Source organism: Bubalus bubalis, chromosome 8, assembly GCF_019923935.1.
Source record: "Bubalus bubalis isolate 160015118507 breed Murrah chromosome 8, NDDB_SH_1, whole genome shotgun sequence".
NCBI classification, from domain to species: Eukaryota; Metazoa; Chordata; class Mammalia; order Artiodactyla; family Bovidae; genus Bubalus; species Bubalus bubalis.
In genome coordinates this window covers 31103522-31175610 of record NC_059164.1, presented here as the reverse complement: position 1 = coordinate 31175610, position 72089 = coordinate 31103522, and the positions used below count along the sequence as shown (strand labels likewise).

The following is a 72089-nucleotide window of genomic DNA, read 5'->3' as shown; positions in this document are numbered from 1 at the left end:
GTATATTTTGGCTGTGATTGTGGTGCTTTCACGAGCATTGTTGTGTAAGTGCAGAGAGCGGAGTGGGCAGTGAGATGGAGAGCCAAGATACTGGATGACTCCCACATGCACGGCCACCACCAGCAAATGGCACTCACTTTTATTCCCAGCAGAATTGCAAACAACCTCAGGGTTGGCGGCGTGGTCAAAACTGCACATGGTAAAAGCATCAGTGCCCCAAAGGATATAGTGTCGAGCCCTGGTTAGTGTGTTTAGCATGGCCAGGCCTGGTGGCTGTCTTGGTGTCTCCATGGGACCAGTGGCCTGTGGCCGCCTGGCTGTCCACCACGAATCCCCAGGCACAGAGTGCACCATAGGCATCTGCTCAGCAAATACTTGTTTTCATTCTGGGTGGAAACTAAGTTACAGAACTTTGGCTACAGCATGATTTGACACATTGCTCCACAGTCCCTTTGCTTTCTAAAATCTAAGCGCCACGACTCTTTCTGTCCTCAGTTTACAAACAGTTCTGTCAGTGCAGAATCAGCTCTCATGTTGTGCGGCTGCAGCATTTTATAAATATCTCCAACCTGTCAGCACCAGGTCTTAGGGGCCACGTGCCAGTTCACAGGTGAGCTCCAGGTCAGAGTCCTCTGGCAGGCCAAGCTCTGGGGCTTCGAGGTTGTGTGCTGAGTGGTTGGGATGGCCCGGAAGGAGGGGGAGCCCGGGCCAGAGTCCCAGGAGAGGGCCGCCGCATGGTGACAAGGGCAGCCTATGAGGACAGAAGGCCTGGCCAGTGCTCTTCAGGGACAGACACTGGAGGACACAGCATGTTCAATCCAAATTATTCTTGAGCTCAGGGCTGAGTCCAGAGATCAGGACAAGGCAAAAAAGACGCCTGTGCAGGGCCAGAGCTGGATTTCAGGGAGAATCCAGGAAAGTGGCTTTTGGCAGAATCTGGAGCAGGCGCTGGAGCCTCCAGGACTGTCACTCAAGGACAGCATTGCCACCTGGTTTCTCACTTATTTGGTGCCTGCATGGCAGGTCCTGAGGCTGCTTTCCAAGTGTAATCAAATGGTCGGAAGAGTCCGACATGATTTAGTGACTACTGAAAGGGTTAGTCACTCAGTTGTGTCCGACTCTTTGTGACCCCCCGGACTGTAGCTTCAGTCCATGGGATTCTCCAGGCAAGAATGTTGGAGTGGATAGCCAATCACAACAAATGTGGTTGAAGGTGGGGAGGGGAGAGGAATTTTTCGTGAGAGGAAATTTTCGAGAGAGAATAATTTCGTCTTTGACAAACCAGGAGGGAAGAGGGAAAAACATGGAATTGGAGCTGAATGTGAAGCCCAAGACTTGGTTCTTTGTTCTGTTTGGGGCATGAAATGGAGACGTAAATAAATATACCCAAAATGAAATTATATTGCTACTCAGTGATACTGGTGGTGATGGTGATTCAAAAATATAATTTATCCTACGACAAATTATTGATTGTAATTACCATGCCAGGCATGATAGTGTACACATCACAGTATTGTCTCATGTAATCCTCCACTGAGATGGGATCTTGAGATTCCCATCTCACAAATGAGGAAACTGAGCCACCGAAAGCTTCATTTACCCAACCTGACTGTGCAAGTCAGTGCTACAGCTGGAATTCTCACCAAAGTGTCTGATATTTTTTTCCATTTCTTCTCCCCTAACACCGCTGCCCTGTAGGCCTTTGGTCCTTTGACATCACCATAATCCGGCTTCTTCAGAACATTCCAGAAGCAGAGCGAAGTGCTGTGAATGGCGTACAGTGCTCCCTGAACAACCTCAGGGACCTCATCCACTTCATCCTGGTCATGCTGGCCCTGGGGCCGCAGCAGTTTGGCATGCTAGCCTGTAACCACAGGCCACGTGCTATATATTTTTATGCAAGAAAGTGTATGATTACAAATGCCCATTCTCAGAAGACAGCAAGGAAGGGCACTTCAACCTGAGAGGTAGGCAGAGCCCCACTAATACTGGCCCCAAATCTCACTGTTTCCAGTGATTTTCCCGAGTTGCTATGGGAGCCTATCTTGTTCCACTGCTACATTTGAGAACAATTATGTCATCCATCACCTCTGCCAACAGCATCAACTGCTTTAAATGCATCTTTGGGGTGACAGTGACTTGCCAGAGTTTGAAAGGGGTCTGACTGGTGGCACAGGCATTAACAACTCAGATTCCACTCCAGCCAACTCAGAGGGGCTTGTTTTAGTTTTCCCAGCATAACTCAGTGTTTTCAGGTCTTTGTTGTTCTTTTGGTTCTAAAATTAGGCAGATCTTCAGTTAAAATTGGAGCTGGATCATGATCAATGATGTTTGGTCTCAGTTCCTTGAGTTTTGGTTTCACAGCTGGTTTGTGAATGTTCTTTTGTAAGGACTGAAGCTATTTTTTGAAGTAGATCATGGTAACAACTTTTGGGTGGTTTCTGGAGTCTAGGTCCAGGCCAGGAATCTGATGGTCCCTCAGCTGACTTGGGTAAGCTTTGTCTCAGTGATCAAGCTGAAACATCAGTTTGACCAGTTAACTCTGATTAAGAAAACCACTAGTTTGTGATGAGCAATTGTTGAGTTTCTGGATGCTTATAACAGTCAACACTCAAACTAACTTTGGGGAACCTAGAAGAAAATCCCAATAGTTCTTTGCTTAAAATAATGAATTGCTATTTTGTAAATACTATGAAATGAAAATTCACTTAGAAGTGAGAACAATGAAGCTGGCAATGCAGGCCCCTTGGGCCTCAAGGTACAGAGAACCTTTGGAGGGGAGGAGAATTTGGGGAGTAGTGTGCAGCACACTCAGTACCACTTTAGAGGCTCGTGCTGTTGGGAATGGTATTTTCTAAGATAGGGTTTTTCAGCCTCTGCCCAGTAGAGATGTTGGCCTCCACACCACACTAGATGCCGGGAGCAGGCCTTGCCTACCCACTTGTGAGAATCACAGATGTCTTCAGACATGACCAAATGTCCCCAAGGAGGGTCAAAGAGTCCCCCCACCCCAAAGCCCCTCTTAAGAATCACTGCTTAAGGCAAACATGAAAACTAAAGGAAAAAATGTCCACCTATTGTTAAAAGACAAAATGGCTAAAATTCATCCATTAGTAAGAAAATTACAAAAAGGGATTTTACACAGACCTGCTTCTTAGAGCTGAGTTGAGTGAAAACATGGCAGAGAAAATTTTGTGAACATTTTGCTTAACATACGGTATTTTGAAAAATTATACTGTACATAAGTTCTGGTACTATTTAAGGTGCCACCTCCCGTAATTTTTCTCCTTCCATGAAAAACCTGAAAGACCATTGTTACTACACACACAGATGCAACCAACTGGGTCAGGAAACCAGAACTGTTCTTCACATGGATTCTTCACTAAGGAGGCTGTGTTTTGAGGGGATATAGTACATCCTGTCCCCTGACCTTTGATTATCCTAATGAATACACGTACTTGCACAGGGGAGTCTCGGAACAAGTATTTAATGAATCCATTCTGGTCTTTTATTTAAAAGCTCCAGAAGCGCTAGCAGCTTGAGTGTATAATTTATGCCAAGTCTGTACCACTGGCTCCCCACACCTGCACCTCCTGTCCTTGAAAATTGTCTTCTTACCTGTGAATTCTGCATTTTACGTCCAGAATTACTTAATTTTACTTTTGCTTATCCTCCAGGCCCTCCCTGTGTAGTAGGACACCAACATCTTTCTTTCTTGGATTAGGGGGCCACTATCTTCATGTTTCCATGAATATTTCATGTTTTAGATCAGTACTGCCTAACAGAAATGCAAGTCACATTTATATATAATTTTAATATTTCCAAAATACTATCATTTAACTTGTAATCAATATAAAATTAAGATTTTATATTATTTTTTATTGATGTATAGTTGATTTATGGTATTGTGTATTATAGTATTAAGTGTATTATCAGTTCAGTTTAGTTCAGTTGCTCAGTCGTGTCTGATTTTGCAACCCCATGAACTGCAGCACACCAGGCCTCCCTGTCCATCACCAACTCCTGGAGTTCACCTAAACTCATGTCCATCTCGAGTCGGTGATGCCATCCAGCCATCTCATCCTCTGTCATCCCCTCCTCCTCCTGCCCTCAATCCCTCCCAGCATCAGTCTTTTCCAATGAGTCAACTCTTTGCATGAGGTGGCCAAAGTACTGGAGTTTCAGCTTTAGCATCAGTCCTTCCAAAGAACACCCAGGACTGATCTCCTTCAGAAGGGACTGGTTGGATCTCCTTGCAGTCCAAGGGGACTCTCAAGAGTCTTCTCCAACACCACAGTTCAAAAGCATCAATTCTTCGGCGCTCAGCTTTCTTCACAGTCCAACTCTCACATCCATACATGACCACTGGAAAAAACCATAGCCTTGACTAGATGGACCTTTGTTGGCAAAGTAATGTCTCTGCTTTTGAATATGCTATCTACGTTGGTCATAACTTTCCTTCCAAGGAGTAAGCATCTTTTAATTTCATGGTTGCAATCACCATCTACAGGGATTTGGAGCCCAGAAAAATAAAGTCTGACACTGTTTCCACTGTTTCCCCATCTATTTCCCATGAAGTGATGGGACTGGATGCCATGATCTTCATTTTCTGAATGTTGAGCTTTAAGCCATCTTTTTTACTCTCCTCTTTCACTTTCATCAAGAGGCTTTTTAGTTCCTCTTTATTTTCTGCCATAAGGGTGGTGTCATCTACATATCTGAGGTTATTGATATTTCTCTCGGCAATCTTGATTCCAGCTTGTGTTTCTTCCAGCCCAGCATTTCTCATGATGTACTCTGCATATAAGTTAAATAAGCAGGGTAATAATATACAGCCTTGACGTACTCCTTTTCCTATTTGGAACCAGTCTGTTGTTCCATGTCCAGTCCTAACTGTTGCTTCCTGACCTGCATACAGATTTCTCAAGAGGCAGGTCAGGTGGTCTGGTATTCCCATCTCTTTCAGAATTTTCCAGTTTATTGTGATCCACACAGTCAAAGGCTTTGGCATAGTCAATACAGCAGAAATAGATGTTTTTCTGGAACTCTCTTCCTTTTTCCACGATCCAGCGGATGTTGGCAATTTGATCTCTGGTTCCTCTACCTTTTCTAAAACCAGCTTGAATATCTGGAAGTTCACGGTTCACGTATTGCTGAAGCCTGGCTTGGAGAATTTTGAGCATTACTTTACTAGCATGTGAGATGAGTGCAATTGTGTGGTAGTTTGAGCATTCTTTGGCATTGCCTTTCTTTGGGCTTGGAATGAAAATGGACCTTTTCCAGTCCTGTGGCCACTGCTGAGTTTTCCAAATTTGCTGGCATATTGAGTGCAGCACTTTCACAGCATCATCTTTCAGGATTTGAAATAGCTCAACTGGTATTCCATCACCTCCACTAGCTTTGTTCATAGTGATGCTTTCTAAGGCCCACTTGAGTTCACATTCCAGGATGTTCTGGCTCTAGGTGAGTGATCACACCATCGTGATTATCTGGGTCATGAAGATCTGTTTTGTACAGTTCTTCTGTGTATTCTTGCCACCTCTTCTTAATATCTTCTGCTTCTTGTAGGTCCATACCATTTCTGTCCTTTATTGAGCCCATCTTTGCATGAAATGTTCCCTTGGTATCTCTAATTTTCTTGAAGAGATCTCTAGTCTTTACCATTCTGTTGTTTTCCTCTATTTCTTTGCATTGATTGCTGAGGAAGGCTTTCTTATCTCTTCTTGCTATTCTTTGGAACTCTGCATTCAGATGCTTATATAGTTCTTTTTCTCCTTTGCTTTTCGCTTCTCTCTTTTCACAGCTATTTGTAAGGCCTCCCCAGACAGCCATTTTGCTTTTTTATAGTATTGTGTATTAAGTATTATTAAGTATTGTGTATTATAGTATTCGTATTATAATATAGTATTGTGTTAGTTCCAGGTGTACAACATAGTGATTCAGTATTTTTGCAGATTACAATAAAGTTATTACAAGATAGTGGGTATACCCTTATTGCTTATCTATTTTATGTACTACAGCAACTTGTATCTGTTAATCCCATACCCCTAGTTTGTCCCTCCCCACTTCCTTCTCCCCTTTGGTAACCACAAATTTGTTTTCTGTATCAGTGGAATCTAAAAAACACAAAAGGTTGTAAATGTACTTTTAAAAATAATTCTTCCAAAGCTTATGTTTTTTACACCTCAGCTTATTACCAATTTGCACTAGCCACATGGCAAGTGTTCAATAGCCACATGTAGCTAGTGGCTGTACTGGAGTAGTTTGAACCCTATGATAATTCTCAAAGTTCCACATTTTTCTCCACTACAGAAGGCCTGTAAATAATACAATGGGCTCTATTCTGCCATAGATAGTGGGAGTAACATGTCAGAGCATTTGCCCAACTGGAAAATCATTCCATCAACTACAACATTCCCAGAAACAAATCATGGTGACCTACATCATCCTGAATTAACTAGGTTTTAGCTCATGACTGAACTGAACTGAACCAGATTGATGTGGAGCTATTCCGGAAATGCAGATGGCAACTGTGGAGGGTACCTTGATACTTGGCCTTTGCAGTACAGATCAACTCCACCAGGGGGCCTGCTAGCTGTGGTTGCCCAGTCCCAAGTCTGAGAATTTTATAAAATACCAGAACCAGTTTATAAACTTTTCAGTTTACAAACACAGGGAAAATTTTGGAAAGGCAATTTTTATGAGTACAAAATTAAAATAAGTTTTCCATACACATCTGTTTACTTATTCAGTCTCAACATGGCTTTCCTCTTGAGGTTTCATCCCCAACTTTGGTCACTGGCTGACTGATCTTACTACCCTGGTCAAATGCATCATTCTTTACTATCTCTAGATTCTCATTTAGTTATCCACTTTCTCTATTCTATTTCAGATCATGAGGGAGAAATGAGAATCTTATTTGGGTTCCAGGGAGCCTAGAATACAAATGACCTTGCCTCCTCCACCTTGTCCATTTAAAATTTACATTCAAGTGCAAAATGACCAATTTGCCAACTGGATTTCCTCTGACTCCTAGGAAGCTCAGTCATACTGGTGGGAGCCGTAAAGCATCAGGTCTAGTGGCTTGGTTTTATATCCTGCACTCTAGGTGCTGAGCTTTTGTATTTCAGTTGCTATGTCTCATCTGACTCTTCGAGACCCCATGAACTGCAGCACTCCAGGCTTCCCTGTCCTTCACTATCTCCCAGAGTTTGCTCAAGCTCATGTCCATTGAGTTAATGATGCCATCCAACCATCTCATCCTCATCCCTTCTCTTGCCCTCAGTCTTTCCCAGCATCAGGATCTTTTCCAATGAGTTGGCTCTTCGCATGAGGTCGCCAAAGTATTGGAAATTCAGCACCAGTTCTCCCCTCTAATTATCATGTTATCAGTTTAGTCATGTCCGATCCAGGGGATCTTCCCAGCCAAGGGATTGAAACCATGTCTCCCACATTGTAGGTGGATTCTTACTGTCTGAGCCACCAGGAAAGCCCCCAATTTGTTTATAAGCCACCCCCAGATCATTCCCGGAACGTGGTTTGGGTATAAAAGAAAGATTTTCTTCATGCCCAAAGCTCCTCCCTTGGAATAACAAATCCTCTGAAAACATTTCAGCTCCAGATCTGCTTCTCCTCAGGGCCTGGTAGTTTGTTTTAGTCATGCTTAGTCACTCTTGCTTTTAGCGCAGCATGTAGGCATGTATGATGCCAAGGAGGGCAAGCTGACTGCTGAACTGGCTGCAACTCACTTTGGTGGTCCTAGATTTTACTTAAGCAAGGTATTAGAACTCTCCATTGTCAGGGTACAGGGAAACGGGCTGGGGGAGATGGAACGATTATGTACCATACCTGGAAGCACAAGAAGGCACCTGAAAGCCCTGCTTCCTCCTACAGGCAAGATGGCACAACACAGCTGCCAGGGTTCCTGGTCATGGTGAGTAGGGCTCAACAGGCTGTGGCTAGACCTGTTATCCACAGGAATGAACTGGCCCATCCCTTTTCAAAAGAACCCTTGCACATCTCCATGGAAAGTATCCACATAACTTATGCACCAAGCTTAGCCATTAACCCAGTTATTCAGCATTCTCCCTGGTGGCTCGGCTGGTAAAAAATCTGCCTGCAATGTGGGAGACCTGGGTTTGGAAGATCCCAGGGGAACAGCTCCAGTATTTTAGCATGGAGAATTCCCTGGACAGAGGAGCCTGGCAGGCTACATACAGTCTATGGGGTCGCAGAGTCAGACTGAGCAACTTTCACTCACGCCTCACTTAATTCCCTGGTTTAGCCAGTATCTGCCAAAGTCAGTCTAAATTTTGTTGTGTTATTTTCACACTTCATTTTCTGCTACCGTGTGGCTACTAGTATACATTGTCAAGAGACAGGGAAGTGTCATTCCACTCACACACACCCTGCCGAAAGCTGTTGTCTGAAACATCTATAAAGAAAACTTGTATACCCTTGATGGGTAAGATAACACATCCTTTGACTGTTTCTCAAGCATTTACACACTTACATGATCCCAAGGTGATTTTGATGTTTTTGCCCACTTTATTCTCAGCAGTTTAATCACTGACCCAAGCCACTTTATTCTCAGCTGCTTAATCACTGACCCAAGACACTTTATTCTCAGCTGCTTAATCACTGACCCAAGTCTTCCCACAGATTTCATTGGAAATGTCATTTAAGATGCCAGAAAGGTAAAGTTTTTAAGTCATATTTATTGAAATTGAATTTACATTCAGTAAAACTCAAAATTTCTGACAGATGTAATTACCACTATAATCAAAGTGTAGAACAGTTCCTCAGCCCCTACCCTCAAAATGCTATGCAACAAACTCCTCCATTGATCTGTCCTCTATACAATGGGTCAAATTTAATCATCAAAATGATAAAACTGCAAGCACAAAACCCAGAGGTTTAGCATAGTCAAAAGAATGGGATTTAAAAATAACCTTTGTAAATTAAAGCAGCTAACCAAATTCTCTTTTAAGATAGTTGTGGAATAGCTAGTCTAGCTACTGTGTCAAGATTCAGGCTGGATGGCAGAAAAACTGTTTTAAATAATGAAATTGAATTCTGCCGAAAATTCTCTACAGGGCAGATATATATTTTTACAGATACTTGGCAGTTTTTTTCTAAAATTCACCCCTGCTACCACCATGAAAAGGACAAATAGCAAAAAACTCTATTCTGTATATATCAATCATCACATGTTCAAATACACCTTATCTCCTGGAAAAGCTTCTTTCAAGCACCAGCCCTGTAAGAGAAGTATCACAGTAGGTAATTAGAGCAGCAATTACTAAATTAGATTTAAGAAAATATAGTGACTAAACCATGTTTATAAAAGCAGTGCAGGTAAGGAAAATGAATTCCCCAATGAACTACATATTGTCAAATCAGGCATAGCAATATTCTGACATTAAAAAAAAAAATTAACTCAAAATGGCCACCATTGCCAAAGATAAACATCTTTAAAGATTAGATGCCAATCACTTAAAAATACTTTTGTAAAATAACATTTTTCTTGGCATAATAAAATGTTATTTATTTAATAGAGCCCCCCCCATTTTATTTAAAACATAATGTTTAAAGGGGGAGGATATGATTGCACTAATACATTCCTGCCCATCAAATTGGCCTCAGGTAAATCCTTTAACCCATCAGAGCAGAGGGTATCCAATCAGATTAGGGTTCTCATCCTTGGCCAAGAATTCTATCCAACTAATAACTCAGACCAGATTTTCTCCATTTGGTCCATACCTTAAGCTTGTCAGCATCTTGTCAGCCTGGTAGGAAAGAGAGAAAAACAATGTTAAGAATATCACTAAGTTTTTATAAATTATTTATTTTAATTGGAGGACAATAACAATATTGTTTTGGGCATTTTGTGTCTTTTTTTTTTTCTTCTTTTTTTGGTAAAGAGTACCTTATTGGGCTATTTACCTTTGGTGACTAAAGAGCTAACTTTGAGTAGAATTCCTGTAAAACAGCAATATTTTCCTGAATTTCCTGACACTGGGAATCTCCTGAAATTCCCAGCCAGGAGACACCCTGGGCGTCTCCATTTTATAGAATGTCAGCAGTCACCATCCTTATAACTTTATCTTCTTGTTACACTACCATGGAAGAATATCAACTTGGGGAAAAACTATAAACATTACTGGTAACAGTATCTACCTATGAAAGATGGAAACAAACTCTTCACATTAAAAAAAAAAAAAAAAAAAAAAGGCAAAGGAAGCCTGAAACTAGTGTACAGAGGCGGAGGCAGAGGCCATCGAATTGAGAACAGTCCTGTCAACACTTGCTCAGTTCCCACAGTCTTTAAATAGACACTGGCTCTCAGCCATGTCCCTCTCCTAAAGCGAATTGTTTAAAAAAAAAGCGGGGGTGGGGGGCGCCATGCTTAGGACACAGCTCGCATCAGTAAAATCAGATACTTTCTGATCAGTAAAAAGGTCTTTCACCACTGAGGCAAACATGTAAACATCCCACAAGCCTCCCATTTCAAGAGATCACTAAGCGGTACCAGTGATAACGATTCCTTCATTCAGTCAGCTATAAATTGAGATCTTTACCAATTTTATTAAATCCGGGGAGTAGCGCTTTCGATAGGAATGTATACCGGTAAAACACTTAAAATGCCCTCTAATGCTGAGGACCAGAGTGGAACTTGGAAACCCTTCCTCGAGACAAACTTTCTTTAGGGCCACTTTTCCTGTTTATCTTGGCGAACACAAGTCAGAACCCCAAAGGTTCCGACTTTTTCTCAGGCCAGAAAACGATGACGGGCCTCCCGCTCATGTGACCCCACACACGTTAGGAAAGAGAGTTCCATGCTGCATAACGCACTGTCAATGCTGAAAAGGGAATGTGGGGGAGAAAAACTGCTCCCTCATCAAGGCTCACAGTAGCTAACCGCTCCCACAAGAGTCACGTAGACCTTTTAAAGAGCCCAACCACGGAGCGAAGTGGCAACTGAGAGGCATTTGCGGAGGGCGAATGCCTGTGTGGGCGAAATTACCTCCGTTTCTTGCTAACACCGGAATTAACACTGCTCTGCCTTGAAGGCTCAAGTGTTTCAGGCCCATGATCTCATCCGCTTCCTAAATAGACCGTGTTAGAGTCCTCAGAGCCCCCGGCGGGGGCCCCGCGTGCGTCCCAACTCGCACACCGTCCAGGGCTCTGCGCCTCCGCCCCGGGTCGGTTCCTCCAAGAGTCTTGTTTGTTTTTTCTCTTTTTATTGCAAAAGGAGCTTGAAGCTCCATGTGGCTCGGATCCCTTGAGCATCGGGGTCCCAGGCACAAGTGACAGGCGCCTCGACCCCTGGGGGAAAGAGGGACCTTAGGCGCCAAGAGCGTTATTTCTGGGGAGGAAGGGTCCCCGGTACCCTGAGGATGTCCTCGCCGCAGAAGAGCTCTGACAGCGGCTCCCGTGGGGCCTGGGAGGCCTCTCTGAGGGGGAGCCGAGCTGAGGTCTAACACGAGCCCTAGCCGCCCACATGGGGCGGACGCGCGGACAGGAGGGGCGCTCCTGGTAAGTGCCACTGGAGACACCCCCGGGCCACGCGGAGGGCTCTAGCGTCGAGCTGGTGAAAAGCCACTTACCGAGTCACGCGCGGAGGCAGAAAGGGGAGAGAGACAGGGAGACACCCAGTTTAAAAGGGGCCTGGGCGATCAGCACCCGGCGGCAACCAACCAAAAAGTTGCCCTAGAGCCCCGCCCGGCCCGGGACCCAGCCCAGCACCCGCTCCTCCCAGCCAGCGGCACCCTGAGGCCCTCGCGCGCCTCCTGTCGGCGGCCTGGGGCGAGCGGGGCGGACGGCTGCCCCGGCCTCCCGCAGCTAGGGCCTCAAAGCTGACCCACCGACCATCTGCCCCAAACCTCTCCCTAAGAGTGGGGTCCATTTACCTTGAGGCAGATTCAAGAGAGCTTCTGGCACTCTAATAATGTTAGGTATTTCTGCCTGTCTCCCCTCTCCCCACCTGAAGTATCCCATGCCTTTCCCCAGGATAGTCTGCAAGCCACCAGAAGTCCCCAGCTTTGCTTTTATACTTGGTTCTATCCTTAATCTGGAGAAGGCAATGGCACCCCACTCCAGTACTCCTGCCTGGAAAATCCCATGGACAGAGGAGCCTGGTAGGCTGCAGTCCATGGGGTCGCTGAGGGTCCGACACGACTGAGCAAGTTCACTTTCACTTTTCACTTTCATGCACTGGAGAAGGAAATGGCAACCCACTCCAGCGTTCTTGCCTGGAGAATCCCAGGGACGGGGTAGCCTGGTGGGCTGCCGTCTATGAGGTCACACAGAGTCGGACACGACTGAAGTGACTTAGCAGCAGCAGCAGCTATCCTTAATCTGTCCCTGGAATTTTTAGAATTGAGACTTCCTAGGTACTGGAGCACTTTAGATCATTTTGGTTGGAGAGACTGTTTAGGGCAACAAGTATACATCAACAAGTATAGACTCAGCAGTAGGCACCCTGATTTATGCTGGTGGGTGGGTTGTTGTTGTCAGTCTCTAAGTCCAGTCGGACACTTTTGGACCCCATGGACTGCAACATGGCAGGCTTCCCTGTCCTTCACTATCTCCCAGAGTTAGCTCAAACCCATGTCCATTGAGTCGGTGATGCCATCCAACCATCTCATCCTTTGTGGTCCCCTTCTCCTCCTGCCTTCAATCTTTCCCACTATCAAGGTCTTTTCCAATGAGTCGGCTGGCTCTTCCCATCAGGTGGCCAAAGTATTGGAGCTTCAGCTTCAGTGTCAGTCCTTCCAGTGGATATTCAGGACTGATTTCCTTTAGAATTGACTGGTTTGATCTCCTTGCAGTCCAAGAGTCCTCTCCAGCACCACAGTTAGAAAGCATCAGTTCTTCCATGCTCAGCCTTCTTTATAGTCTGACTCACATCCATACATGACTACTGGAAAAACCATAGCTTTGACTATAGGGACCTTTATCGGCAAAGGTCGACTTGTCATGATGTACTGGATGCCATGATCTCAGTGTTTTGAATGTTGAGTTTTAAGTCGGCTTTTTCACTGTCCTCTTTCACCTTCATCAAGAGGCTCTTTAGTTCATCTTCACTTTCTGCTCTTAGAGTGGTATCATCTGCATATCTGAGGTTGTTGATATTTCTCCCAGGAATCTTGATTCCAGCTTGCAATCAAGCTAGGGGGCAGGAGGGGGAATGGTGTTGAATGAGAAACTGCCCCTGCTTTCAAGGAACATAAAACGATAGAAGCCAATGCAGTGTGCCACAGGATCAAGCCACCAAGCCCAGTCTCCTAAGGACATAAGGGTACCCTTCCTGGAGGAGAGGGTGTCTAGGCTGTATCTAGCATACCAGCAGGAAGCTTGCTTCATGATACAGGCGAAACCAAGAGAGTTAAAGAAGAGTCATAGACTAGAGGGACTTTTAGATCATACAGAATTTCTGGTGGAGTAGAGCACACATTAGGATGCTCTCCAAAAGGAGACTTGTTGCCACAATGGAATGTAAGCCTAATGGAGACTCAGCTTCTCGCTCTGCTGGATCCTCTGAATTCAACACAGTGCCTGGAACATATTTGAGTAAGTGGGAAATGACTCCAGGGGAAGGGATTCGCCACTGAACCCCTATAGTAGTTGAGTATTCATGCTATGAAACTCTTCAAGGCTCATAGTGATGATCGTGGTGGGGGTCTTATCCCAGAATGTAGCTTTTTGTGTTTCCATGAGTGTGAGTTTATTCCTGCGTTCCCAGGACATGGCCTAGAGCTTGGTGCACTGTGAATGCTTGATAAAAGCCTGCTGGATTTCCTTTCTTGGTGTGTATTTGCCCTGCTGCTAGAGAGGAACCCTCCACCCCCACTCACCATGCCATGTCTCTTTGTGAAGGAACTTCTGCAGGCAAATGCCCTGAGCTTCTGTCCACCCTTTCCTCATTCCCTTCCAGAAAAGAAGGAATTTCAATAAAATCCTGTTCTAACATGAACTTTGAGAACAAACTGGGGTAAGCTTGTTGGCGTCCATCCTCCACCTGTTCCCTGTTTTCAAGATTGTAATCTTCTCTGATGTCTCCCCCTAGACAAGGGTTGAGACGTGACCATTTGGAAGCCATTGAGGGTTTTCTTGGTTCAGTGTACAGTTATCTGGGTATAAGTGTCACTCCCTTATCCTTTGTGATTTTCAGTAGTCCAAACTGAATAAAAGATAGTATATCTTACTAATCCTGCAAAAACAAGATCTTGCATTTTACTCACTTTAAATTTTTGGCCCCCATATATGTTATGGCCCCCATAGATGTCCAATGGCTCCTCTTTCTCAAAGAAGAGCAAATCCATCAGGAGGCTGTAAGCTGTGAAGGTTCCTGTTCTTTTTCTTCCCTCATTGCCCAGCATCAATATAAAATAACAGTGACCCAAGGTTAGGATAGGGAGCAGAACAGACTCAGCTCTAAAATCACAATCTTCTTATCAGCAGTAAAGCTAACACTTTCATTTCCCTTCTGTGTCTTGTTTTGCATTGGTTCTGAAGATGGAAGGGCAAGAAAGCACATTTTTTATCTTCCTCCCCTAACCCTGCAGTTGTCTGATCCTTATTTGTTTCCAGTGGACCAACATCAGATACAGATCTGGGACTTTTGCTTTTGCCAATTAATTGTCCCATTCATTTCCTTTTGTCTCTGTTTAGTGCACATTTTGTTGTGTTGCTGTAGTGTAGAGTCGGGAGATAAAGCAACTGAAGACATTATTTATGATTTAAATGATCACAGCAGTTGGGTAACATTTTAATTGGCGTCAGTGGGCCATTTGCCACATGCTGTTCTCTGCCCAGCAGCCTGCCTCTTCCAAGCAGCTGTAGGCTTGTTTTCAAGCCAGGAGAGAATGTTTGCTCTCATGGAGGCCTATTGGTTCCACTTGCCTCAGTAGAAGCAGATGATGGCTGCAATGCGGCTGATTTCAGCGATTAGAGGCTGTACAGGTAAGCACAGCGATTAGAGGTTGTACAGGTAAGCATGCTGGAAGCACTGGGATACAGCTGTACTTGTTTCTGACCTCCAGAATGGATACAAAACAGACTATTTAAAAAAATGCCCCCTCGGGTTTGTTGCTCAAACATAGTTGTTCACAAGACCTCTGGAAAATTTAGGAATAAAGGTATAAAATAGATTTCTATTTCATGTTTTATATTCAATATATCAAATATATCACCTTTATTGATAAGCATGCTCTAGTTGTAAAACAAATAAAATAAAAACATCCTTCAACTCCACATCCTTCTGCAACTAACTACTTATTTCTTTTTCTCTTGATAGTGTGCGTGCCTCATGCTAAGTCGCTTTAGTCGTGTCTGACTCTTTGCAGTCTCGTGGACCGTAGCCTGCCAGTCTCCTCTGTCCATGGGATTACCCAGGCAAGAATGCTGGAGTGAGTTGCCATGCCATGCTCCAGGGGATTTTCCTATTTTCCTGACCCAAGAACTGAACTAGTATTTCTTATGTCTCCTGCATTGGCAGGCAGATTCTTTACCACTAGGGCCACCTGGAAAGCCCTCTCTTGATAGCAAGTCTCCTCAAAAGCACTGTTTCTAATTGCTCTCCTCCACTCTTCTGAATCTAATTATGTTGGGCAGCCTTGGAGATGATCCCAGTGGCCCCATCTCCTGCTATTCATGCCCTTGTGTAGTTCGCTCCTCTTGAGTGTGGGCTGGACCTGTTGAATTTCTTCCAGTGAATAGAGTACAGCAAAAGCAATGGGATGGCATATGACAAGATGCTCCCTATCATATGTCGCTAGGAAACTGCAAATTAAAACCACAGTGACATGCCATTATATATCTATTGGAATAGTTAACTTCCAAAACACTGACAACATCAAATGCTAGTCAGGATGTATTAATAACTAGCAACTCTCTTTGTTGCTGGCAGGCATGCGAAATGGCACAGCCACTTGGAAGACAGTTTGGCAGTTCCTTACCAAAGTAAACGTGTTCTTACCACATAATCCAGCAGTCAAGCTCCTTGGTATTTACCCAAATGAGCTGAAAACTTGCAGCCACACAAACACTTGCACACAGATGTTTACTGTGGTTTTATGTATTCATCATTGCCAAAGCTTGGAAACCACCAGGCTTCAGTAGGTGAATGGATAAGTAAATTGTGGTACATCCAAACTATGGAATACTACTCTATACTAAAAAGAAGTGAGTTGTGAAGCCATGAAAAAACATGAAGGAAACTTAATTACATAAGTTTACATAATATGCAATTACATAATCACATATTACTAAGTGAAAGAAGCCAACCTGAAAAGTTTACCTACTGTTTGATTCCAACTATATGGCATTTTGGAAAAGGTAAAACTATGGGAACAAAAAAAAAAAGATCAATGGTTGCCAGAGGTTTGGGGAGAGGGAGGATGAATAGGTGGCACACAGGGGATTTTTAGGTCAGTAGTAGTGAGAACATCCTGTACAGAATTGCTAGATGTACATAAGAAAGAGCTCCTCCATGGCTGCATCTTAGTGGAGTCATGTGGGATAGAGAATAATTGAAGATGAGCTTTGTTCACTTGTACATTTATATGATTGTTCAAATTCTGTTGTTCAGTCGCTAAGTCATGTGTGACTATTTGCAACCCCATGTACTGCAGCATGCCAGGCTTCCCTGTCCTTTACCATCTCCTGGAGTTTGCTCAAACTCAAGTCCAGTGAATCTGTGATGCCATCCAACCATCTCCTCCTCTGTTGTCCCCTTCTCCTCCTGCCCTCTATCTTTCCCAGCATCAGGATCTTTTCTAATGAGTCAGCTCTTCACATCAGGTGGGCAAAGTATTAGAGCTTCAGCTTTAGCATCAGTCCTTCCAATGAATATTCAGGTTGATTTCCTTTAGGATGGACTGGTTTGATCTCTTTGCTGTCCAACAGACTCTCAAGAGTCTTCTCCAGCACCACAGTTCAAAAGCATCAATTCTTCCATGCTCAGCCTTTTTTATGGTCCAACTCTCACATTCATACATGACTACAGGAAAAACCATAGCTTTGACTATGCAAACCTTTGTCAGCAAAGCGGTATCTCTGCTTTTAATATGCTGTCTAGGTTGTCTAACTTCCCTGGTGGCTCAGACGGTAAAGCATCTGCCTACAATGCAGGAGGCCTGGGTTCAATCCCTGGGTTGGGAAGATCCCCTGGAGAAGGAAATGGCAACCCACTCCAGTACCCTTGCCTGGAAAATCTCATGGACAGAGGAGCCTGGTAGGCTACAGTCCACGGGGTCACAAAGAGTTGGACACGACTGAGTGACTTCACTTTTTATCACTAGGTTGGTCATAGCTTTTCTTCCAAGGAGCAAGCGTCTTAATTTTATAACTGCAGTCTCTGTCTACAGTGATTTTGGAGCCCAAGAAAATAAAATCTGTCACTGTTTCCATTTTTTCCCATCTATTTGCCAGGAAGTGATGGTACCAGATGCCATGATCTTTGTCTTTTTAATGTTGAGTTTTAAGCTGGCTTTTTCTCCCTCCTCTTTCACCTTCATTAAGCATCTCTTCAGTTCCTCTTCACTTTCTGCCATAAGGGTGGTGTCATCTGCATATCTGAAGTTATTGATATTTCTCCTGGCAATCTTGATTCCACTTGAGCTTCATCCAACCCGGCATTTCACATGATATCCTCTGCATATAAGTTAAATAAGCAGGGTGACAGTATACAGCCATGACATACTCCTTTCCCAATTTGGAACCAGCCCATTTTCCATGTCCAGTTCTAACTGTTGCTTCTTGACCTGCGTACAGGTTTCTCAGAACACAGGTCAGGTGGTCTGGTATTCCTATCTCTTTAAGAATTTTCCACAGTTTGTTGAGATCCATACAAAGGCTTTAGCGTAGTCAATGAAGTAGATGTTTTTCTGGAATTCCCTTGCTTTTTCTGTGATCCAGCGGATGTTGGCAATTTGCTCTCTGGTTCTGCTGCCTTTTCTAAATCCAGCTTGTGCATCTGGAAGTTCTTGGTTCATGTACTATTGAAACCTAGCTTGAAGGATTTTGAGCATGACCTTGCTAGCATGTGCAATGAATGCAATTAGTTTGAACATTCTTTGGCATTGCCCTTATTTGGGATCGGAATGAAAACTGACCTTTTCCAACCCTGTGGCCACTGCTGAGTTTTCCAAATTTGCTGGCATATTGAGTGGAGCACTTTAACTACATCATCTTTTAGGATTTGAAATAGCTCAGCTGGAATTCCATCACCTCCACCAGCTTTGTTTGTAGTAATGCTTCCTAAGGCCCACTTGGCTTCACACTCCAGGATGTCTGACTCTAGTTGAGTGATCACACCATCCTGGTTATCCAGGTCATTAAGACTGTTTTTGTATAGTTCCTCTGTGTATTCCTGCCACCTCTTCTTAGTATCTTCTGCTTCTGTTAGGTCCATATAATTTCTGTCCTTTATTGTGCCCATCTTTGCATGAAATATTCCCTTGGTGTCTCCAATTTTCTGGAAGAGATCTCATCTTTCCCATTCTATTGTTTTCCTTTATTTCTTTGCATTGATCACTTAGGAAGGCTTTCTTATCTCTCCTTGCTATTCTCTGGAACTCAGCATTCAGATGGATATATCTTTCCTTTTCTCCTTTTCCTTTCACTTCTCTTCTTTTCTCAGCTGCTTCTAAGGCCTCCTCAGACAGCCATTTTGCCTTTTTTCATTTCTTTTCCTCGGGGATGGTTTTGAGTACTGCCTTCTGCACAATGTCATGAATCTCTCTTCATGGTTCTTCAGGCACTCTATCTATCAGATCTAATGTCTTGAATCTATTTGCCACTTCCACTGTATAATCATAAGGGATTTGATTTAAGTCATACTTGAATGGCCTAGTGGTTTTCCCTACTTTCTTCAATTTAAGTCTGAATTTGGCAATAAAAAGTTCATGATCTGAGCCACAGTCAGCTTCTGTTCTTGTTTTTTCCTGACTGTATAGAGCTTCTCCATCTTCAGCTGCAAAGAATATAATCAATCTGACTTTGGTATTGATTATCTGGTGATGTCCATGTGTAGAGAAGTCTCTTGTGTTGTTGGAAGAGAGTGTTTGCTATGACCAGTGCATTATGTTGGCAAAACTCTGTTAGCCTTCGCCCCAGTTCATTTTGTACTTCATGGCCAAACTTTCCTGTCACTTCAGGTATCTCTTGACCTACTTTTGATTGTTCAAATGAACATTGTCAAATTTAAATTTCAAGAGGGTAGGAACTGTGACTCCTTAATTTCTGCATATAAGTCTGGGCTGCCTGAACCTCGTGCAAAAGGTTGCTAATAAATGCCTTTCATGGAAATGATGATAAATATGTGAAGCCACTTGATTGGAATGCCTTTTCTAATGAGCACATGTTTATAACCAACATTCAGAGGCTGGAAATTACTTCCAGGCCCATCCAGATCTGTGCTGGGAACTGAAAGCAGCAATGCCACAGCTTCTTCTAAATTACACTTTAAGCTTTAGAAAGATTATGATGAAGCAGTGCATAATCCTTCTGGTGTCTTCAGTGATGCACTTAAACAGGAATGTTTCCTTCCTTCCCCTTGCCGTGACTAAACATCTGTGCAACCATGACTGTTCCAGCTTAAAGGAAAGCATCAGACCCATTTAGCCTCTCCTGCTATTCATCCTGTGTCCTCTCTCCTCTCATTCCCAAAGGGGTAGCCCTCCACTAGGGGCAGCAGCATCATAGATGCTCTGTCGAGAGCACAGTTAGTCTACATTTTTTCATTACTGATCTGCATGCCCTTAACGAGCTTGCGCTCTGCTAGATGGAACTCGAGGTGCCCGGAGGGCTTTACACTTTAGTTGAGTCAGGTAAATTTACTCAGATTCAAAAATTTAAACAGGCATTCGGGGAGAACGTTGAGTCTGTTTTTGTAGAAAGGACCCATCTTTCTGGTTTCCACTCCCCTTCCCTTCTCTCCATGGCATCTGGTGTTCACATGTGGGGAGGTACTTTGGGTCCAGGAAGGGAGGCAGATGACAAGGACGGGTCTTCTGCATTTCAGCTGGCCTTTGCTACAGTAGGTGCTGCCCTTGGACAGTGACTGCTGTAATGGAAGTGTTTCCAGCCGTGGGTCTTCTCTGAGGTTTGTCGTTGAAGACCTGGGACCTGTCACTCATGATCACACTTGCCTGTGGCTTGGTCAAGCCTTGGGAATCTGCTCTGATCAGCTCCAGGGGCACCTTCCCTGGCTACCCTATCCAAACCCCACTCCCTCTCCCTCCTTTTTTTTAAAGCCTATTTTCTTTATAGGACATATCTATGTATCTATCCATCTTTCACTTTCATGTAGCCTCCTCTACTGAAACTTAAATCCCTTTCAAGATGATTTACCTAGAGGTCTCCTATCCGCTTCTCTACCTCTATTTCCATCTCCTTCTCTGTCTCCACCCTCAAACCCACACCCATACTGATACCAATCTGTATCGATTAAAAATGTGGGTCTAAAATTTAACTTACTGGGTTCAGATTCTTGTTCTGTTATTTACTAGTTGGGGGAACCTGGACAAGTTACTTAGCCTGCCTATGCCTTGGTTTCTTTATTTGTGAAAATGGGATAATAATAGCAGCTATGGTGTAGGTTGTGATAAAGATAAAAATGAGTTACTATATGGAAAGGGTTTAGAAATGGGTCTGACATGTGGAAAGCATCACCTAAGTATTTGCTGCTTTTTAAAAAATACTGACAGTGTTCTCTACCAGAATATAAAGTCCATGAAGGCAGAATCTTTGTCTGTCTTTTTTACTGTTATATATCCTTAGCCTTCAGCAACATATGACCCACAGCAGGCACTTCATAACTATTAGTTGGCTGAATGAATAAATGAATGTCTGGAGAAACAAAAAAGAGAGCAACAAAATCTATTTAAAAAAATATCACCACCCTTTCACACTCCCTCGGGCTCCCCAAGTGGCACTAGTAAAGAACCCGCTGGCCAATGAAGGAGACATAAGAGATGCGGGTTCAATCCCTGGGTCAGGAAGATCCCCTGGAGAAGGACATGCAATCCACTCCAATATTCTTGTTTGGAAAATTCCATGGACAGAGGACCCTGGTGGGCTACAGTCCATAGGATCGCAAAGAGTTGGACACGGCTGAAGCAACTTAGACTTCACACTCCCTCTAGTAAAAGTTGATGTCCCTCTCAAGATGATTTCCTCTTCTTTAGAGTTCTCCTTCCTTGAGGAGAAGCTTCCCAGGTGGCGCTAGTGGTAAAGAACTCGCCTGCCAATGAAGGAGACGTCAGAGCTGCAGGTTTGAGTCCCTGGGTGGGGAAGATCCCCTGGAGGAGGGCATGACAACGAGATTCTTGCCTGGAGAATCCTGTGGACAGAGGACCGTGGTGGGCTACAGCCCACTGGGTCATGTGCAGAGCTGAACGCGACTGAAGTGACTTAGCATGCACATGCATGCATCCTCCAGGAAGCTGAGAACTGGGTTTTAGTCTTCAATGACACTTTCTATCTCCAGACTACTTTATCCCAGGGCCGCCAAGCTTGCTGGGTAACTTGGTCCTGGGAGACATCTTCCCTCTTGATCCTCAGAGGTTCCTCTCTCCACAAAGGTTTGGCTCCCTTCTCACATTGACACTAACACTATTCTTTCCTGCTCAAAGTGGAGAGGCGATACTCAGAGTATCACGTCTTGGGGGTGTGTGTGTGTGCGTGTGTGTGTGTGCATGTGTTAGTGGAGGAAGGCAGATAATAAGCAGCTCTCACAGTTTCAGTTCAGTTCAGTCATTCAGTCGTGTCCAACTCTTGGAGACCCCATGAACCGCAGCACGCCAGGCCTTCCTGTCCATCACCAACTCCCGGAGTCCACCCAAACACATGTCCATTGAGTCTGTGATGCTATCCAACCATCTCATCCTCTGTCGTCCCCTTCTCCTCCTGCCCTCAATCTTTCCCAGCATCAGGGTCTTTTCAAATGAGTCAGCTCTTCACATCAGGTGGCCAAAGTATTGGAGTTTCAGCTTCAACATCAGTCCTTCCAATGAACACCCAGGACTGATCTCCTTTAGGATGGACTGGTTGGATCTCCTTGCAGTCCAAGGGACTCTCAAGAGTCTTCTCCAACACCACAGTTCAAAAGCCCGTTTTTCCCGTCGTGCCTTTCTTCTTCCCAGGATGATGGTATCTGTCTAGTTTCTGGCCTTACCTTGTTTGGCTGGCTTGAGAGAGAGTTGGAGCCAGTTCTCCCCAGGACCCTGTGGCATTAATCACTTAGCTCTCCTGATGCCCTAGATCTGCATTACTAAGCCCCAGTTCACTCCATTAGTTGTGGGAGTTACCACTGATGGAAATGAGCTTTGGTTAGTATAAGAGGCTCAGAATCCAACTGAATTTGAATTGTGATGAATTCTGCTCTCATCTTTCTGTCTTTTTTTCTGCTGACTTTCCTCTCTTTGCCTTGGCAAGACACACCCCTTTGCAGGTCTGGGTTCAAGATGACTTGGCTACTTAATTTTTAAACTAGGGGCTTGTAATCAGCCCATGGGTCATGAAAGTGAGCCCTATGTGTAGTAAGGGAGGGTCTGACCACTGTCTGGTCACACTGTAGTTAAGTGTTGGTGCCCTATCTTCTGGAGTATTAAGGGTCACAATTCTGTTAAGGGGTGTCCTGGGGCACCAAAGATGAGTCACACAGGATAGTTCGGAATAGCTCAGCAAAGGCTTAGTTTGTGAGTGGGTTTTCTTTCACTGGAAAACCACAGGCATCATACAAGTGCCCTCTGAGAGAGGCCTTCACCCCACAACAAAGAAAGGAATAGTTAAATCAACTTTTCCATCTGTGTGATCCCAAGGGCATAGACTGGTTTGCAGATGTTGGCCTGCTGGAGAGCCTGTATCCTAAGCTGGAGAGAGATCCCCTCTTCTCCTTGCCAGAGTTTTATATTATTATTTGATTAGTTCTTTTTAAGGCAGTGTGAGAGAGATTCTCTCTGGGAGATAGATACATAAAAGTTTCTGCCATTAAAAATACATTTTCTCTTCTGAGGGATTATGCATGCTTGCAACTGTAAGAGATTTTTATTAGAAGACAGAGTTGTTTAATAAGATGTTACTTTTGCCAGCTTCTTAGCTCTCTGCTGAGGTCACTTATGTTTGAAAAGTCAGAGTGGTAGAGGATCCCTGCTCTCCATCAGAGCCCTGTCTTAGGAGGAGCAAAGAGAGGGTCTTCTATGATGGAGCTCTGTGGATATGACCTGGCCTCTGCCTCCTAAGGAATACAGTGACTCAACCAAATTGCTGGGACTTCCCTGGCAGTCCAGTGGTCACTACTCTGCACTTTCACTGCAAGGGCAGTGGGTTTAATCCCTATTCAGAGAACTAAGATCTCACGTGCTGTGAGACAAAGCCAAAACAACAACAACAACAAAAACATAAAACCAAAATTGCTGATTGTGTTGACATCTGATTTCAACCTTTGGTTTCCCACTTGGGGTCCTGAAATGGGAATGTCTGCTGTCTACCTCTCAGTAAAAATGTTATCCTGTAGCAGATATGCATTAGAAGAGAGAGAGTTATTGAAGTGGTATCACAGAACCTTTTATATTTTTGTTCCTTCCCCTTATCCTTTTTGTTAGAAAACAGGATCTTAGGACCTCTGGTGACCTTGCATCCCCTGACCTGTAATCTGTGTTAGAAAAGTAAGTAAAATCAGGGAAATAGACTAGAGAGAAATGGGGAAGGGGAGTTCTCTGTTAGACAGATGATCACGGGATGCCCTTCTGAGAGACTGTATTTCTGAAGAGACCTGAAGGCAATGAGGGGCTGAGTCAAGGGAAGAACGTTCCAGGCAGGGGGCACTGTAGAACTCCTGGGTCCTGGGGCATCGCCGTTTACCTGGTGAATGCCATCAGTGTGGGCCCAGTGACCAGCAGGCCATGAAGATTTGAATAACCTGGTGTTAATCTGCTGGGATAATGGGCACCTACTTTGAGCAAGCTGTGTGCAGCAAGCAACTTTGCACAAGAAGCCATGCATTTCCTTAGAAAAAAGGTGTTGAATCTTTCCCAGTTCTGCACCATAGAATGCTGAGGGGAAAATGTTTAGCTTGAAGAAATTTAAAGGTAGGTGTTGGCTACCTTGTCTTGTTCTTGGAGAAATTCAACATGAAGTTCCCTTTCAGGGAAAACAAGAAACAAAACAAGCCGCACTCTGCTTTCCCAGCCCAGATGAACCAGTGCGGCCTTTAGGTGTCATTCTGCTTGGGGGAGGCCAACATTTGGAATATCCCCCTTGAGTGAAACCCCTTTAGAATGTCTGGGTTTTAACTAAAAGTGCTTCTTGATGTGTCCGACAGGATGATTTACCTACAAAATGTACTAATGCCAAGTTGTCCATCTGTTACGTGTGCGTGTGCGCTCAGTCGTGTCCAACTCTGTGACCCCATGGACTGTAGCCCACCAGGCTCCTCTGTCCATGGGATTTTCCAGGCAAGAATACTGGAGTGGGGTGCCATTTCCTACTCCAGGTTAGATGGGTTATTAAACTGTGCACTGAAGTGAGGCAGAATAGCTATTAAATGCAAATTTTTAAAATCATTATTGCTGTGTGGCACCCTTTCCGAAAGTCATTAGTGACTGGATTAGGAAACAGAGGGCTCAGAAAATAATTTTATTTTCAATCAAAAATAATATGGGGTAAGTTGCAGCTTTCTTTGACACTCAAACAGAGATTGTGTCTGCTATAACTCCTTTTTTCTTTTTTTTCTTTATTGAAGTATAGTTGATATACAGATCAGATCAGTCGCTCAGTTGTGTCTGACCCTTCACGACCCCATGAACTGCAGCACGCCAGGCCTCCCTGTCCATCACCAACTCCCGGAGTTCACTCAGACTCATGTCCATCGAGTCAGTGATGCCATCCAGCCATCTCATCCTCTGTCGTCCCCTTCTCCTCCTGCCCTCAATCCCTCCCAGCATCAGAGTCTTTTCCAATGAGTCAACTCTTGGCATGAGGTGGCCAAAGTACTGGAGTTTCAGCTTTAGCATCATTCCTTCCAAAGAAATCCCAGGGCTGATCTCCTTCAGAATGGACTGGTTGGATCTCCTTGCAGTCCAAGGGACTCTCAAGAGTCTTCTCCAACACCACAGTTCAAAAGCATCAATTCGGCACTCAGCCTTCTTCACAGTCCAACTCTCACATCCATACATGACCACAGGAAAAACCATAGCCTTGACTAGATGGACCTTTGTTGGCAAAGTAATGTCTCTGCTTTTGAATATGCTATCTAGGTTGGTCATAACTTTTCTTCCAAGGAGTAAGCGTCTTTTAATTTCATGGCTGCAGTCACCATCTGTAGTGATTTTGGAGCCCAGAAAAATAAAGTCAGCCACTGTTTCTACTGTTTCCTCATCTATTTTCCATGAAGTGATGGGACCAGATGCCATGATCTTTGTTGTGTTAATTTCTGCTGTATAGCAAAGTGATTCAGTTATACCATTATATCATTCTTTTTAATATTCTTGTCTTTTAAAAATTAATGAATGTATTTTTATTGAAATATAGTTGATTTACAATGTTGTTTAGTTTCAAGTGTACAACAAAGTGATTCAGCTTTATATATATATATATATATATACACACATACTATTATATATAGCATTATATGTAGTATTTATATATATATATTTATTCTTCTTCACTTTCTTTTCCCACATATGTTATTACCAAATATTGAGTACAGGTCTCTGTGCTATACTTTGTTGTTTATCCATTCTTTATGTAATAGTTCATCTACTAACCCCAGACTCGCTCCCCCATCCCCGCTCCCCCTTGGCAACCACAAATCTGTTGTTTATGTCTGTGGAGACAATTCCTGTTTTTGATTGTAGGTAGGCGATTCTGATATAGGTGATAGTCACACTTGCCAAACCTTTTATTTTTACAGTGGATTCAACTTAAGTAAATAGCGTTCTATCTGTCATCCCGTTTAACCCTCCGGACACTTGAAAGGTAACCAAGGCAGGTAATCCCAGTGTTGCAGATGAGAGCCGAAACAGGAGGGTTTGAGTGAGCAGAAGACTAGGATGAGCACTGGGTGTTCCTGCTTCTCCAGCCCCTGACTTCCTGCTGGAATCTTTATCATGGTTACGTAGTTTGGTACCTGGACCACTCTTAACCATGGAGTCAAAGACTGAGGACACAGATATGGACACATTAATTTTCAGGAATTTAAAGGAAATCTGTTAAATACTAGCCTTCAGAGAGGACAAGTTAAATATTAAGTTATTAATAACTATTTTAATGAAAAGTATGACTATGCATCCATTAAAAGGGAAGGTATTTATGTACTGATCTGGAATAATTGCTAAGAAATATTATTTTTTACAAAATTTTATTTATTTATTTTTGGCTGTGCTGGGTCTTTATTGCCGGGTGGGTTTTTCTCTAGTTGTGGGACAGGGGCTACTCTCTGGTTGCGGTGCACGGGCTTTTCACTGCAGTGGCTACTCTTGTTGTAGAGCTCGGGCACTAGGGCACTCAGGCTTCACTAGTTGCAGCTCCTGGGCTCCAGCGCGTAGGCTCAAAAGTTGTGGCACAAGGGCTTCGCTGCTCCAAGGCATGTGGGATCTTCCTGGACCAGGGATGGAACCCATGTCTCCTGCACAGGCACGTGGATTCTTCATCACTGAGCCACCACGGAAGCCCAGGAAATATTCTTAATGTTTTTTATTTTGACATATTTTAAGACTTCCAAGAAGTTCCAGAAATCATACAGAGATTTTCTGTGGGCCAGGAAATCTCTCTTCACCTATCTTCCCCCAGTAATAAGTTACATATGACCTTGATAAATTGATAGAATGGGGAAGTTGAGATTGGTAAAATGCCATTAATTCAAATAAAGACTTTATTTGTGTTTCTAAGAAATACTTTAAAATAAAAAGGGTGAGATAGTGTACAGTATGCATCGTATTTGTGTATTTTTGAAGGGGGTGAGGGAATGTGTGAGTTTGTGTTTATTTGTTTCCATATGCCTAGAATATCTCTGGAAGGATGTATACAAAACCAGACACATTGGGTTGCCTACAAGAAGAAGAACTGGGCAAGAAAGTGCAATGCTGTGCTGTGCTCAGTCTCTCAGTCATGTCCAACTCTCTGCGACCCCATGGACTGCAGCCCGCCAGGCTCCTCTGTCCATGGGATTTCCCAGGCAAGAGTACTGGAATGGGCTCCAGTCCTCCAAAACGTCATGTTCTTCGCACCCCTCACACTGCTTGGTATGTGGTTGTTGAATTTTGAATGTGAACATCATTGTTTCATTCACCCACATTTATAAGCCATTCGTATGCATCCAGTCATTCTGGAGCTCTGATAATGTGCACCCTCACTGTGTCCTCAGAGGGCCTTTCCTCTGTGTGCCCGTGGCCAGAGAGCTCTGCTGTCTCTTTCTCTTCTAAGGACTGGCCCTGTAAGATTAGGGTCCCATTCTTAACTCATCATTTAATCTTAATTACCTTCTTAAAAGCTCTTTATCCAAACCCCTCCACAGGGGGTTGAGCCTTCAACATTTGAATTTGGGGTGGCCTGGGGGTGGTAGGGCACAGAATTCAGCTTATAATTAGTAGTTACTCCCTTTCCATTTTTCAGATGTGTAAATAGACATCCGAAGGAGTCGTTCCCGTTCTTCCGTAAAGTCTGGCTGTGCTGCCAGAAATGTACAGCACCCATAGTTCTGAAGGTTTCTCTCCTCCTTGCAGCCTTAAAGAGCTCAACCATCTAATCCTCTCTAGAGTTGTTTCCCCCCCCACTGCCCCCCCCACCCCGCCCCCGCGCTAAGAAAACAATATTATCTTTTCTCTGGATGTTGCTGGTGAAATCCTGACAGTTGATTTTTTCCCCTTGAGCTTCTCACCTTCATGGCTTCACCTCTTTTCTGTTATTTTATAATTAGCTGAGACCAGTTACTTATAAAGTGACTGATTAATTCCACTTTCCTGTACATTACGGAAGAGGAACCATGGCATTGCCAGGCTTACAAACTTTGGAATAAAGCTGGGGACCGGAAGGTTGTTCAGTCCACAGCAAACTCTCGATGGGACTCTCTTATTTTCCTACCAGAAACCAGAAAGCATGTTATTCTTTATCTGAGGTCTTGAATATCATAATACCTCAATATTCTCTACTTGATGGTTTCTGCTGACTTGCGCCCTCTGCTGCTTCATGTCTTCTATTCTCTCTGTTTTACCAGCTTTGGTCAGAGTTTTATTTCTTTCTATCTTGAGTTCAAATCTCATTTAGAGAGGGTCTGATTGGTTCAGCCAGTCAGCATCCCTCTGGGTCAATGGCCAGCGTTTGGTCTAATTGTAAGTGTTGCTCCAGTACAATGTAAAGAGTTCTTTTATCTATCACAGCATGAGGAAAATATTTTTTTGCGAATATATGACTTCTTTTCTTTTGTCCTGTGTTTACTTCTCTCCTATAAGGCAGTGTAGCAACATGGTTAACATTCAAATTCTGGTGTAAGAGCATCTGGATTAAGACCCTACTCCCACTACTTATCAGTTCTATGAAGCTGGGCAAATTTACTTCACTTTCCTGTGCCTTAATTTCCTCCAAATGAGGTTGTTAATACAGTCCCCAGCTCACAGAATTGTGAGGATTCAAGTTATGACATGTGAACAACCACAGTGCATGCATTATAGTAAGTGCCCAGTAAGTATTAGTTATTTCTAACTTCTATGCAGAGTACATCATGAGAAACGCTGGGCTGGAGGAAGCACAAGCTGGAATCAAGATTGCTGGGAGAAATATCAATAATCTCAGATATGCAGATGACACCACCCTTATGGCAGAAAGTGAAGAAGAACTAAAGAGCCTCTTGATGAAAGTGAAAGGGGAGAGTGAAAAAGTTGGCTTAAAGCTCAACATTCAGAAAATGAAGATCATGGCATCCGGTCCCAGAGCCTCTTGATGAAAGTGAAAGGGGAGAGTGAAAAAGTTGGCTTAAAGCTCAACATTCAGAAAATGAAGATCATGGCATCCGGTCCCATCACTTCATGGCAAATAGATGGGGAAACAGTGGAAACAGTGGCTGGCTTTATTTTTCTGGGCTCCAAAATCACTGCAGATGGTGACTGCAGCCATGAAATTAAAAGATGCCTACTCCTTGGAAGGAAAGTTATGACTAACCTAGACAGCATATTAAAAAGCAGAGACATTACTTTGCCAACAAAGTTTTGTCTAGTCAAGGCTATGGTTTTTCTGGTGGTCATGTATGGATGTGAGAGTTGGACTATAAAGAAAGCTGAGCGCTGAAGAGTTGATGCTTTTGAACTGTAGTGTTAGAGAAGACTCTTGGGAGTCCCTTGGACGGCAAGGAGATCCAACCAGTCCATCCTAAACAAGATCAGTCCTGGGTGTTCATTAGAAGGACTGATGTTGAAGGTGAAACTCCAATACTTTGGCCACCTGATGTGAAGAGCTGACTCATTTGAAAAGACCCTGATACTGGGAAAGATTGAGGGCAGGAGGAGAAGGGGACGACAGAGGATGAGATGGTTGGCTGGCATCACCGATTCGATGTACGTGGGTTTGGGTGGACTCTGAGAGTTGGTGATGGACAGGGAGGCCTGGCGTGCTGCGGTTCATGTGGTCGCCAAGAGTCGGACACGACTGAGTGACTGAACTGAACTGAACTGAACTAAATGGATTGTCCACCAGGAGGGAAAATGTCCATTCTTTTGCCAAGGATATCTCTAATCGTAAATTTACAAATAAGCATTTTACATACCTGTTCTATGGCTGACTGAGTAACATAATTAACCAAGGCTGTTAGTTCCCAATGAAATTCATTCAACAAGTCCACAAGTGGTATATATACAGTAATTGAGGATGTGAGATTTGTGAGGGTCTCTGCCTGTAGTCTATTTGGGGAAATAGTCATGTAAATAAATAATGATAAGTCAACTTGAGAGTAGGGGCACCAGGAGGAAGTGTTTAGTTTGCGCTGAAAGTCAGGGGAATTACATACTGGAGAAAATATTTGAATGGACCTTAAAGAAGAATTTGGGAGGGCGTTTCTGGCAGTGGTAAGAGCAGAGATGAAAGATAATATGGTGCCTTCAAGGAACATGTAGGTTGTGCAATAACTCTTTAATCTTTTATCCTAAAGGCAATGGGGAGTCCTTAGAGGGTTTAATTTTATTTTAAAATATTATACCTTTTTTTTTGTAGAAGTCATATATGCTCATTATGAAAAACAAGCAACATATTACAGAGAAATACATGAAAAGTAAAGATTTCCATTAATTTCCTCCCTCATCCCCGAGATAATTACTATTACAAAGTGTTTGAAGTATATTTCTCTACATTTCTTTCTAGGCATATAGTAACAAGTGCATGGTGATTATTATTATTATAGAATCTCTTGTGTGTACATTATATATATATATTAATAATTTAGTACTGAAGTTTTGCAGCACTTCCAGCCATTACAATGTTACCTGAATCCCCATTCCTATCTGTAGGAATCACTGTGAAGGTGAATCTATATACTCTAGACTTTGTGGAGACCAAGGAGTAAGACGGCTTACTTAGTAAGTTGTGCAAATTCAAAACCGGGCAGGCATCTTGACCACCTCTTTCAACTCTGCCCTCCACATTCATTTGGCCAAAAAGACCTGTTGATTTTACCTCAACAATTCAAATTTATTTCCTCTTTGCCTCTGCTAAGTCACTTTAGTCGTGTTCAACTCTGTGCGACCCCATAGACGGCAGCCCACCAGGCTCCCCCATCCCTGGGATTCTCCAGGCAAGAACACTGGAGTGGGTTGCCATTTCCTTCTCCAATGCATGAAAGTGAAAGTGAAGTCGCTCAGTCATGTCCGACTCCTAGGGACCTCATGGACTGTAGCCTATCAGGCTCCTCTGTCCGTGGCCTATAATATATATAATTTACATCTTATAAGATTTAGTAAAGTAAAGGACTCCCTTGGAGGCCTAGTGGCTAAGACTCTGCTCCCAATGCAGGGGGCCTGAGTTTGATCTCTGCTCAGGGAACTAGAGCCCATGTGTTGCACCTTAAAAAAAATGATCCTGTCTGTATGCAGCAACTATGGCATGGAACAACAGACAGGTTCCAAATTGGGAAAGGAGTAAGTCAAGGCTGTATATTGTCACCCCAGTTATTTAACTTATATGCAGAGTACATCATGCGAAATGCCGGGCTGGATGAAGCACAAACTGGAATCAAGATTGCTGGGAGAAATATCAATAACCTCAGATATGCAGATGATACCACTCTTATGGCAGAAAGTGAAGAACTAAAGAGACTCTTGATGAAAGTGAAAGAGGAGAGTGAAAAAATTGGCTTAAAACTCAACATTCAAAAAACTGAGATCATGGCATCCGGTCCCATCACTTCATGGCAAATAGATGGAGAAACAATGGAAACAGTGACAGCCTTTATTTTCTTGGGCTCCAAAATCACTGCAGATGGTGACTGCAGCCATGAAATTAAAAGACGCTTGCTCCTTGGAAGAAAAGTTATGACCAACGTAGACAGCATATTAAAAAGCAGAGACATTACTTTGCCAACAAAGGTCCATCTAGTCAAGGCTATGGTTTTTCCAGTAGTCATGTATGGATGTGAGAGTTGGACTATAAAGAAAGCTGAGTGACGATGAATTGATGCTTTTGAACGGTGGTGTTGGAGAAGACTCTTGAGAGTCCCTTGGACTGCAAGGAGATCTAACCTGTCCACCCTAAAGGAAATCAGTCCTGAATATTCACTGGAAGGACTGATGCTGAAGGTGGAACTCGAATATTTGGCTACCTGATATGAAGAACTGACTCACTGGAAAAGACCCTGATGCTGGGAAAGATTGAAGGCAGGAGAAGAAGGAGACGACAGAGGATGAGATGGTTGGATGGTATCACCGACTCAATGGACGTGGGTTTGAGCAAGCTCTGGGAGTTGGTGATGGACAAGGAAGCCTAGCATGCTGCAGTCCACGGGGTCGTAAAGAGTCAGACATGACTGAGAGACTGAACTGAACTGAACTGAATGCAGCAAGACTTGGCACAGCCAAATAATAAAATAAATATTAAAAAATATAATTAGTAAAATAAGCTTTAATGTTTTAAAATCTTTTAAAGATTAAGACTAATTTTGTATTTAAAACACTTAACACAGAATAGACTGGTTGTTATTATCACGATAATGAGCTAGGCACAGGAATGTCCACAAAGCCAGGGGGAAATTTTAGAGGAGCCATGAGCACCTTATGAATTTAAAAGAGTGAGCATTTCTAACCACTTCTGGTTTGGAACTTCTTGTTTTAAACAAATTTTCACTCAAATAAACTCTTAAAAAAAAAAGAGAGAATTTAAAACAAAATATATCTTGAAGGTGAGTCAGGAAAGGCACCAAGGTCAAAGAGGTAAAAATCTCTTACATCCTTAGTAATCAAGAATTCCTAGCCTTCCCTGATAAGCTACAGGAGTAGGATGGGGTAGGAGGTGGGAGCAACGTTCAAGAAGAAGGGGGCATATGTATACCTATTGCTGATTCCTGTTGATGCATGGCAGAAACCAACATAATATTGTAAAGCAATTATCCTTCAATTAAAAATGAATAAATACAGAAAAAAAAAAAGTCCTAACCTTGAGGTAAAAGCCCAAATGCCAACTGCAGAGGAGCAGTTACTGAATCAGAAGTTGGGAACTTCAAAGGTAAGCAAAGGCCAGGCCCCACTCCCAATTAATCATAATTGGTAGGAGTTGGCCCCCAGTAGGAGTGAGCCTTTTAATCTCCTCACTGATTCTATTGTGCAGCCATGGGTGAGGATCACTGCAATTCTAAACGAACGAGGGCAAGAGGGGTGCTGACTGCAATGAAATTCGCCAACTTCTCTGAAAACGTCCTGATTTTCATGCGAACTTTCCCAAACTTTAAAATGCTGACAAGTAATTTAAAATGTAAAAATAAACAACCAAATACTTTGGGAGTCAAAGAAGACATGGATAGACGCTCTGTTGGGTGTCAGTTTGTGATCTTCCTTGCAGATCAACCTTCAGTTTGAAGAAACAAACTGATAAAGAGGGAAGTTAAATAACTTGACCAAGAATACACGGCAAGTGAGAATAAAAGTTGGGACTAATATTCAATGTTCCTTCTCTGTTAGATAAAAAACACTTGGAGATAAACTTTGAAGAGTGGGTGCGGCTGTAGGAAGAGAAAGGGCGTTCCGGGCAGAAGGAATCTCCTGAACATTGCCCCAGGCATCCAGCAATCAAGGAAACCTGGCTGTTCCTAAATAGTGCAGAGGGAATTTGGACCTCCTAACGAAGAGAATCAACAACGCATGCGCTTTCCACAGGCGGGGCCGCGGAGGGGCGAGGCAGGTTAAGGACGATGAATTGCGACCTTCGTTTGGCGACGCTCACGACTCCTGCCGTAAAGGCCGGTGTGGCGCGTGCGCGTCTCCTTTCGTGCAGATTCCAGACGCGTTTGCTGTTTTCTCACGGGTGTCGCCAGCGCTGTCGCAATGGTGAAGCTGAGCAAAGAGGCCAAGCAGAGGCTGCAGCAGCTTTTCAAGGGAGGACAATTTGCCATCCGCTGGGGTTTTATTCCTCTCGTGATTTACCTGGGTCAGTGGGAGAAGAACCTGGTAGGAGACGGGAGGGAAGAGGGTGCGGATGCTGAGACTCCATTTTGGCCTGAGGCGTGAGGGAGAAACGCGACCACGCCGAGCACGGCTTTCGAGGCGCTCTGGTCAAGTGTGGTCCGTCTAAGCTGAGTTGGAGTTCTTGTTTTATCCTCCCCCCAGCCCCCCTCCTTTTTTTTTCTTTCTGGTCTTTAACAAGTCACGTAATATTTCCCGTGCTGTCTGTAAGCAAGAGGTGACCTACTTTTCAGGATTTGGGGGACCTGAAAAGCCCTCATGTGCGTGGACCTGAGGGCCTGATGTGTGTGAAAGTGATTAGTTCACATTTGGACACTAGGTGTGTTTTCGGGAAGGTTATTGTCACCTGTCCTGGTGGGCCTAAGTGGAAAGAGGTTCTAAGCCTCATGGGTATGCCACTGCCTCGAGGCATGATTATGACAGTAATTGGTGGATGCTTCTGCGTCCTCACGTGCAGGTCAAGGTTTTACGCGCGGGGAAACCGAGGCATAGAACAGTTTTGTTCTTCGCTGAAGGCCACACAGCTGTCAAATGGGGGAGCTATGAACTCAAGCAGTGGGCCTCCAAGGCCCATACTCTTAACCACCATGCTGTATTGCGGAAATTTGAAAGTGGTAAGGCTCATATTTTTGCCTAGGGCAGCACATTGAGACTTTACACCGTTTCTCGCCTGGGGTAGTTTTGTATTTTTAAACTGATTGCCCAGTTCAGGCAGTAGGATGGAGTGGATAGCGTTCCGCCTTTGTCAGTTTGAGCATAGAGTTTGACATTGTGTAAAACTCCGGTTCACATTTCACAATCCTATGATTTTTAATTAGATGCTGCTGCTTGTTTTTGGTTTTATGTTTTTTAGGTGTCATGTCTTTTGTAAGACGCGGTGCATTCACTCAGCCTTGACGGAGCGTTTGATTATGCTGGATATTCCGTAGGCAATTGTGGCTCCCATTTCCCCATGACTTGCAAGCCAACTAATAACCTGGAGATACTAAAGAATGCAGGGCTTAAAAAGACCCGATTCCTCCCTTATTTTGAACTCATTTTGGGGGGGGGGGGGCTGGGTTTGGCTGCACCTTGGTCATGTGAAACTTCCGCTACCAGATACTGAACCTGCGCTCCCTGCAGTGGGAGAGCGCATTCTTCACCGCTTCCGGACTACCCGGGAAGTCCCTACAACACATTTTTTGAAAACGACTTACCTATTTGGCTGTGCCAGTTCTTAGTCGCAGCATGTAGGATCTAGTTCCTTGACCAGGGATGGATCCCTGGCCCCTTGCTTTGGGAGCAGAGAGTCAGCCAGTGCACCACCAGGGAAGTACTGCAATTTTAAAAGAAGCATTAATTCCCCAGATTTTAGTAACTCTGTGTAGGTATTGAAAATTAGAGCAAGTAATTAGCCTGCTTTTACAGGCTGTTATTCCCCTCTTTCTCCCTAACTGTCCTCTTCCCCAGCCTTCGCTTAACTGTACAAGGGCCCAGTTTTGCTAGGCAAACACTGGGAGGAGCTGTTCTTCTATCTAGCTAAGGAAGGAAGTTAAGGGGTCTTTAATTCTTCCCCTTCTTTATTCTGTGTCGTTTTTCTACTGTTGTGTATGTTGAGTCCCATTTTAGTCTGCTCCTGCTTTCTTTGTCCGTGTGGATTCTTTGCTCTTCTATAAGTCTTTTTCAGGTACCTTTTCTCCTCTCCTTTTTGAAATTCCTTTTCTGTTGCCAGAAAGCTGCAGCTGGTAGTTAAAATCTGTATGAGGAGGGTTTTGGTCTGAAGAGTAGACAATGCTTTTCTTTTCCACTCTAGAATTATTTTCCTTTTTGTGCACACTGGCTATTTTCTTTTTACTAGGATTACCGGTAATCCTACAGTTTAGTGCTGGTACCCTTGTGTCTAGCTCAGGTGGAGACTGATGTTAAGGCTCTCTTTTTATCTTTCCTTGTTAACCATTGTTTTTTCCTTATACTGTATCTAAGCTTAATTTTAGGTCTGACCTAGTTCCCATGCTTTACTTCTCCATCAGCTCTCAGTAAAACTTTGCAAGTGCATATTGAATTTCTTGTGTAGTTTAGTTTAGTTTCTTTCTTTCTTTTTTTTTTTTGTAGTTTAATTTCAAACATAACCTTTTACGGCTTCTGGAAGTACAGTGGGAATATAGTGCTATAAAATAGGACAGTGACCCGATAAAGCATCTGTTTGGACATTTACCAACAAAAAGATTTTAGTGAGTTACCTGTTGGAAGACAATTCTCCATAGTGTCTTGAATTTCTACAAATCTTGTGAGCAGAGGCAGTGACCACCCTTTGTTCATGTTTTTAAGGATGTTTGTAGGGTGGACAGCTTTGGAAAATAGTACCAGGGTAAAGGGGAGGCATGCTGTCTCTGCCCCTTATAGAAGATTCTGGTTCCCCAAACACAGGGTCAGGGATCATCTTTAAATGCTGATTAGTCTGATTACAGCTATTGCTTGTAATAAGAGCATTGATTTAATTAACAATAGCTTGAAATTTTTTTCCCCTCTATCACCAGCCTTTGGTTGCTTTGTAAAGAGAGGTTCATGGGGATAAAATAAGATGTCTTCAATTTTTTTCTTTAAAAAAGTATAATTTTTTACAGAAATAGACTCAAGAGTCACAGAACAACCTCGTGCGGGGTGGGGAAGAATGAGGGGAAGGGATAGGGAGTTTGGGATGGACAGGTATACACTGCTGTATTTAAAATGGATAACCTACTGTACAGCACAGGGAACTCTGCTCAGTGTTATGTGGAAGCCTGGATGGGAGGGAGTTTGGGGGAGAATGGACACATGTATATGTATGGCTGAGTCCCTCTACTCTCCACCTGAAACCAGCACAGCATTGTTAATCAGCACAGCATTTTTAATCAGCTGTATTCCAATAGAAAATAAGTAAGTTTAAAAAAAAAAAGCTTTAAAAAAAAAGTCTTAGTACTCTTTGTAGTTCTTCATTCAGTTTGATTTGGTAGTTTGTCTTTTTTGTGGGTAATGACTAAGAATGAAAGATAGTGTGTGTGTGCTAAGGGCTACTATTATAGGAGTAAGTTAGTTTGTCTTCCCTGCTGATTAGTTCTGCACATGATCACATATTCTAGTGAAGATTCAAAACTATTCTGTTGCACAGGTAAATCTGGGTAATTCTGGTAGATGTGGATGTTATTCTAGCTACCAAATACTGATTTAGAAAGAAAACATTGTAAATTTTTTGTCTGCTAGAGTTTTAATTGGTCTTTATTCTCTTTCTTCCCTCTCCCTTTCCCCCAGGATTTAAGAGGGGTGCAGATCCTGGAATGCCTGAACCAACTGTTTTGAGGTACTGCTCTTACAAATAAGCATTGCAGGGCAAATGTTCATATATAAGTACTAAATCATGGCAAGCAGAAGAGAAGTAGTGCTAGGTATTGTAATGGAGCTTTATCAGTCAGGTGTAGTTTTGGGCTATTGGAAAATTGCAGCAATTTGCAGACCAGTCTAACTTTCATTATCAGGTAACTGCTTTCTCTCCTCTTCCTAATTTCTGTTTACTGTGCTGTGTTATAACCATAATGAAGCATGTTTTAAAAGGAAAGAACTAATGTATCCTGCTACTTTAAAAGCAGAATGTTCTTAATTCCCATATTCCTGTCTTATCCTTATTAAGATATGTGAAACTTTGTATCATTCTAACAACAGTACAGTTAGAATTGATAGCCCATGTATTTTCCAGTTGTTGATCACTTAGGTTTTTCAGTTTTTTTTTTTTTAGTATTTTAATTAACAATATAACAAACATTTTTATGTGCATAGGTTTTATAGGTTTAGATTTATTTCCTTGTGATAAATTCTCATGGGATTAATAAGTCAGAGTACAGACATTTGTGGCTCTGAAAATGCATTCTTTCAAATTTCCTTTCTCCAAAACAGCCTTGATGGTGTTGGATAAATACTGGTGAATACATGTACACACACAGCTACACAGAGTATGTGTATTCATATACTCATATGCATGTGTGTGTACATACTTGTGAAAACTGCATGTGTGTGTGTGTGTGTGTGTGTGTGTGTGTGTGTGTGTGTGAAGGCAGAATCTGGAACAGGAAGAATTGCTCTGTAGAAAGGACTGGTACTCATAGCACTGGGATGAGTAGCACCCCTGCACGGGTGCTGTGGAATTCCACCTTGACCTTCTGTCTTCCAGACGTTTCTTGTGGATTGTCCTAACAGACTTTTTAGTGCTATTCTAGATCTGTTTCTTCACACTCCTAATCTAAGCTACTACTTTCTAGAATGGTCATATCACTAACAGTCATTTGTAGTGTGTCAGCCACTGTGTTAAGTGCTTTATATACAGCATCTCTAGTTGTTACTTCAGTCCTTCAGAGCTGATCATACAGTCAGTGGGTGGTTGTGTATGTCTGTCTCGAAGGCCTGTACACTTTCCACTGGGTCGTGTGGCCTCCCGCAGATAATATGATATGCTACTTTACTTAGCACAGTGCCATCTGATATGAATTTCCTCCACCTTCTCTGCCTTGCCAGTCTCTCCTTTTCTCAAAGCAAGGTTTTTTTCTTCTTCGGGGTACTGCCAAATGTGCCGTCTACATGTCCATTTATGCTGTTACTCTTTACTGATAAAATTCTTCAATGAATGGTCTTCACTCCCTGCTTCCTTTCTTCACTTCCCTCTTTTTTGAATCTTTTGTGGTAAAGCCTCTTAAAACTGCTTTCAGAGGTCCCCATCAAGCTTTTTTTTTTTAGTTTTTACTCTTTGAACTATCAGTTTTCTTTTTTGTAAAATGGGGACTCAAGTAATGTGTCTGCTACTGAGTAGCTGATTGACCTTAGGCCAGTTACTTCCTAAGGGAAACAGTACCTTAGGAAATACTATCAGAGATGGGACTACCTGGTCAAGCTGTGTGAACATTTTTCAAGGACTGAAAATTATCATCAAATACTTCTTTCCAAGAGGCTGTTAACCTAAGATGAAGTTTCATTTTTTATAAGTTTATAATATCTGATTTATAAGATTGTCCTGAGAATTGAATAAGATTATTGTATGTAAAGTATTAACAGTGCTTGACACATAATGTATGAGCAATAAACTTAATAATGATAATTTTTAGCCTTTCTCTGTCATGTCCTTCACCCCACTTTTCTTCTGTGAAAACTAGGCTCTAGCTACATGATACTGTGTGTGAATCTCAGAATAAACTGTATTTTTTCATGCCTTTGTCTGTATGCTTGTTCTTTGTCTGCCTGGAATGCTTCTTCCCTCAGTTTCCACTAGATGAAAACCTACCTTTAGAAAAGCTCAATCTCAAATTTATCACTTCTTCCTTAACTCTTCCACCTTCTAGCAGAAACTGCTCCATTTTTTGTGTTCTGTGTCTCATTCTCTGCTTTGTATTATGCTTGTTGCTTGTTTTCATTCGTTTTGTCCTGTGAGTACCTGAAGTAGCTGCCAGATACTTGGGGAGCACTTTGAAAGTGCTGAATTAACTTAATTAAAGGATCCTAACTTCTTTGTGGTGTTGGGACAGGAATTGATATAGCGTTTCTTCTTGTACAGTTTTTAGACTGGACCTGCATGCTGGGAAACAGCATTTTGTGCCCCAGGTGATACAGAACCCAGAAGTGGGGATAGATGTGCCCTTCTGTTGTATTGGCTTCAAATATCCCACCAAGAGTTGGCCCTTCAAAGTGAGGCCCCCCCCCCCCCCCTTTTTCATGTCCTTATCGTCATCTCAGTGCTCCTCTCCTTTCTGGTGGTGGTGATCATTCTTTTCTGTCATTAGGGACATTTTCTGATTTCTTTCCCGGGGTATTTGTGATACAGGAAGGAAATGAGTGCTGAAAAGGGTTATCCTGTTACAGAATTTCATATACTATGCTGCTTATACTGACTAAAGAGGTCTTCCTGGGTTGCCTCATCTGTACCCTGAAAGAAATAGACTTGTATTTGTCAGGGTTTTCAGTAATGTAAATGTTTTATTAATGTAAAACTCAGGAATATAAAGTTTATTGTTTATATATAAATTTATTTATATAGTACTTATGAAAATAATGTAGTTCAAGATTTACTGGTGTATTTTCCTTGTTAAGTTGTTGGATTCCTTGGGATTAGGTCCCCATTCATCGGTGTCCATCCTCTTTCATACAGGATGGTTCTGTGTATTAGGTTGTTTGATGTAAATGCCTTATTCAAAATGCAGTATTTGGTGAATAAGGGGCAAAACATTATTTAGGCAAAATACATGAATATTAACTAACTGGGAGAATGTTGTTCCCATTATCTGTATAAGACCAAGGAAGATTTTCTTTTCTGTTTATCTTAGATGCTCATTACCAATGGGGAAGAGACCTTGATAAATGAATATTTTGTTTTCATATCTTAACTGTATGCAAATATACTTGGGATTTAATGGGAGATTTTAATACACTTTTGAAAATTGAAAATAAGTACATGTTGGTTTGCTTTATACACAAAAGGGAAATACTTTCTAAATACAAACTTAACAGAATGCTCTATTGTCATTTCATAATGCAATTTTATTTAAGTTGACTTACTAGAAACTACATTTTTAATCAACAGGGCTGAGAAATAAAACACATCTTGTCTCCTTCCTGTATCTAACAAGGATATACCTTTATTTTCTGGTTTCATCAATCCTTCATGTCACTCTTTTGATTGACCTCAATTTATGTTTTCCTTTTTGTTTATAATAGGTAACTACAATTAAAAGTAATAAAATTGTATTTCTTTAAATAGGTCTCTGATTTTTTTACTCAGTGAGATTGATTCTTCTGCTAATTCTGAATTTGATGGTTGAGTAAACATGAACATAAATGTATAAAATCTTCTAGTTCTTAAGCTGTGTTTGAGAAGTTTTTACTTTGGGGTTTAATTTGTTTCTCCTCTTCACAAACATTTTAGCTTACTTTGGGGATAAAGGACTGTTTGGTCATCTGGTTTTGGAAGCAGTCAATGCAGAGGAACAACGTGGAAGGTGTGCTCTCTGTCTGGGATAAGAGATGGGACATCGTTCAGACGGTCACCAATTGGATGGCACAGGGCTCTTACTTCTCAGATGCATCTGTTGCAGAGTGGAACCTCTACTGACTTATTTATTATAGACTGTATGAAAATAAATGTTTTTAACAATGTTATGTCTTGAGTCCTTTTTGAATGGAACCTAATAAGACTGTCAGGTAAAAATTTAGCCATTTGGTACTTTTTCAAAACAGGGATCTATGTGTCTAGATACTTTGGAAAAGAAGAACATTTCCAAGTTAATTCATGTCCGTTCACTTAACAAATGGATTCTAGTTTCCCTTTGCAGTGAATTAATAACTCCTTTTGAGATGTTCTGAGGTAGTAAAAGGAGAGAGAGCTCTCTGTGACATACTGGGCCCTAACTTCCAGGGGTGACGTTCTGATGAAATAGGATTCTTTGGCTGTGTTGGCAGGGCATGAGAATGGCATTGGAGGCTTATATGTCTGATTTGTGAGTTAAATGTGAGTCTTAAGATTTCCCTCACTAGGAAGCTGGAGGTGGCTGAGCAGAAGCCCATGGAGAGCTACGCAGAACAGTAGTACTTCCTATTTTCTGATAAAGGCGTTTATGGGAACTAATTCAGTTCTATGTTGTGGTTTCCTGGGACTTTATCTGTATTTGAAGGCACCCCTCACCTCCCTTTTTCTTAAACTTAGCTTCTGTAATTCTAACAAAATAGATCTATTTATTTATTTTGGGGAATTGTAATTACAGGAAAGTAGGCTTGAAACAAGAGATGACACATTGGATTGAATGTTTTAAACGTCTGGGTCAGAGAAGGATCATGAATGTAATCTCAGGTAACTGGAGCAATCATTACCAGAAATTTCCTCCTTATTTCTAATGTAAAGCCCTCTTGGTGATTTAAACCTATTTTCTCAAGTTTTGTTATCTTTGCCATGGAGATGTGGACTATTTTGGAAGCTTACTGCATAAGGGAATTTTAAAGAGGAATTCTTGAGAGCTAACTGCAGGGAAATCATTTCTGGTATGTACTTAATGTAATTGCTTTAATATTTCATGAATCTGAGCACGTATGCTTTTGCTAAGAGCTCTGACTAGCTTTTAAATCCCCTAGAATTGCTTACAATTGTGGCTGCCGCCTTCTACACCCCCATTCTTTCTACTAAATGGGTTGTCAGTGAATTTTTGTTAGTATTTTGGTACACATTTTTCTTTTTCACTCAGGCTTCCTAGAACTTGAGAAAATAAAGCTATGGCAAGCGCCCAATTTGATAAAATACTTACATGGATAAGAAACGTAAGTGGTTTTGTACTTTAGGAGCTAACTTGTAGCTGTTTGGAAAACCTGCAAATATTTTTGAAGTAAGAAATTGGGAATTAAGTAGAAAGGGACTAGGTCCTAGTTCTCATATCTGAGGAAGCTAAGGAACAGAATTTAAGCATTTGTTCAAGGCACAGGATAAGAACTGAGACTAAGTCTACACTTTAAAGTTTATTTCTGAAGTTTTGTGAAATGTTTATAATTAAGCTCCTACATTTTATTGAACTTTAGATTTTAGGACAGTGCAGTCCTGTTGAGCAAACATGAGTCTGTTCTGTGTTAAACACTAGAGAGTCCTTACAAATACGATGGTTTCTTTTTATTATTTTTAAAAAATTTTAGAAGTTGGAGTATAGTTGGCAATGTTGTGTTAAATTTTTGCTGTGCAATAGATTATTTCTGACCTTAATTTGGCTTAGACAAACCCTGAGCTGACAGGACCTGATTTGAGTCCTGGTCCTGCTACTTAGTTCCTACTGCCCTTCATAGAGAAATCACTTACTCTTTAGACTGGAGTTTCTTCCACAAAATAGGGATAATACTTGTCTTAATGCATTAGTCCCTGCTGCTGCTAAGTTGCTTCAGTCGTGTCCGACTCTGTGCCACCCCATAGACGGAAGCCCACCAGGCTCCCCTGTCCCTGGGATTCTCCAGGCAAGAACACTGGAGTGGTTGCCATTTCCTTCTCCAATGCATGAAAGTGAAAAGTGAAAGTGAAGTTGCTCAATCATGTCCGACTCTTAGCAACCCCATGGACTGCAGCCCACCGGCTCCTCCATCCATGGGATTTTCCAGGCAAGAGTACTGGAGTGGGGTGTCATTACCTTCTCTGGCGTTAGTCCCTAAACCACAAGAATACTGGAGTGGGTAGCCGTTTCCTACTCTGTGGTTGGCATAGCTGATCCTAGACTAGCAATCCTAGTCATAGAAGCTTGTTAGCAAAGCACATTTTCAGCTCTTCCTGGATCAGAAATGGGATGACCTCCCATGATCTGTGTGTTTTAATTAGCAGTCCATGGGGTCGCTAGGAGTCGGACACGAGTGAGCGACTTCACTTTCACTTCTCACTTTCATGCATTGGAGAAGGAAATGGCAACCCACTCCAGTGTTCTTCCCTGGAGAATCCCAGGGACAGGGGAGCCTGGTGGGCTGCTGTCTATGGGGTTGCACAGAGTGGGACACGACTGAAGCAACTTAGCAGCCTCAGCAGCAGCAGCATTATTTTTAATTAAACTTGTTATCTGAGATAGCTATAGAATTCAATACAGTGTAAGAATCCATATAGAAAGATCCCTGTACTCCTTACCTAGTTTCCTCGAGTGGTAGCATCTTGTAAGACTGATTTCAAGATATTGATGTTGATACAGTCAGAACCTTTCCATTATCACAGGCATCCCTCAGATTACCTTTTTAATAGCTAACCTCCCTCCCTCACACCCTTGGCAACTAGTAATCTATTGTCCATTTCTATGGTTTTTCTCATTTCATTTTCGTAGGTAAGAAAGTTACATAAATGGAATCATACAGTAAGTAACCTTTTGGGATTGGCTTTTTTCCACTCACTGTAATTCTGTGTAGATGGGTTGAGGTTTTGTGTTTATTCAGTTTATTCCTTTTTATTGCCGAGTAGTCCATGGTGTGGATATATGTAGAGGACATTTGAGTTGTTCCCAATTTTTAACTATTATGAATAAAGTTGCTATGAGCATTTGTGAACATCTCAAATGAACATGTGAACATGTTTGTGCGATCGCTCTGTATTTTAAAAAGCCCTGTCATGACGGTACAACTCAGATTTGTGAATACTGTCTTAGGCTTGCAGTAACCTTCTTGCTTCCCAATAGGCATTAAAGTCTTGCCTATCATATCCAGAGTGATCCTTTTAAAAGTAAGATCACATCACATCCTGATCAAAACTCTCCAGTGGTTTCCTGTCTCACTGAGAATAAATGCCCAAATCCTTTCTATGACTACAAAACAGCTGGTTTTATGTGCCTTTGATCTGTTACTCACCCAGGATCCTTCATGTTCACTTGCACTCTTGCTATTTTGATTTCTTGTCCTTCAAAAAGGCCAGGCATGTTCTCACTTTGGAATTTGAGTTAGCTATTCTCTCTCCTGGAATTCTTTTTCCTGGGGCTTCCCTGGTGGCTTAGAGGTTAAAGTGTCTGCCTGCAGACAACCCAGAGACGAACCCGGAGACCTGGGTTCGATCCCTGGGTCAGGAAGATCCCCTGGAGAAGGAAATGGCAACCCACTCCAGTATTCTTGCCTGGGAAATCCCATGTACGCAGGAGCCTGGTGGCCTACAGTCCACGGGGTCACAAAGAGTCGGACACGACTGAGCCTTTGATCTGTTACTCACCTAGGATTCTTCATGTTCACTTGCACTCTTGCTATTATGATTTCTTGTCCTTCAAAAAGGCCAGGTATGTTCTCACTTTGGAATTTGAGTTAGCTATTCTCTTCCCTGGAATTTTTTCCCAAGATTTCCATGTGTGTGGCTTTATTCTATTCTCTGCCCAAATGCCATTTTGATAGAGACGACTTCTCTGATCCTTATGTAAAATAGCAAACTCCACACCAATCTTGTCACTCACTGTCTTTTTTAAATTTTATTTTTTAAAAATTGAAGTATGGTTGATTTACAATATTAATATTAATTAATATTAATTAATAATTAAAATGTTAGTTTCAGGTGTACCACAAAGTGATTCAGTGTTCATACACACACACACACACACACACACACACATACATATGATTCTTTTCCATTATAGGTTATAAGATATTGAATATAGTTATCTGTGCTATGTAGTATGTCTTTGTTTATCTATTTTATATATAGTAGTGTGTATCTATTAATACCAAACTCCTAATTTATCCCTCTTTGGTGACCATAAGTTTATTTTCTATGTAAGTCTATTTCTGTTTTGTAAATAATTTATATCATTTTTTTGATGCTATGAGTAAGTGATATCATGATATTTGACTTTGTCTGATTCTGATTATTAGTATAATAATCTCTGGTTCCATTCACATTGCTGCAAATGGTATTTCATTTTTTTATGGCTGAATGGTATTCATGTGTGTATGTGTCCATTCATCTGCCAGTGGACATTTAGGTTGCTTCCCTATCTTGGCTAGTGTGAATAGTGCTGCTGTGAACATTGGGGTGTGTGTATCTTTTTGAATTAGAGTTTTTATTTTTTTCAGATCTATGCTCAGGAGTGAGAGTACTGGATCATATTTAGCTCTATTTTTATTACATAAGGAACCTCCATACTGTTCTCCATAGTAGCTATGCCAGTTTACATTCCCATCAACAGTGTAGGAGGCATCCCTTTTCTCCACGCCCTCTCCAGCATTTATTGTTTATAGATGTTGGCCATTCTGACTGGTGTGAGTTGATACCTTCATTGTATATAGTTTTGATTTACATCTCCCTGTTAAGTAGTGATATTGAGTTTCTTCATGTGGCCACCTGCATGTCTCGTTGGCCCATTCTCACCTTTCACCTTGTCTTCAAAGAAATTTTATCCACCTGATTTTCTATATATATATGTGTATAGTCTTATCTCACTTCGAAAATGCAAACTACATAAACACAGGATATTTGTATGTATTTTTAGAGGCTAGCACAGGTCCTGACATGTAGTAGATGTTCGATAAGAATGAATGGGTGAATAACATTATATGTGTTAAGTGTAAAATGCTTTGAGAACCGGAAACTTACAAATTTTAAAGGTCCAGTATTACAATAAAAAAAGAAAACAAAAACCAAAACAAAACAAAAAAAAAGAAATAAAGGTCCAGTATTATTCTGTGTTATTAATAATTGGTAAAAAAGCCTTCATAAAAGATGACATCAAAAGATGTTGGGGGGAGATGATATGATAGAGGGAACGTTTACTATGACTTGGCACTTTTTTCACTTAGTCACCACAACAATGCTATGAAGTAGGACATTAACTCCATTTTACAGATGAAACAGGTTTGGGTCATTTTCCCCAAATCACAGAGAAAACTTGTTTTTGAACCCATGTCTGCTAACTAAAAGCTTATGATGTTGTTATTGATATGTGCCACCATTAAAAGTAATTTATACAACTAATAAAATGGTGTAATAGACATTTACAGCAACCACAAAATATTAACATTCCAGGTTCCATAAAGAGGGCCCATCTACTTCATCCAATATCCAGGGCTGTATTCACAATAGGACATAGAGTAGTCAAATTCACATCACAAATGTAATTTACTTGAAATTATTATGCCAGCTGTAGTAAACTAAATGTTTATTTTTGTTATCTTTCCTTGAATAGCCTATGTTTCTATTGAGGTATGTTTTACATGCAGTAAAATGAGCATATCTTAAGTGTACAGTTTGGTGAGTGGTGCCAGTTTTGTATACCCTGTAACCACCATGCCAAGGTAGGGGCCAGGATCTCCTTGAACCTGGGATCCTTAGTGTATCACACATGGTAGGTGCTCAGCAAATGCTTTTGAATTAAATGATAAACTTTTTTAAGGTTGATCTAGAAACTGTATGCTGCTGCTGTTGCTAAGTCGCTTCAGTCGTGTCTGACTCTGTGCGACCCCATAGACAGCAGCCCACCAGGCTCCACTGTCCCTGGGATTCTCCAGGCAAGAACACTGGAGTGGGTTGCCCTTTCCTTCTCTAATGCATGAAAGTGAAGTCGCTCAGTCGTGTCCGATTCTTAGCGACCCCATGGACGGGTAGCCTACCAGGCTTCTCCATCCATGGGATTTTCCAGGCAAGAGTACTGGAGTGGGGTGCCATTGCCTTCTCCAAGAAACTGTATAGGGAAGTTTGAATTGATGTTCTCTTTCTTTTCTGTAAGAAGCAAAGATGTGTGTATAGTCCATGGGGTGACCCACGAAGAGTCGGACATGTCTGAGAAACAGCAATGACAGTCTTAGAATTTTACTGAAAACTGGGATGATGAATAAAAGGTCCTGCAACACATTCTGTTACATCAAAAAGAGTCCAGAAGATAAGGAAAAGGGCATGGAGACAGAGAGGAAGAAATATATTTTTTTCTGAAAAAAAAAAAAAACAAAAAAAAACAACTGCCACTAACAGGAAGTGAGCTAAGAAATGTCAGCAACTCCCTCATGTTCCCTAATGTCTACTGAGGAGGAGACTATGAACAAGAAAGAAGCTCCTAGAGAGCAAAATTAGAGGACCCAGGGTTTCCGTGGAAGGAGAACTGAAAGCCCCAGATACTGCCAGGAAGGGAAGTCTGTTTCTGCCCCTATATGATCCTATATTGCTACAGACCAGTGACCACTAGGTTTTCCTCTCTCCCTTTTCTTGAATGGCAATTTTAATGCTATTTTCTTGCTCCTATTCTGCCTTTGTATATTGGATAAGTTGGGGGTGGTTAACTCTTTAAGCTCTTAGGTTGCTGGCCCCTGGAGGGCACTTCAGTCCAGGTGGGAGGTGCACATTTCCCAGAATTCCCGACCTATACCTTGGTTGCAATATCTAGATGAGGCTTGAGAATTAGTATGTATGAATATTTGGTCAGCAAAAGTGGACATGTCAGAGAATCAAAAATTCATTTTCTGTTTCTCAAATTGTGATATGTAGCTGCTTGTTGCAATCAATCTAAAAGGCTCCCATACTTATTGGCAGTTAGGTGTAACTGACTAACAATCTGATAATTGAGATAGAAGCAGAAGTGTTGTGTGGTACTTCTGGGAAGTCTCCGTAAAAGGGAAGTTTGTTTCTTGGATCTGAAATCACTGGATTACAGCTGACCATAAGGTTAAAGGCCATGCGCGAGGAATGATTGAGTGGTATGCTCTTAGGAATCTAGCAGGTCTCTGTAACTAATGAAAAGACCCTTTTTGCTCACACTTTCATTGACTCATGTGTTATCAAATTTTCTGGTCTTTCTAAACAGAGAAGGTATTGTTCTTTATGTTAGCATTTTTTTTTAAATGAGTGAGGTAAGCACCTTTTCATATTTTAAAGAATCATTTATGTTTCCTTTAGCCCGTTTTTCTGTTGGAGTATTGATCTTTTCCATACTGATTTACAGGCACTTTATATTTTAGGGAAGTTTTATCTGTGATATTAGTTGTAGATATTTTCTCCCAAGTTTTCATTTGTCATTTGATTTAGCTTAATGACCATCCTTGCCATGTAGAAGTTTTGAATTATATTAATTAGATCATTGACTTATAAAAATGCCATTTGGATATTATTTCATACTCACAAAGTCTTTTTCTCTCTTGAGGTTGGAAAAAAATATTTTCCTAAGGTTTCCTTGGTATATGTTTTTTGATTCTTACTTGTTTGTTAGGAAACATCGTTTTTACTTTTTAATTAAAAATATTATTTTTATACAACTTTAAAAGGTTATACTGCATTTATAGTTTTTACAGAATATTGCTGTTATATACTATGTATTGTAACATCCTTGTAGTCAACAATTTGTACTTCCAAGTCCCAACCCCTGAATTATCCCTTCCTTCAACAGGCAACCACTAGATTGTTCACTCTGTCTGTGAGTCTGCATTTTTTTTGTTACATTCACTATTTTGCTGTATTTTTTAGAGTCCACCTATAAGTGATATCATATTGTGTTTGTCTTTCTCTGACTTACTTCACTTAGAATAATGCCCTCCAAGTCTATCCATGTTGCTGCAGATGGCAAAATTTCTTTTTTTATGGTTGGGTAGTGTTCCACTGTATGTGTGTGTGTGTCTTTGTGTTTGTTTATATGTATATATACCATATCTTTATCTTTTGGTATATTTTGGTTTACATTTTATATTTTATTCCATTTGTAATTTATAACTAAAATGGTTTCTCATTTTACTTCACCACAACTTCTCTTAATGATTTTATTACTACCCTGACTTCAGGTTCCAGGGAGGAGATAAGATCAAGTAGATCTTACCTAAAATAGTTAGGATCAACTGGAGACATAGAAGGTGAAATGAAACGAGAAGAGGTTTTTGTAACAAATTCCGAAAGGATCACATTAGTTTCTTGGAGTCATACCCTCTCCTGCCTTTGGACCTCAGCAAATGCTTGTTAATTCTCCCTCTCTGTTCCTGCTCCCTCCCAATCCTCCCCATTTTCCTGACTTTCTTACCATAAGGGCAAGGGCCTGGTTGATTTGTTTGGTGTTATATCCCTAACACCTGGACTAGTACATGGTACATAATGAGGTCTCAATATTTGGTAAGCTCAGAAGTAGAAAGAGGAGAGTGAAAAAGTTGGCTTAAAGCTCAACATTCAGAAAACGAAGATCATGGCCTCTGGTCCCATCACTTCATGGCAAATAGATGGGGAAACAGTGGAAACAGTGTCAGACTTTATTTTTTGGGGCTCCAAAATCATTGCAGATGGTGACTGCAGCCATGAAATTAAAAGATGCTTACTCCTTGGAAGAAAAGTTATGACCAACCTAGACAGCATATTCAAAAGCAGAGACATTACTTTGCCAACAAAGGTACGTCTAGTCAAGGCTATGGTTTTTCCAGTGGTCATGTACGGATGTGAGAGTTGGACTGTGAAGAAGGCTGAGCACTGAAGAACTGATGCTTTTGACCTCTGGTGTTGGAGAAGACTCTTGAGAGTGCCTTGGACTGCAAGGAGATCCAACCAGTCCATTCTGAAGGAGATCAGCCCTGGGATTTCTTTGGAAGGAATGACGCTAAAGCTGAAACTCCAGTACTTCGGCCACCTCATGTGAAAAGTTGACTCATTGGAAAAGACCCTGATGCTGGGAGGGATTGGGGGCAGGAGGAGGAGGGGACGACAGAGGATGAGATGGCTGGATGGCATCACTGACTCTATGGACGTGAGTCTGAGTGAACTCTGCGAGTTGGTGATGGACAGGGAAGCCTGGTGTGCTGTGATTCATGGGGTTGCAAAGAGGCGGACACAACTGAGCGACTGAACTGAACTGAACTGAAGAAGTAGAAATGCATAGAATGTTAATTGCCTACCCAAAATCCATTTCTGTGTAACCTCTGAATTTCTGCTCAGCTCTGTTCTCCAGTTTCCTGGAGTCTAGCTTGCCCTGTGTTCATACAACTCAGGACCAAGGATCTGAGAAGTTTCTATAGATTCACTATTGGAGGCATTTTTAATGAGATGTATATGCAAGAAGCAGATACTGCTCTGATGTGAGGAAAAAAGTTTTGTAATAGTATGTGTTTACTGTCTTGAAGAACTCCCTCCTCTGTGATATATTTAATGCTGAGTATCTTTTAACAGGAACATTCTCCAAAATTTAATTTTTTTCTTTTGCTTTTTTGGGTCTTTAAGTAATAGATTGAAGGAAAGTAAATAAAATACCTAAGATTATGCATTTACATTATTTCTCATATTGATGAGTTGTTTAAGTGGCCTGTGGATCAACTTACATGCAATTAGAGCAAATAGTGGAACTATTGTCATTTTTATTATCGTCTTTCCCTTCCTCATTACTGTTATTTAAAATAAAGTCTCTATTTTAAAACACCACCATTCTTCACTTGTATGTCTTAGAGTACCAATTTCGAACCTCAGTAATTTGCTTCTCTGCATTATGTATTGTATTTCCAGATTATCATGTTGAATGGTAATCTGTAAGGGCTAACAGTTGAATTGCATTATGTTAATTTGCATATCCATTTGCTCAGTGTCCAGAGTTTGAGGGACTGAGATACAGGGTGAGCACCTTAAAAAAATTTTTTTTTAACTTTTTATTTTGTATTGGAGTTAGCTGATTATGTTTTTGATAGTTTCAGATGGACAGCAAAGGAACTCATCCATACAGGTGAGCACCTTTTTGGTGGAGGGTCTGAGACCAAACTGGGAGAGTGGTCAGTCCAGTAGGGGTCTTGAACTTGAAGAAGAGTGCAGTGGTTTGGCTTCTGGACTCTGGATGTGGAGAGGGTGGAGGCTTTGAAAGGAGGAGATTTAAATTGTCCAGACATTCTTCCGCCTAATTTTAAACCTAATTCTTAGTTATGGACTGTCTTCAACATCCTAATACACCCATTGTAAGTTGAAAATAAGAAAAAAAATGCATTTAATATGCCTAACCTACCAAGCATCATAGCTTAGCCTAGCCTGCCTTAAATGTGTTCAGAACACTTATGGTTGGACAAAAATCATCTAACACAAAGTGTGAATATCTGATGTAATTTGTTGAGTATGGTATTGAAAGTGAAAAACAGAACAGTTGTGTGGGTGCGGAATGGTTGTAAGTGTATTAGTTGTTTGTTGTCACTATCAGGTGGCTGGGAGCTGAGGCTCCCTTGCTGTCCAGCATGATGAGAGAACATTGTACCACATTTCACTAGCCCAAGAAAAAATCAAAATTCTAGCTAGATATGGTTTCCACTGAAGGTGTCTCGCTTTCACACCATTATAATGTCAAAAACTCAAGTTGAACCATTGTTAAGTCAGAGACTGTCTAATTTTATTATGTAGATGTTTATTACCAGGTAAGTTTTAGTTAAATCTCACTCTTATCCAGCTGTTTCCCTTATTAGAAAAATAATTTTGTTTAGGGTAAAGGAGAAGAAAAAGGTAAATAACAGAGTATCTTTCCAAAAAGATTTTAGATGACTCATTTTCTTCTATTTTTTTTCTCTTTCCATGAGTCAGTGTGGATTTATTTTATTGATCTGTCTTCAAATTCATTAATTTGTGTTTTCTGTTGTGCTGATAAATTATTAGTTTCTGATATTGAACTTTTCATTATTAGATGTCAACTTGATTTCTTTAAAAATAAAGATTCCAGTTCTCTGTTGATGTACTCCCTCTTGTTATCTTCAGTGTCAGTCAATTTCTGTTTTACTTTACATGTTAATTATAGTTATTTTGAAGTCATTTCTGCTACCTTCAGTATCTGGAGCATCTCTTCACTCTAACGCTTGGCTATTAGTCTCTTTACCTTGATTCTTTTCCCCTGGTAATTTTTTATTTCATGTGTGAAAATAAAGGAAACCTCCTTTAAAATGGAATCAGGAAGACTTGAAGGGGGAAGCTCTCACCCACATATCACTCCCCACAGCTTACAGATCCCAGTTGGAAGAAAGAATTCCTTCTGACCCATCAACAACAAGCTGTCTACTGCCTACAGCCAATAAAGAACTTCCACAGCCCTCACTAGTTTTTCCTAAAAGCCTAGTAAAGGCCCACCTTTCCCTACAGACTTGCCTGTGGTGCACCCTGTAGTTTTGCATGTTCTGAGCTGCAGTTCTTCTGCTCTTCCCGAATAAGCTCATTTTCCAACTGGCTGTGTTTTTTTGTTTTTGTTTTTTTTTTTTTAACACAAGCTAGATATTGTGGATAGTATTTGTAGAAGCTCTAGATTGTATTATCTTCTAAAAAGTGTTGAATTTTGTTCTTCTTCTTGTTCAGTCGCTCAGTTGTGTCTGACTGTTTGTGACCCCATGGACTGCAGCATGCCAGGCTTCCCTGTCCTTCACCATCTCCTGGAGCTTGCTCAGACTTATGTCCATTGAGTCAGTGATGCCATCCAACCATCTCATCCTCTGTCATCTCCTTCTGCTTTCTATCTTTCCCAGCATCAGGGTCTTTTCCAGTGAGTCGGCTCTTGGGATGAGGTGACCAGAGTATCGAAGCTTTCAGCATTAACATCAGTCCTTCCAATAAATACTCAGGATTGATTTTCTTTTTAGGACTGACTAGAATTTTATTCTAGCCGTCAAGTTACTGGCAAATCACCTTCATTCTGATGAGGATTGGGTTTAGATTATTATGGTTGGTTTATTTCAATTTTGACCTTTCTCCCAGGGTGTAGCCTTTATACCTAGAGCATGATCTTTTTTGGTGACTCATCTGAAAGTTTGGGATCCACTATCCCTCTACTGTGGCTCTTAGGTGGCTGGAACTCCATCTTCCCAGCACTGTGCTGCCTCTTAAACCTCTTCCCAGCTGTCCAGTATCTCAACAGTTATTCTCTTCTAGGACTTGAAAGTCTCACCTTTTGCTCATACAGCTTGGAGCCAAGGATGTGGGAAGAATTTCTATAAAATTTTTAGTTCTTGTTCTGAAGTTCTCTCCTGTCACTTCCCCCACCCAGCCCCTGACCTCTGAATCCTGACCACCATGGCAACCTCTGTTTCCTCTGTCCTTTGTAATGCAACTTTCTTCTTGAACTCAACTTCCTGAGCAGCGTAAATGTGAAGCTCCTTTTGCTTTCCTTCCTTCAAGTACTAGTTCTGTTTTAATTGCTGTCCAATCCTGAAAATTGTTATTTTATGCATTTTGTCCTGAATATGTCAGTAAGTCTAAGCCTAGTATCAACTGTTCTGTCATGGATGAACTGTGAGTCCCAGACTTTGATTGTTTAATTGACCCAGTGGTCAATGAGAGCTGGAGTTAGCAGATATTCTTGGCTTAATTTTATTTTATTTTGTCCTTTTCTTTCTTTAAATAAAAAGGGGCTCTAATTAACAGTTTTGATGTGAGTGGGTAGCTAGATTATAAGAATTTTCAAATGCTTTGAAGAAAGCTCCCATGAGTTATTTTACTTGAAAAGGTCTTCATAGAACTATTAGTTTACTTTTTTCTTAAAGAGAAAGACTCCTCTCTGAAAGGCTATAGCTGTAGGAAATTCAGCATATGTTAATCCTTTCTAAAGAACTTGGTTGGAAAAAAAGTATAATTACTGTGGCTTTGCCTTCTGATTGGCCTTTCTTTCTGATTAGATCAGGAAATGCCTAGAGTATTTGTAGATCTAAAAAAGATGACAAATGAAATAGATCTAATCTTGAAATAAGTTTCTGATGTACAACAAACTAGGACACATTAGGTTAAATCTAAAAGTCTTTTTTAACGTTCTGTAATCTGAGATTACTATGTTTTGAAGGTTTAATTCTAGCAATTGACATCTTTGCAGGTGACAGTGTAAATCACAGAGCTTAAAATTTCCTGGATACAGATTTACTTAAAATTGCTCCATGACTATCAAGCTACTTTCACATGGTGGAGAATGCCAACTGTATTCCTTTCTGCAAAAGCAGAGGTTCCTCTTAAAGGTCATTGGATGATAGGGCCTTCACAGTAAGCTAGTACAGTGTCCTCTGTGGCAGCTTCTAAAGTGGCTTCCAGTGATTTCCAGCCTCCTAGTAGTCATGCCTGTATTAGTTCACTTAGAGCTGCCATAACAAAATACCACAGACGAGGCAGCTTAAACACAGAAATATATTTTTTCACAGTTCTGGAGGGTGGAAGTCAAGATCAAGGTGTTGACAGATTTGATATCTCTCATATGGCTTTCTTCTTGCCTTTTAGATGACTGTCTTCTTACTCCATCTTCACAGGGCCTTTCCTCTGCCTGTGAGTCCCTGGTATCTCTTCCTGTTTTCATAATGATTCTAGTCATTGGATTAGGGCTACTCTCAGGACCTAATTTAATCTTATTACCTCTTTAAAGTCCCTATCTCCTAATACAGTCACATTCTAAGATAATGAAATTGGAATTTAAAGATATGGATTTTATGGTGACTCAACAATGCCCTTGTGTAATCCTTTCCCCTTGAGTGTGGGATGGACCTAGTGACTGGCTTCTAATGATTTAAATATGGTACAAATGGCGATAGCTTGCTTTTGATATTGCGCTGAAAAGACTATGATTTCTGTCTTGTTCAATCTTTCTCTCTGGTTGTTCTTGCTTGCTTGTTCTGATGGAAGCAAGCTGTCATGTTGGGAGTTCCCTGTGGAGAGAGGCCCACTTGGCAAGAAACAGGGTCTTGCAGCCTGCAGCTCCAAGGAACTGATGTTCTCTGTCCAACAACCCAGTAGGAACTGAATCCTGCCAATGGCCACATGAGTGAGATTCAAAGCAGATTCTTTTCCACTTGAATCTTAAGATGACTGCAGTCTCAGCTGCTACGTGGACTACAATATGGTGAGAGACTGAGCCAAAGGCCCACTTACGCTGCATCTAGATTTCTGACCTTTAGAAACTGTGAGATAATAAATGTTTTAAGCCACTGAGTTTTGGGGATAATTTCTAACAGCAATAGATGTACTCTCTATAAATTCTATATAAAGTGAGGGTGGCTAATATATTCTCATTTTGCCATTGTTGAGAACAAATAATAGTTACCACTTATAGACTATGTGTAGTACAGTGCTGTTTATTTCCATGTATTATTTACTTTAATTCTCACAACAGCCTGTTTTTATCTTCAGTTTACAGAAAAGAAAATAGATTTAAAATGGGTTTGATAATATGTTCGAGGTCATACTCCTAAAGAGTGGTAAGTGGGGATTTGAACCCACGGGCTCCATGAAAGTCTGTGTGGCCCTGTGAAAAGCAAAAATATGGGGCTTCTTGTTTAAAAATTGTTAGGAATTTCAAGATGGTAATAGCAGAGTGTGAAATGAAGTTTCATGCCATGAGGTTAGATGCCATTTGGAGAGCACTGGAGAGACAAAATTGTTGGATGCCTTCCAGGGTCTGGCACTGTTGCAAGTACAAGCTCGTATAATCCTATGGCAACCATATGGGATTGAAGGATCACATCTTATAGATGAGGAAACTGAAGCCCAGGGACACTCTGTACACTTTTCCTAATATCAAATAACTTTTTACACTGAGGAGTGTTCTCTTTCTGGAGTATAGCATTGAAGTTAATGAAATGTGATTAGCAAGTGTGGCCTGTCTTTAAAGTTTAGTCTCTTTAATGTTTTGAGGTATAAATGGGGCTGTGGACTTTGGAAGAATCACCTAGATATCCAGCAGGGGGTGTGGGAGAGCAGCACTTGGCTGGTAAAAAGGTCTGAGCTACAGACATGGCAAGATCAGTATTGTAGCCTTGCTGTCTTGGTATTTTACTTGTCTTCTAGCTTGTATTTCTTTTTTTTTTTCCCCCTTTTTTTTTTTTTTTCTAGCTTGTATTTCAAGGTCAGTGCCTTATCTTTGTTTTCCTTTTGGGAAAAGAATTGCCTTAGGCACTGTTATCTTAGAAGGAGCAGGAATTGATGTCATAGAGAAACACTAGTTTTGGATCCCATTATACTTCATAGGGCCTGTAGAAGCTCTACGAAAAGTCACATGGGTTAAGGATCCCATCATAAAAGCCCTGGCCAAGATGGCAGAGTAGGAAGACTCTGAGCTCACCTCCTCCCATAGGTACATCAAAATCACAACTCCTTACAGTGCAGCTATCTATGAGAATGATCTGAATAAAGATATAAAAAAAAAAAGAACCATAACAAGATGGGTAGGAAGAGCAGAAATGCAGTATGTTCAGGACTTTCACTGCCAAAAACAGGACCCATGATTGAGGGTAAAATCATAATTGCAGAGGTTCTCCCCAGAAGTGAGGGGTTGGAGCCCTATATTAGCTTCCCCAGCTTGGGAGTCCTGTACCAAGATGAGAAGCCCCCAGAATGTCTGACTTTGGAAGCCAGACTTGTGTACAGGAGAGCAAGAGGGCTGAAGGAAACATCAGTTCAGTTGCTCAGTCTTGTCTGACTCTTTGTGACCCCATGAACTGCAGCATGCCAAGCCTCCCTGTCTATCACCAACTCACGGAGTTTACTCAAACTCATGTCCATCGAGTCGATGATGCCACCAGCCATCTCATCCTCTGTCGTCCCCTTCTCCTCCTGCCCCCAATCCCTCCCAGCATCAGAGTCTTTTCCAATGAGTCAACTATTCGCATGAGGTGGCCAGAGTATTGGAATTTCAGCTTTACTATCAGTCCTTCCAATGAACACCCAGAACTGATCTCATTTAGAATGGATTGGTTGGATCTCCTTGCAGTCCAAGGGACTCTCAAGAGTATTCTCCAACACCACAGTTCAAAAGCATCAATTCTTCGGCGCTCAGCTTTCTTCACAGTCCAACTCGCACATTCATACATGACCACAGGAAAAACCATAGCCTTGACTAGACGGACCTTTGTTGGCAAAGTAATGTCTCTGCTTTTGAATGTGCTATCTAGGTTGGTCATAACTTTCCTTCCAAGGAGTAAGCATCTTTTAATTTCATGGCTGCAATCACCATCTACAGTGATTTTGGAGCCCCCAAAAATAAAGTCAGCCACTGTTTCCACCGTTTTCCATCTATTTTCCATGCAGTGATGGGACCAGATGCCATGATCTTAGTTTTCTGAATGTTGAGCTTGAAGCCAACTTTTTCACTCTCCTCTTTCACTTTCATCAAGGGGTTTTTAGTTCCTCTTCACTTTCTACCATAAGGGTGGTGTCATCTACATATCTGAGATTATTGATAATTTTTCCCAGCAATCTTGATTCCAGCTTGTGCTTCTTCCAGCCCAGTGTTTCTCATGATGTACTCTGCATAGAAGTTAAATAAGCAGGGTGACAATATATAGCCTTGATGTACTCCTTTTCCTATTTGGAACCAGTCTGTTGTTCCATGTCCAGTTCTAACTGTTGCTTCCTGACCTGCATACAGATTTCTCAAGAGGCAGATCAGGTGGTCTGGTATTCCCATCTCTTGAAGAATTTTCCACAGTTTATTGTGATCCACACAGTCAAAGGCTTTGGTATAGTCAATCAAGCAGAAATAGATGTTTTTCTGGAACTCTCTTGCTTTTTCCATGATCCAGTGGATGTTGGCAATTTGATCTCTGGTTCCTCTGCCTTTTCTAAAGCCAAGTTGAACATCTGGAAGTTCACAGTTCACGTATTGCTGAAGCCTGGCTTGGAGAATTTTGAGCTTGAGCATTACTTTACTAGCGTGTGAGATGAGTGCAATTGTGCGGTAGTTTGAGCATTTTTTGGCATTGCCTTTCTTTGGGATTGGAATGAAAACGGACCTTTTCCAGTCCTGTGGCCACTGCTGAGTTTTCCACATTTGCTGGCATATTGAGTGCAGCACTTTCACAGCATCATCTTTCAGGATTTGTAATAGCTTAACCGGAATTTCATCACCTCCACTAGCTTTGTTCGTAGTGATGCTTTCTAAGGCCCACTTGACTTCACATTCCAGGATGTCTGGCTCTAGGTGAGTGATCACACCATCGTGATTATCTGGGTCGTGAAGATCTTTTTTGTACAGTTCTTCTGTGCATTCTTGCCACCTCTTCTTAATATCCTCTACTTCTGTTAGGTCCATACCATTTCTGTCCATTATCGAGCCCATCTTTGCATGAAATGTTCCCTTGGTGTCTCTAATTTTCTTGAAGAGATCTCTAGTCCTTCCCATTCTACTGTTTTCCTCTATTTCTTTGCGTTGATCGCTGAGGAAGGCTTTCTTATCTCTTCTTGCTATTCTTTGGAACTCTGCATTCAGATGCTTATATCGTTCCTTTTCTCCTTTGCTTTTTGCTTCTCTTCTTTTCACAGCTATTTATAAGGCCTCCCCAGACAGCCATTTTGCTTTTTTGCATTTCTTTTCCATGGGGATGGTCTTGATCCCTGTCTCCTGTACAATGTCACGAATCTCTGTCCATAGTTCTTCAGGTACTCTATCAGATCTAGTCCCTTAAATCTATTTCTCACTTCCACTGTATAATCATAAGGGATTTGATTTAGGTCATACCTATATGGTCTAGTGGTTTTCCCTACTTTCTTCAATTGCAGTCTGAATTTGGCAATAAGGAGTTCATGATCTGAGCCACAGTCAGCTCCCGGTCTTGTTTTTGCTGACTGTATAGAGCTTCTCCATCTTTGGCTGCAAAGAATATAATCAATCTGATTTTGGTGTTGACCATCTGGTGATGTCCATGTGTAGAGTAGCCCTTAAAGGGTACGTGCAAAAGTTCACATGCTCTAAGTCCCAGCACAGAGGTGGTAATTTGAAGTAAGCCTGGGTCAGATCAATTTGCTGATCTTTGAGAGCCTCTCAGAGATGCGGGAGACAACTGGGATTCCTCCTGGGACATAGACATTAGTGATAGCAACTTTTGGTAGCTCATTCTATCACAAGGACACTGGTGCTGGCAAGAGTCATTTTGGAGTCTTCCCTCTAACTTCTTAGTAATGGGAGTTTACCTGCCCAAAATAGTAGGCTGGCACCATCCTAGGACACTCTAGGCAGTACAGACAGCCATATTGGGATTTTTATCACCCGGCAGTGGGCCAGCAAGCACCACATGATGCAGGACCTGGTAGCCAACAGGGCTAGGGTCAGCCCTGCCTATCAGTACACCCATGGTAGTGAACCTTACCACAGCAGAAGGACCCATACAGCCCATATAGTGGATCCTGTGAGTATATGCCTCTGGTAACCAGAGGGACTGTGCTACTGGGTCCCCTACGACAACTCCAATGTAGGAACACTTGAAGTTTAGGAAATGTGATGGTATACCTAATACATAGAAATAAACACAGAGAATTAGGTAAAATGAGGAGAGAGAAGAATATGTTCCAAATGAAGAAAAAGAACAAAACTTCAGAAAAAGAATGAAAGTGGAGAAAGCAGTCTACATCATAAAGGTGCTCAATGAACTCAGGGAAAGAGCAGACGAGCAGTGTGAATTTTAACCTAAAGTTAGAAAATACAAAGAGAAATCAAACAGCTGGAGAATACAATAATGGCAATAAAAAATAAATGAATGAATAAATGAGATTATTTGATATAGAGGAATGGATTAGTGAACTAGAAGACAGAGTAGTGAAAATCAAGCAGAACAGGAAAAATGAAAAATGTTTTAAAATGAGGATAGTTTAAAAGATTTCTGAGATAGCATCAAGCATACTAAGATTTGCATTATAGGGGTCGCAGAGGGAGAAGAGTGAGGAAAAGGGGTAGAGAGCTAATCTGAAGAAATAATAGCTTAAAACAGCCCTAACCCAGGAAAGGAAACGACATCCAGTTTCAAGAAGCACAGGGTCCTGAACAAGATGAGTTCAAAGAGGTTTACACTGAAGATACTTTATAACTGAAATGACCAAAATTTAAGATGAAGAGATACTCTTAAAAGCAGCAAGATAAAATAAACTAGATATGTGCAAGGGAACTTCTGTGAAATACTCAGCTGACTTCAGCAGAAACTGCAGGCTAGAAGGGATTGGCACCATACATTCAAAGTGATGAAAAAACCTACAACCAAGAATACTGTACCCAACGAGGCTATCATTCAGCTCTGAAAGGGAGATAAAGAGTTTTACACACAAGCAAATGCCAAAAGAGTTCAGATCCACTAAATCAGCTTGATAAGAAATGTTGAAAAGGACTTTTTTAAGTGGGAAAAAAAACCCACAACTAGAAATATAAAATTTATGAAAGGAAAAAAAATCTGACTGGTAAAAGTCATTTGTGCAGTAAAGATAGTAGATCAATCACTAATACAGCTAGTTCAGTTCAGTCGCTCAGTCGTGTCCAACTCTTTGCGACCCCATGAATTGCAGCACTCCAGGCCTCCCTGTCCATCACCAACTCCCAGAGTCCACCCAAACCCATGTCCATCAAGTCAGTGATGCCATCCAACCATCTCATCCTGTGTCATTCCCTTCTCCTCCTGCCCTCAAATTTTCCCAGCCTCAGGGTCTTTTCCAATGAGTCAGCTCTTTGCATCAGGTGGCCAAAGTATTGGAGTTTCAGCTTCAACATCAGTCCCTCCATTGAACACCCGGGAGTGATCTCCTTTAGGATGGACTGGTTGGATCTCCTTGCAGTCAAGGGACTCAAGAATCTTCTCCAACACCACAGTTCAAAAGCATCAATTCTTCGGGGCTCAGCTTTTTTTATAGTCCAACTCTCACATCCATACATGACCACTGGAAAAACCATAGCCTTGACTAGACGGACCTTTGTTGGCAAAGTAATGTCTCTGCTTTTGAATATGCTATCTAGGTTGGTCATAACTTTCCTTCCAAGGAGTAAGCATCTTTTAATTTCATGGCTGTAGTCACCATCTGCAGTGATTTTGGAGCCCAGAAAAATAGTCAGCCACTATTTCCATTGTTTCCCCATCTATTTGCCATGAAGTGATGAGACCAGATGCCATGACCTTAGTTTTCTGAATGTTGAGCTTGAAGCCAACTTTTTCACTCTCCTCTTTCACTTTCATCAAGAGACTCTTTAGTCCTTCTTCACTTTCAGCTAGCAGGAAGATTAAAAACAAAAGTAATAAAATCATCTATAGCCATAAGTAATAGTGGAATAAATTCTTGGAAAAATACAATCTTTAAATGCTGACTCAGGAAGAAAGAGGAAATATAAACAGACCAATTACTAGTAATGAAATTCAATCAATAATAATAAAAAAACTCCAAATAAACAAATGTTCAGGACTAGATGACTACACATGTGAGTTTTACCATACATTTAAAGAAGAATTAAGATCTGTCCTCAAACTATTCCAAAAAATTAAAAAGGAAGAAATGATTTCAGTTTTTGAGGCCAGCATCACCCAATACCAAAACCAAACAAAGATACTACCAAAAAATATAGGCCAATATCACTGATTTGTTTTTTGAAAGTCACCCAGTTGTGTCCGACTCTTTGCAACCCCATGGATTATACAGTCCGTGGAATTCTCTAGGCCAGAATACTGGAGTGGGTATCCTTTCCCTTCTCCAGGGGATCTTCCCAACCCAGGGATCGAACCCAGGTCTCCCACATTGCGGGTGGATTCTTTACCAGCTGAGCTACCGGGGGAGCCCAAGAATACTGGAGTGAGTAGCCTATTCCTTCTCCACCAGATCTTCCCGACTCAGGAGTTGAACTGGTTTCTCCTGCATTGCACGTGGATTCTTTATCAGCTGAGCTATCAGGGAAGCGCCTAGTAAACAGATGCAAAAAATTCTCAACAAAATATTAGCAAACTGGATTCAACAATACGTTAAATGGGTCATGATTAAGTGGGATTTATCTTATGTATATAAGGGTGATTCAAATCCACAAATCAATGTAATACATCCACAACTTAAGAATAGATATACTATGATCATCTCAATAGATGTCCAAAGTGGAAAAAGCTTTGGTCAAAATTCAACATCCATTGGTGATAAAAACTCTGAACAAAGTAGGTGTAGAGAAACATACCTCAACATAATAAAGGTCATATATGACAAACCCACAACCAACATGAATACCCAATGAGGAAAAACTGAATGCATTTCCTCTAAGCCCAGGAAAAAGACAAGGATGCCCACTCTCCCTACTCTTATTCAACATTGTATTGGAAATCCTCACTATAGCAATCAGACAAGAAAAAGAAAGGAATCCAAATTGGAAGGGAAGAAGTAAAACTCATTTTTGCAGACAACATGATACTGTATATAGAAAATTCTAGATGCCACCACAAACTATTAAAACTAATGAATTCAGTACAATTGCAGTACAAAATGAATATACAGAAATCTGTTTTGTTTTTATACACTAACCACAAACCATCAGAAAGATAAATTAAGAAATAGTCCATTTATAGTTGCATTGCAGCAAAAAGAATAAGATACCTAGGAATAAACCTAATCAAAAAGGTAAAAGATTTGTTCTCTAAAAACTATGAGACATTGATGAAAGAAATTGAATACAACACAACAAATGGAAAGCTATGCCATGCTCATGGATTGAAAGAATTAACATTGTCAAAGTAACCATATTACCTTGTGCAATCTATAGATTCAATGCAATGCCCATTTTTACCAGTGACATATTTCACAGAACTAGAACAAATAATTCTAAAATTTCTATGGAAACAGCAAAGACCCTGAATAGCCAAAGGAATTTTGAGAAAGAAGAACAAAACTGAAGGCATCACATTCCTTGATTTCAAATTATATTACAAAGCACAGTCATTAAAACAGTATGGTGTAGGCACAAAAACAGACACAGATCAATAAAATAGAAATAGCCCAGAAATAAGCCCATGCTTATTTGGTCCATAAATCTATGATAAAGGAGGTAAGAATATACAATGGAGGAAAGACAACCTCTTCAATAAATGGTGCTGAAAAAACTGGACCACTTTCTCACGCCATATAAAAAATAAACTCAAAATGGGCTTATTTGTAAAATCTGAAGCCATTAAACTTCAGAAGAAAACACAGTCAATAAATTCTTAGACATTGATCTCAGCAATATATATATATATTTTTATCTTGTCGCCTCAGAAAGAAAAGCAAAAATGAATGAATAGGACTACATCAAACTAAAAAGCTTTTGCATAGGGAAGGAAACTCAACAAAAGGGCAGCCTACTGGATGGGAGATTTTTCAAACATATATGATAAGAGGTTAATATCCAAAATGTACAAAGAACTCATACAACTCACATTAAAAAAATAAGCAAATGACTTAAAAATGGGAAGAAGGCCCGAATAGACATTTTTCTAAAGAAGACACCCAGATGGCTAAAAGATACATGAAAAGATGCACATATCAATAATTGAGAAATGCAACTAAAAGCCACAATGAGATACCACCTCACATCTGTCAGAGTGACTGACATCAAAAAGACAACAAAAAACGTGTGTTGTCAAGGATGTGGGAAAAAGGGAACCCTCATATGCTGTTGTTATAACTGTAAATAGGTGCAGCCACTTGGGAAAACAGTATGGATGTTCCTCAAAAAATTAAAACCAGAACTGCCATATTATTTAGCAATTGCACCTCTTGGTATTTACCCAATGAAAGCAAAAGCACGAATTCAAAAAGATACATGCACATCAATGTTCATTGCAGTGTTATTTATAATAGCCAAGATATGAAAGCAACCCAAGTGTCCATAGATAGATGAATGGATAAAGAAGATGTGAGATGTGGTATACACACACACACACACACACACACACACACACAGAGGTATATATATATATAATGAAAAATTACTCAGCCATTAAATGAAATCTTGTCACTAGGGACAACATGGATTGATCTAGAGGGTATTATGCTAAATGAAATAAGTCAAAAGGGGAAGATGAATACCTCGTGACCTCATGTATATGTGAAATCTAAAAAAACAATAAATGAAATAAATAAAATGAAGTGAAAATAGACTCATGGATGCAGAGAGCAAATGGGTGGTTGCCAGATGGGAGGGGAGTTGGGAGACTGGGTGAAATAGATGCAGAAGATCAAGAGATACAAAACTCCAGTTATATAATAAGTTCAGTTCAGTTGCTCAGTTGTGTCTGACTCTTTGCGACCCCATGAACTGCAGCACGCCAGGTCTCCCTGTACATCACCAACTCCCGGAGTTCACCCAGACTCATGTCCATCGAGTCCGTGATGCTATCCAGCCATCTCATCCTCTGTCGTCCTCTTCTCCTCCTGCCCCCAATCCCTCCCAGCATCAGAGTCTTTTCCAATGAGTCAACTCTTCACATGAGGTGGCCAGAGTACTGGAGTTTCAGCTTTAGCATCATTCCTTCCAAAGAAATCCCAGGGCTGATCTTCTTCAGAATGGACTGGTTGGATCTCCTTGCAGTCCAAGGCACTCTCAAGAGTCTTCTCCAACACCACCATTCAAAAACATCAGTTCTTCGGCACTCAGCTTACTTTATAGTCCAACTCTCACATCCATATATGACCACTGGAAAAACCTTAGCCTTGACTAGATGCACCTTTGTTGGCAAAGTAATGTCTCTGCTTTTGAATATGCTATCTAGGTTGGTCATAACTTTCCTTCCAAGGAGCAAGCATCTTTCAATTTCATGGCTGCAATCACCATCTGCAGTGATTTTGGAGCCCAGAAAAATAAAGTCTGACTTTATTTTCTGATTGTATTATATCCCCATGGAATACGGTCAAACTGTTTCCACTGTTTCCCCATCTATTTGCCATGAAGTGATGGGACCAGAGGCCATGATCTTAGTTTTCTGAATGTTGAACTTGAAGCCAACTTTTTCACTCTCCTCTTTCACTTTCATCAAGAGGCTTTTTAGTTCCTCTTCACTTTCTGCCATAAAGGTGGTGTCATCTGCATATCTGAGGTTATTGATATTTTTCCTGGCAATCTTGATTCCAGCTTGTGCTTCTTCCAGCCCAACGTTTCTCATGATGTACTCTGCACATAAGTTAAATACGCAGGGTGACAATATACAGTCTTGACGTACTCCTTTTCCTATTTGGAACCAGCCTGTTCCATGTCCAGTTCTAACTGTTGCTTCCTGACGTGCATACAGATTTCTCAAGAGGCAGGTCAGGTGGTCTGGTATTCCCATCTCTTTCAGAATTTTCCGCAGTTTATTGTGATCCACACAGTCAAAGGCTTTGGCATAGTCAATCAAGCAGAAATAGATGTTTTTCTGGAACTCTCTTGCTTTTTCGATGATCCATTGGATGTTGGCAGTTTGGTCTCTGGTTCCTCTGCCTTTTCTAAAGCCAAGTTGAACATCTGAAAGTTCACGGTTCACATATTGCTGAAGCCTGGCTTGGAGAATTTTGAGCATTACTTTACTAGTGTGTGAGATGAGTGCAGTTTTCATGGGGATATAATATAAAGCATGAGGAATATGGTCAATAACATTGTAGTTAACTTTTTATGGGGACAGATGGTTACTAGACATTGTGGTAATCATTTCTTAATGTATGCCAATGTCAAATCACTACGATAGTACACCTGAAACTAGCATAATATTCTACATCATCTATGTTTCAATAAATATAGAATCAGAATATATGTTATATTAAGTCCTTTCTGGAAAAAGAGCAGTGATAAAAAAAGGAAACTAAAATAGGGTACAGTGTAAATCAGTCTTTTCCTAACATATTACATGTTGGGGGGGCCCCCCAGGAGACAGAGTGTAAAAGCAGATGGTAGAGATGGTCTAGAGGAGCTGTACTGAAGAGTGGAGGCGGGCAGATGTGGCCATCGTGGTCCAGGAGGGTTAACAATGAGTGTTTTAACTAAGCAGTTGGTACTGCATGCCTGGGGAGCTTTGTAGATCAGGTTTGATCTGCAGAGATGAGATTGGAACAGAACTGGTAGGGATGCAGTTATGACTGAAAGCTAAGACTAATTGGGTAAAAAGTGAACGAAGCTCCAAATTGTGACTGGAGTTTGCTCTAATAAGGCAGGGAGTGGGAAGTCTGGAGATATTAATGAGGGCCTGGTCTTAAGCTTGTCAGAGTAGGAATGGGGGAATATTTATGGAATATATTTAGGGGAATATTATGGGAAATTTATTGATCTTTATCTGGGCAGTGCCAGGGTGGACACGTCTATAATAATCATATACATTGTCTCATAGACAGGGTATTTTGGGGTAGGGAGACATGCTTTATAGCCCTTCAACTATGGATTGCTGAATATCATATTACTCAGAAGACTGTCATATGAAGCAAAAAGAGTTCAGGACACCTGGTGGCCATCTTGAATTGTCTCCCAGCGAGATCTGATTTCTTTTTTATTTCCCAGTGTTTGGCACAAAAATATTCTTCTCTTGACTTGTGTCAGGCTAAAAAGAAATGATTAGGTTTCTGCTTCTATTCTTGATGGAGATTCAGGCAGGGTTCAGGGTTCCCTGATGACCTCTGGCGGATGGTTCTAGTTATTTAGTGGAAATGAAGCAGTTGTTTCAAGCATAGTGCCAGGATTTTATTTCCAAATCGCTGGTAAAATCAGTAATCATTTTTGGTTATATACTGATACTAAATTAAAAAACTAACATAAGCCAAGACTTAGCACTGTTGGCTTATCAAAATCATAACTTTGAAAATTCAAAGTATCAAAAATACTTTTTTATTAAAACAAACCTGAAGAAATATGTATAAGTGATTTTTGGTGATACAAAATTATGGTGTGTTTTAAAAAATAAAACTTTTCTAATTCTAAGAATGGTAGATGTTCATTGAAGAAAAAAATTGGGAAATGTGAAAGTACAAAAAAAAAGAATAAAGAAAGTATCACTTGTAATCTTCTACTTAGAGATGACTGCTGCTGCTAAGTCACTTCAGTCGTGTCCGACTCTGTGTGACCCCATAGACGGCAGCCCACCAGGCCCCCCCATCCCTGGGATTCTCTAGGCAAGAACACTGGAGTGGGTTGCCATTTCCTTCTCCAATGTGTGAAAGTGAAAAGTGAAAGTGAAGTCGCTCAGTCGTGTCCGACTCTTCCAGACCCCATGGACTGCAGTCTACCAGGCTCCTCCGCCCACGGGATTTTCCAGGCAAGAGTACTGGAGTGGGGTGCCATTGCCTTCTCCGACTACTCTTTAATATTTTAGTGGATTCTTTCTGAGCCTTAGTTTTCAGTGCATGTACTGTATAATTTACATAGTCAGATTTGTACTCAAATTCACAATCTGGCTTTTGTTTTTGTTTTCCACAGTTATATGGTGAGCATTTTCCAACATCACTAAGATTTTTATAAACATATTTAATGGCTGCATAATTACTGTATGAATGTTCTATTATTTAAAACATTTTAAACTTTTTGTCTTGAAATAACTTGTTTTATCAAAAGTTATAAAAATAGTACAAAGATTTTCAGTATAACTTTTATCAAGCTTTTATGAATGTTAACATCATACATAACTATGTATGATGGTCAAAACCAGAAAATTAACTATGATACAGTACTATTAACTAATCTCCAAACCTTATCCAAATTTCACCAACTGTTTTGCAAATGCCCAGGATCATTGCTTATAGTTGTAGCGTCTCTTCCAATTTGGGATAGTTCTTCCATCTTTCTTTGCCTTTCATTATCCTGACTTATCTTGTAGAATATCTTTCAATTTGGGTTTCCCTGATATTTTCTCATGTTTAAATTCAGGTTATGCATTTTGAATAAGAATACCACAGAAGTGATGTTGTGTCCTGTGTACATCAGTTCAGATGTGATGATGTGTACCTCAGTTCAGAAGGTGATAAATCATAATTTATAAGTCATTCAAGGAGTAACTTTTTTTCTCCCCTCAGTTTTGTTCTCTGTGTTTTCAGATCTGAAGTGAGTCTCTTATAGGAAGAAGATGTATGAGGCTTGTTTTTCAATCCATTCAGCCACTCTTATGTCTTTTGATTGGAGCATTTATTCTATTTACTTTTAAAGTAATTATTGAAATTGTCATTTGCCATTTTGTTGTTTTCTGTTTTTTTTTGTAATTCTCTTTTGTTCTTTTGCCCTCTTCTCTTGTGATTTGATGACTCTTTATTGTTATGCTTAGATTGTTTTCTCTTTTCTGTGAGTGTATCTATTAGGTTTTTGGTTTATGGTTATCATGAGATTTTTATATCTATATCTGTATCTATACCTATATATGTGTGTGTTTATATATATCTATGTGATTATGCTTCCCTGGTTGCTCAGACGGTAAAGGATCTGTCTGCAATGTAGGAGACACGGGTTCGATCCCTGGGTTGGGAAGATCCCCTGGAGAAGGAAATGGCAGCCCACTCCAGTATCCTTGCCTGGAAAATCCCATGGACGGCAGAGCCTGGTAGGCTACAGACCATTGGGTTGCAAAGAGTCAGACACGACTGAGCGACTTCACTTTACTTCACTTCATGTGATTATTTTAGGTTGATAATCTTTTAAGTTCAAGCATATTCTAATCATCCTACATTTTTACTCTTTTATCAGTATTTAATGCTTTTAATGTCATATTTTACATATTTTGTATACCCCTTAACTTTTGGAGAAGGCCATGGAAACCCACTCCAGTGTTCTTGCCTGGAGAATCCCAGGGACGGGGGAGCCTGGTGGGCTGCCATCTATGGGGTCGCACAGAGTCGGACATGACTGAAGCGACTTATCAGCAGCAGTAACTAGTTATTGTGGACATGTGTGCTTTTACTAGTTTTATCTCTCAGCCTTCCTACTAACTGTAAGTGGTGGACCCACCACCTTTCCTAGGTGTTTACCTTCACAGTGAGATTTGTCCTTTCATAATTTTCACATTTCTAATTGTGGGCTTTTCTTTTCCACCTAGAAAAATTCCTTTAGCATTTCTTATAAAGCTGATTCAGTGATACTGAACTCTTTTAGCCTTTGCTTGTCTGTAAAACTCTCTTCTTCAAATCTGAATGGTAGCCTTACAGAGTAAAGCATTCTTGCTTGCAGGCTTTCCCTTTTCATCATTTTGAATATATTGTGCCACTCTCTTCTGGTCTGCAAAGTTTATTCTGAAAAGTCAGCTGAATATCTTTTTTTTTGGTTTATTTTTGTTTTTTAATTAATTTATTTATTTTAATTGGAGGCTAATTACTTTACAATATTGTAGTGGTTTTTGCCATACATTGACATGAATCAGCCATGGGTGTACATGTATTCCCCATCCTGAACTCCCCCTCCCACCTCCCTCCGCATCCCATCCCTCAGGGTCATCCCAGTGCACCGGCCCTGAGCACCCTGTCTCATGCATCGAACCTGGACTGGTGATCTATTTCACATATTACACATATGGTAATATACATGTTTCAATGCTACTCTCTCAAATCATCCCACCCTCGCCTTCTCCCACAGAGTCCAAAATTCTGTTCTTTACATCTGTGTCTCTTTTGCTGTCTCACATATAGGGTCATCGTTACCATGTTTCTAAATTCCATATTTATGTGTTAATATACTGTGTTGGTGTTTTTCTTTCTGACTTACTTCAGTCTGTATAATAGGCTCCAGTTTCATCTACCTCATTAGAACTGATTCAAATGCATTCTTTTTAATAGCTGAGTAATATTCCATTGTGTATATATACCACAGTCAGCTGACTATCTTATGGAGTTCCCTGATACATAACTAAATTGCTTTTCTCTTGCTGCTTTAAGGAGTCTCTCTTTAAGTTTTGCCATTTAAATTATAATGTGTCTTGGTATGGAACTCTTTAGGGTTTATCTTGTTCAGGACTGTGTGCTTATTGGGCCTGAATGTCAGTTTCCTCTCCCATATTAGGGGAGTTTTCAGTTATTATTTCTTCAGGTAAGTTCTGTACCCACTTATCTCTTTCTTTTCCTTCTGTTACCCCTATAATGTGAATGTTAGTAAGCTTGATGTTGTCCCAGAGGTCTCTAAATCTATCCTCTTAAAATTTTTTTTTTTCTTGTGTGATTTCCTCTTTTCTGTCTTCCAGGCTGTGATAGGTTCCTCTGTATTATCTAATCTACTGTTTATTCCTTCCAGTGAATTTTTACTTTCAATTATTGTATTATTTAGCTCTCTTTGATTCTTCTTTATATATTCTCTTTGTTGAAATTCTCACTGTATTCATCCTTTTGGTTTTTTTTTTTTTTTTGTAGTTTTATGAGTATCTTTCTGATATTCATTTACCTTGAACTCTTTATAGGTCTGAGAAGGCAATGGCAACCCACTCCAGTACTCTTGCCTGGAAAATCCCAGGGATGGAGGAGCCTGGTGGGCTGCCGTCTATGGGGTGGCACAGAGTCGGACATGACTGAAGCAACTTAGCAGCACCAGCAGCTTTATAGGTAGAATGCTTATCTCCACTTTGTTTCCTTCTCTTTCTATGGGTATGTCTTGTTCCTTAGTTTGGAACATATCCCTCCATATTGTCATTTTGCCCAAATCTTAGCTGTGTGCTCCTCTCTGGTCACCAGAGCCATATGGTCTAGGGATGCCTCTCTTTGGACTCTATGGACTCTTCTTTTGTGATGGGGGTCAACTTCTGTGGGTATGCTTGTGGGCAGGGCTGACCTCTGTGAGACTTTGCCTTGTGTGGTGGTCGTGAGCTGTTGGAAGGCTCTGCATAGTTGGCTGCATGGCCCAGAAGTGCTTGGCATTTGTGCTGATGCACTGGTGGGCATGACTGGGTCTCCTGCACTGATAGACTAGCAGGAGGATTCCACAGTGGCACTTGACAGTACTAGTGTTACTGCAGGAGAATGAGTTCCCCGGATGGCTGCCACCAGTGTCTCCATCCCTGCGGGAGGCTCAGTTTCCTCCTGCCTCTCCAGTAGGCTCTCCAAGATCAGCATTTGGGGGTGATACTGGTCCCTTTCAAACTGCTACTTCTCTTCTGGGACTCAGAGCACGTGTGTGGCGTTTATATGTAGAATCTCTGCTTTCTATAGACCTCTGACTCTCCTGAACATAAAACCTGCTATTTTTCAAAGACAGACACTCTGGGAACTCATCTTCCTGGTGTAGCACTCCTGGACTCCCTGGGGAGGACCTCTACAATTGTGCTATTCTTCCTTTTGTGGGTTTCCAAACCTAGGGGTATGGGTTCTGACCATACTGTTTTCATCCCCCCTACCTTTCTCATGGTGGTGTCTTCTTTATCTCTTTAATTGTGGAACTTTTTCCTTCTGGTCTTCAGGTTAGTTTCATAGATAGTCCCACCGTAAGTAGTTATAATTTTGGTATGTCTGTAGGGGGAGATGAGTTCAGGGTCCTCATACTCTGCCATGTTGGCTACCTCCCTCTATCCATTTACTCTTGTGTTAGTAATAATAGAATCCTTCCTCTTCTGTTCTCGCCAGCACCAGATGCTATTAACAACACATTTTAAAAAAAGCTCATTGTTGATTAGATTACTGTTGATCAGTAATCTAATCAGTTGGTCAATTTTTTATGAATATTCTAATTTTAAAGATTCTGACTTCATGAGCTATCTAATTGCTCTCAAGCCTTTTTACACAGTGCTAAGTGCTTTATATATATCATCTCATTTAATCCTCCTAATGATTCCCTTAGGATGATACTATTAATATTTACATTTTACTGATTGGAAACTAGGGTTCATTAATGTGTCTAGGGGAATTCGCTAGTGGTCCAGTGGTTAGGATTTTGTGTTTCTATTTCAGGGGGGTGTGGGTTCAATCCCTAGTCGGGGAACAAAGAACCTGTAGGCTGTGGATGAATGGCCAAAAAAAAAAAAGTAATAATGTGTCTAAATTCAAGCAGCTATTAAGTGGAGACAGAATTACAACCCAGACCTTCTGACTTAAAATCGCATGCAGTAACTCTAATGCTATTCTTGTTTGAGGGTTACAAAGTATTTTCTTTAATGATGATAGTCTTTATATATTTAATACTTCCAACATCTTGCAAAATAGTAACAGAAAATCTGTAAGTGATTTAATTCTTAAAAAGTAAAGAACTTTAATAAAATATGAAATTAGGAGAATTTATTCTTTTCATTTAAATTCTATGCTTCATTGGATTTCTAAAATTGATACTGCCTCCTATACAAATAACTGAAATAGAATTACTCTTTTATAACTTTGTTTTAAAAATGAAAAATTCTCCTAAACTTGACTCCTTCAATTTTAGG

The 72089-nt window shown here is 41.1% G+C and overlaps 1 protein-coding gene, 1 long non-coding RNA gene and 1 other non-coding gene across 7 annotated transcripts; 1 reads left to right on the top strand and 2 right to left on the bottom strand.

Annotated features, from left to right (window-relative positions):
* Positions 1-8698: 8698 nt before the first annotated feature.
* On the bottom strand, positions 8699-11744 carry LOC102413767. Its single transcript, XR_328964.4, has 3 exons — positions 11610-11744; positions 9763-9788; positions 8699-9259 (listed from the first exon to the last, which is right to left on the bottom strand). It is a non-coding gene; the product is annotated as an uncharacterized LOC102413767 (long non-coding RNA).
* LOC112586699 lies at positions 9637-9709 on the bottom strand. The gene has a single exon (XR_003111192.1). It is a non-coding gene; the product is annotated as a small nucleolar RNA SNORD93 (small nucleolar RNA).
* A 20969-nt stretch (positions 11745-32713) lies between the features above and the next one.
* TOMM7 (translocase of outer mitochondrial membrane 7) lies at positions 32714-40808 on the top strand. Of its 5 annotated transcripts, none has more exons than XM_044946532.2 (4): positions 32724-33624; positions 34117-34273; positions 36927-36975; positions 39211-40655. In XM_044946532.2, the coding sequence occupies exons 1-3, from the start codon at positions 33389-33391 to the stop codon at positions 36972-36974; spliced, it is 441 nt and encodes a 146-aa protein (XP_044802467.1). In that variant the 5' UTR covers positions 32724-33388; the 3' UTR covers position 36975; positions 39211-40655. The 5 variants fall into 5 exon arrangements, with proteins under 5 accessions (XP_044802468.1, XP_044802467.1, XP_044802466.1 ...); XM_044946531.2 differs by having other exon boundaries at positions 32760-33624; positions 40576-40808; XM_044946533.2 differs by lacking the exon at positions 39211-40655 and having other exon boundaries at positions 32714-33624; positions 34513-36961.
* Positions 40809-72089: the final 31281 nt, after the last annotated feature.

Coding starts and splice junctions, on each gene's coding strand:
- TOMM7 (XM_044946531.2), top strand. CDS start 33,389: ATGAATTGCGACCTTCGTTTGGCGACGCTCACGACTCCTGCCGTAAAG. Junction 33,625..34,116: donor TCCTCTCGTGATTTACCTGG/GTCAGTGGGAGA, acceptor CCTCACGTGCAG/GTCAAGGTTTTACGCGCGGG. Junction 34,274..36,926: donor ATTGCGGAAATTTGAAAGTG/GTAAGGCTCATA, acceptor CCTTTCCCCCAG/GATTTAAGAGGGGTGCAGAT.